At 34.1% G+C, this 72,089-nt stretch overlaps 1 protein-coding gene and 1 pseudogene across 6 annotated transcripts; one reads left to right on the top strand and one right to left on the bottom strand.

Annotated features, from left to right (window-relative positions):
* Positions 1 to 45,952: 45,952 nt before the first annotated feature.
* On the bottom strand, positions 45,953 to 49,733 carry LOC145156517 (putative disease resistance RPP13-like protein 1; annotated as a pseudogene).
* A 1,405-nt stretch (positions 49,734 to 51,138) lies between these two features.
* On the top strand, positions 51,139 to 53,937 carry LOC145159510 (protein PLASTID TRANSCRIPTIONALLY ACTIVE 14-like). 6 transcript variants are annotated; one of them, XR_013737755.1, is made up of 8 exons: positions 51,139 to 51,277; positions 51,375 to 51,921; positions 52,108 to 52,395; positions 52,474 to 52,583; positions 52,692 to 52,763; positions 52,840 to 53,034; positions 53,116 to 53,623; positions 53,714 to 53,937. XR_013737755.1 is itself a non-coding variant. In XM_079078514.1 (7 exons), exons 2-5 carry the CDS (start codon positions 52,254 to 52,256, stop codon positions 52,876 to 52,878), a joined length of 363 nt encoding a protein of 120 aa, XP_078934640.1. In that variant the 5' UTR covers positions 51,144 to 51,921; positions 52,108 to 52,253; the 3' UTR covers positions 52,879 to 53,034; positions 53,116 to 53,623; positions 53,714 to 53,937. The 6 variants fall into 6 exon arrangements, 1 of the variants encoding a protein (XP_078934640.1); XR_013737758.1 differs by having other exon boundaries at positions 51,140 to 51,921; positions 53,116 to 53,320; positions 53,385 to 53,623; XR_013737759.1 differs by having other exon boundaries at positions 51,140 to 51,921; positions 53,116 to 53,469; positions 53,570 to 53,623.
* The last annotated feature ends 18,152 nt before the right edge of the window (positions 53,938 to 72,089 follow it).

The following is a 72,089-nucleotide window of genomic DNA, read 5'->3' as shown; positions in this document are numbered from 1 at the left end:
GAGTGGAAAAAGTAGAAATGGGTAAAATGTGAATATTTATCTATATATAGAATGCAAAATTCAGATTTTTTTTGTTACTCAAACTCTCTCATCCTCACCTCTCTCCAACATCTCGGCCCCCTCCATTTTCCAATCAATGTCCGGCCACCGGTGACCATCGGGAACCACCACCTACTCTGCCAATGTTAGATATCTCGATGTGACAACCACCGACCGTTGTTGCCTCATGCTTCGAAGATGAGGTCCATCTGCGACACTAAACAGCCACAAAACCGGCGATACCGGTTCCTACACGCTGTCGTGAAGAGGCGGAGCTCCGACCATTTTCTGATGAACTCTTCCGGTGAAGTCCGTTCAACCTGAAAAATATATTTTTCGACTCCTAGTGACCCGATCTAGAAACCTGTGAAATCGTTATGTTGAACGTAGGTGTCATTCAAAAGTTCAAAAAACGCGAATGAGTCCTGATCGGCCTAAAAACCTCTTTTTTGCGCTCCTAGTGAGCCGATCTACCACCCTTTGATGTCAAATTGCCTAGCTAATTTGTAGTGTAAAATCTCAAAAAACGCAAACTAGACTCGATCTCGAAAACGAGTAGTTTTGAAGATTCAAGGGTGAGTTTTACAACCCCTTTTAATCTTTTTATGTTATCGAGGGAGTATAAACGCATATCACTTATTTTACATTTTTATATAAACTTTTTACCGTTAAAAGTTTATATTTTTCTTATTTACGTCATCTTTATTTACTTTGTCGTTAAAAACGACTACATTAAGTTATAAACTTGTAATCACGAACAAATCAGATTATGTTATACACTTGCAATCACGAACTAATCGTAAAGATTTACAATTTCATGACTTAAAACGACTAAAAATACATTTTGTTATATTTATAAACAATAATTACCACTTATTTGTTTATAAACGTAATGGTAAATAAAGTTATTAAGTTTTCATTTTTACAAATGATACGTTTACTGCTTTAAGAACTTGTACATAAGTTGAAATTGATGGTTATACACGCGAAGTACACGTCTTGATCTTTATAAAAATGTTTTAATGTATTATCTAAAGGTTTTATAGAATCGGTTATCGATTGTTTGATTAAAAGAAGTTATTGGTTAACTCAATTGTTTTTGTTCAAACTTGATGCACTTATAAAACGTCTCTTATAAAACGTGTGTAAGGTTTTATATTCTTATATATAAATTATGATTGCAACTGACAAAAGTAGTTTAATCGTATAGTTAATACTTGGTAAATAGTTTTCGTATTGTTAAAAATAATAACTTTACATTTATATAGGTTTTTTTCGCATACTTGAATTTATTGGTTTTACAATAGGTAAAAACTTGGTTTTGGTCAAAAACATAGTCATTATGTTGCCTAATTTTTGTTAGGAATATATATGTGAGGTTAAATAGGTGGTCTAGTATTGGATCTATTAGAATGCGTAAAGTCTATCTGAAGTTTAAATTCATCAACTAAGAATAAAATCTTAGTAAATACCTCTACCTACAACCGTTAATCATGTGTGAGCGTGAAAGTTGGATATAGATCTATACGGGTTGACACTCTCACCCGTGGTTGCTAGCTACGACCCACAGTTTCACGAAACCGAGCCGGTGACAAAATGTCCAGGTCATTAGTTTTGTGGTTCACGACGTTGATGAAGCGTTGGTGATGTTTTTTCAGCACGCCTCCGTACAGTGCTTTACAGAGGCAGATTTAAACGTCATATATCTCAGTTATAGACTAATGTAGAGAAGTTTATACTCTAATATAGACTAAGGGAATTTTTGAGTAAGTGGCACGTAGGGACACATCACTTGTAGGAGCATTCACATGTGTTTTTTTAATACATTGTAATTTCTTTTAAAAACTATTCAAAAGTTATTGTAAATTGTAACGCTTTTTAATACAATGGTTGGTGTTGTCTGTTAATTTTTTCTATGAGACCCTTTGTATTGTCGCATACCGTGTTTCCGCTTTAGCGAGGTGTGACAATATGCATTGCGGGTATAATTGTTTACTTATCTTATAAGTTCTATACATATAATAGGTCAAGAAATCCCGGTATAAGTATCGATGATATTTGTATATCACATTGAGACTTGCAATACACATATGTATTACAAGTCTCAATGTGATATATAAATATCATCGATACTTATACTGGGAGTTCTTGACCTATTATAGGTATAGAACTTATGAAAGAAGTAAACAATTATACATGCAATGCATATTGTCACGTCCCGCTAGCTAAAGCGGAAACACGGTATGCGACAGTACAAAGGGTCTCATAGCAAAAGTTAACAGACAACACCAACCATTGTATAAAAAAACATTACAATTTTCAATAACTTTTGAACAATTTTTAAAAGAAATTACAATGTATTAAAAAAACACACGTGAATACTCCTACAAGCGATGTGTCCCTACGTGCCACTTACTCGAAAATTCCCTGAAAAATCATGTAAAACGAGTGTCAACTATAGAAATAGTTGGTGAGTTCACAGGTTTACAAAAAATGTGGTTTCATGTATCATAATCAAAGTTTTGATAAAAGCTTCCATAGCTGAAAGTGTATTTCTAACATTAGAAATAAAGTTCATTGTCATCATGAGAAATAAATTATGTTGCCAAAATGAGATGCAAAGTTCATATTCTCATGGGAAATAAAGTTCAATGCTAAAACAAGATGCAAGGTTCGTATGTGCATAATGATCAAGTCATGAGTTCACAACCTAAGCCTAATGATTGAGGGTGCCCTCTTCTATGTCTATCACTAACATAGGGGAAAATATGGTAAAATGAACTCCACGAAACGGGCGAGTGAGGAGTTGTCTACCCCCTAATAGCGCTATCCATAATGACTATGGGCTCAAATGAGTTAATGACTTGTGTGAACTGATTCCAGGGACTTAACAACGATAAGGCCTCATGAATTAATATTAGCATACACATACGTAGCAAATCACTTCTGATGCAATTGAAAATAAACACAACGAACATAATTGAAATATCGACATGCTTTTCCACCCTAAAACATATAAAAATCAAAAAGTGGGGAGGCGTGAATACTCACAATTCTTTAAGATGATGAAAATGGTGCCTTGAACTACACTTCACTCGTACCACTACCGATTCCTAAAATTATGTTACACACTAATGAGTCTCTACTCGAAATCTAATACTAGTATACTTAAATTCTGCAATAGAATTATGTCAATATTGTGTTAAAATTTTGATATTGATAAGTTACAAACATTTTTATGTGAAATTTAGATTCCCATAAATCAATTTGTTTAAAAACAATTTAAATTGAAAATCTCATTTAGTGTTATTGTTGGAAATATATTTTAGCACTTTTTGAAGGGCTTTACAACCTAAAAATTCAAGAAGTCAATCAAATCATTTCTAAAAATTTCCAAACTTTATTTTTCTGTTCCTACAGCAATTAAGAACTTGCTTGTAATTTTTCATGATATTTAGATGTTATTAACTATTTTTCTACCATTTATGACTTAAAAACATGATAAAATCATGGAAAATAGAAAATTGTCATGAAAATCTCTTAAAAAAAATTGTCACTGTTTTACGGTGTTCATAATTTGGGAAAAATATTTAAAGTCATTTTTGAATAGTAGAGCCCAATTTTTAAAATTTAAGTGTGTTTAATACCAAGAAAATAGAAATAAATAATAAAAAATTAAGATAAATCCTCAATTTTTTTATTTCTAATAATAATAAAATAGAAGATGTCCTGGTAAGTGTTCATGATTTGTGGATAAATTTAACTACTTTTCCCATATTTAATCCTTCTAATATACATTAAATCTTGGAAAAATAGCAAAAGTTGGTGGAAAAATCTCCAAGTTATTCTGTGAAGGTTATATAATATATAAAAGCTTTGAAAAATAATAATTGTGATTTTTAAAACTCAAAATATGATTTTATTATTTATTTGTTTTTAATAACAATAAAATAAAAAATAATGGTAAATTGTAATAACAATTACTCAAACCTTATGAAAGATGTTTACTTAAAGTTTAGGTCATTCATGAATTTTTCAAGAATTTAATAACTGGTGTAAGTATTTTATATGCTTTAACACTCTATTTTCTTATTATTTTTATATAAAAATAAAGAAAATATATTTGGAGCTGAACATTTCCAGAATGCATCTTCATACAATTTACTAACTGTGAAAAATCATGTTCTCATTTTGGATGTCAAAAACATGCCTAAAGGCTCAACAGATTATAGAGAAAAATTTGGTTCTTGTAATTTTGGTAAAAAATTTTGATGTCACTTTGAGAATTTTTATAACATTTTATCACTACTTTTAGGTTAAGTTCTTTTTGTCTCTCTGATTTAATGATGTTATGAGTTCAAAATAATTTTTGAAGGATTTTTAGTGATGATTTACTCTCTGTAACATGCAACATAAAACTAGTACTCCCAAGAAAAGAGCTATTAGAGCAACAATTTTCTATTAATGATTTCCAATGAGGCCTTTTGGGTTCGAACACCAACTAAGAGTATTATAATTCAGAAAAATAATCTCAAATTTTGATAAAGAAATAAGTGACATATCGAAGTTCAAAGTCAAGTGAAGGAATCTGGCAGATTTCATACTTGCTAATAGGTTGTAAAAATGAGTTTTCATCATTACGTTGACTAAATCTTTAGAAATCTTTTAAAGGCATCATGACTCATGGATGTTCTAGTCATGTTTCCAGAGATAAAAAATGCTTAAAATCATAAAATACATACATGTATTCATGTACAAAATCTTGTTTCTCAAAAACTCTTAACTTGAGTTTGATGTTCTTAACTTAAAAAACTGATTTTTGTGCTAAGTTCATGCAATGCAACTATGTTTTTCTACATGCATGGTGTTAGAATACATCCATGATGCTCTAAAAAACATTTTTAACCATAATAAAATAAGTTTGAAGAAGATGAAGGAGTAGAAGATGGTTTTTGAAAGAAAACTCATGGTGCATGTGGTGATTTTCCACCAAAACTTGTAGAAAGGTGCATTATCTTGATTTTGACTTAGGTTTAGGTCATATGACTTCAATATTTGTAACATACATGATGTTTTTTTGAGTGAAGTCCTACCACCATCATCATCAAAATCGACATGCATGAACATGCATATGAATGTTCATATAGAATGGTGTAGAAGAAGAAGAAAATGCAAGAAAACTTGTGATTTTTGATAGAAAATGCAGGAAATACAGTTTTACCTTGAATATTAACTCTTGATGGTGAAGATTTTTGAGCAAAAATGGAGTTCTTTGGGTTCCAAATTCGTGGGTGAAAGGAAGAGGAAGAATGGGGGGGGGGGAGTTTAGAGATAAGAAAATAGAGAAAAGATAGATTCTGTCTCTCTAGATACTCAATCTCTCTCATCATCTCTTTGGGGTTTCTCTCAACCAAAATCGGTCACCAAAATATAGAAATGCATCTAGACTCATAAATAATCGAATGGAAAAATATCTCACACTAATTGTGCTTCTGAGTTTGGATTTGTTTTAGAGAGAAGGAAAAGATAAACTTTAGAGAGAGAAGGATTTAGAGTGAAGAGAAAGTAAGAATGTGTGTGTGTGTGTGTGTGTTGGGAAGTTGAAGGGGTATTTGGGAGAGGAGGCTGAAATTTGTAAGGCATGATGCTCTCGCTCACTCTTTTGTTTTTAAAAATTGTTAAATTTTATAAAGTATGTTTCTAATTTTGTAAAATCACCCCTTTTTTATAAAATACACATTTAATTAATTTTGATTTATAAAAACCCTTTGTTTTTAACCTATAAAACAATTTTAAATGTGTAACGACTTCAATTTTATTTTCTGGATTATATTTTCATAATTTAATTATTATAAGACAATATTATAAGGTTCATAATTATCTTTATAGAATTTTTTAGGTTGAGTTTTTAGGGCTTTTAGGGTTTTGGGATTTAATAACTCTTTGGATATAAAAATAATTTTAATTTTTGAGACTTCAAATTATTTTAGAGTCTTATAACTCTTTTCCAGTTATAAAAATACATGAAATTTGTTTTTTGTCGATTTATTGGAATTTCTATGTAGTGATTATGAGATTAAAGTGAAACTGAAGAATCGAGTATACTAGTCCTAGTTTTTAGCTTTCACTTAAGTTCCTACAAGACTAAGACCTAATTTATACTACTAGGTCCAGTACATGTTGTGTCTACATGAATGTACAAAAGATGCTCGAGTCAAGGAATGACCCGAATATGGATAATCACTACAGTTATAGTATTTGTAGAATTCTCATATCAATGTGAGATCTAAGTACACTATCATTCGATTCTACTTGTTTCCATGTTTCTAGTAGGTCATAAATTAGCTTCTAGCTACCAACTCTAGCATGTGTCATGCCTATAAGTGCAACTAAGTTTAGTCAAATCTAAAATCGACTCGAATTTTGACGGTTGTCACAATCTCCCACAGTTGAAAGAATTTCGTCCTGAAATTCAACTGTTGTCGTATTCAATTAGAACTTAGCCAGATACAAGTATATATTTGGAGAGATGGTGACTTGAAGAACCTTTTGATCATATTGGATTAATCCCTCAAGAGAGAGTCAAATCCTTTAGCTATAATCAGGTTAGTGTTTCCCCAATTTGAGTTCTATAGTCTAGATTGTAGGAAATTAGGATCAAGATCCAACCATGGAGACCTAGTAGAAAAATATTATCTAGTTAGAGCATTTATGAATTAAGAGAGCATTATAAGTTTTGCTGAAGCACCAACTGCATTAAGTGCTAAGTCTGTATTGATCCTTAACTTGCATTCTAAATCATCACTAAGTGTCAATTCACCGCCTAATAAAGAAGAGATTAGGGACAATTTGCTCACTTCCGGGTTGCTACTAAATCTGGAAAAGATATATTCCGAATTGGGAAGAGGTAGCACGAATGAAAGAAAAGCAATCAAGGGTAAGTTCCTAAGGATACATACTAAGGGTAGGCAACAATGTTTTGGTACATCTCAAATGTAAAGACTATTTAAGTGTCGTCTACAAAATAAATTACGAAATGATCGAGGATTGCTGAAACTATATTTACTACTATGGTTACTCTTACTATACTAGAACCATATTCGAAGAATATATATATATATATATATATATATATATATATATATATATATATATATATATATATATACAGAGAGAGAGAGAGAGAGTCATTGTTGCTAATGGAGGAAATGAAATTTTATGATAAATTAAATCACATTTACTAGATAGCATTAGGAGTGTTTAGAAATGATAAGTAATCTCACTGTTTTACGGTGTTCATAATTTGGGAAAAATATTTAAAGTCATTTTTGAATAGTAGAGCCCAATTTTTAAAATTTAAGTGTGTTTAATACCAAGAAAATAGAAATAAATAATAAAAAATTAAGATAAATCCTCAATTTTTTTATTTCTAATAATAATAAAATAGAAGATGTCCTGGTAAGTGTTCATGATTTGTGGATAAATTTAACTACTTTTCCCATATTTAATCCTTCTAATATACATTAAATCTTGGAAAAATAGCAAAAGTTGGTGGAAAAATCTCCAAGTTATTCTGTGAAGGTTATATAATATATAAAAGCTTTGAAAAATAATAATTGTGATTTTTAAAACTCAAAATATGATTTTATTATTTATTTGTTTTTAATAACAATAAAATAAAAAATAATGGTAAATTGTAATAACAATTACTCAAACCTTATGAAAGATGTTTACTTAAAGTTTAGGTCATTCATGAATTTTTCAAGAATTTAATAACTGGTGTAAGTATTTTATATGCTTTAACACTCTATTTTCTTATTATTTTTATATAAAAATAAAGAAAATATATTTGGAGCTGAACATTTCCAGAATGCATCTTCATACAATTTACTAACTGTGAAAAATCATGTTCTCATTTTGGATGTCAAAAACATGCCTAAAGGCTCAACAGATTATAGAGAAAAATTTGGTTCTTGTAATTTTGGTAAAAAATTTTGATGTCACTTTGAGAATTTTTATAACATTTTATCACTACTTTTAGGTTAAGTTCTTTTTGTCTCTCTGATTTAATGATGTTATGAGTTCAAAATAATTTTTGAAGGATTTTTAGTGATGATTTACTCTCTGTAACATGCAACATAAAACTAGTACTCCCAAGAAAAGAGCTATTAGAGCAACAATTTTCTATTAATGATTTCCAATGAGGCCTTTTGGGTTCGAACACCAACTAAGAGTATTATAATTCAGAAAAATAATCTCAAATTTTGATAAAGAAATAAGTGACATATCGAAGTTCAAAGTCAAGTGAAGGAATCTGGCAGATTTCATACTTGCTAATAGGTTGTAAAAATGAGTTTTCATCATTACGTTGACTAAATCTTTAGAAATCTTTTAAAGGCATCATGACTCATGGATGTTCTAGTCATGTTTCCAGAGATAAAAAATGCTTAAAATCATAAAATACATACATGTATTCATGTACAAAATCTTGTTTCTCAAAAACTCTTAACTTGAGTTTGATGTTCTTAACTTAAAAAACCGATTTTTGTGCTAAGTTCATGCAATGCAACTATGTTTTTCTACATGCATGGTGTTAGAATACATCCATGATGCTCTAAAAAACATTTTTAACCATAATAAAATAAGTTTGAAGAAGATGAAGGAGTAGAAGATGGTTTTTGAAAGAAAACTCATGGTGCATGTGGTGATTTTCCACCAAAACTTGTAGAAAGGTGCATTATCTTGATTTTGACTTAGGTTTAGGTCATATGACTTCAATATTTGTAACATACATGATGTTTTTTTGAGTGAAGTCCTACCACCATCATCATCAAAATCGACATGCATGAACATGCATATGAATGTTCATATAGAATGGTGTAGAAGAAGAAGAAAATGCAAGAAAACTTGTGATTTTTGATAGAAAATGCAGGAAATACAGTTTTACCTTGAATATTAACTCTTGATGGTGAAGATTTTTGAGCAAAAATGGAGTTCTTTGGGTTCCAAATTCGTGGGTGAAAGGAAGAGGAAGAATGGGGGGGGGAGTTTAGAGATAAGAAAATAGAGAAAAGATAGATTCTGTCTCTCTCTCTCTCTCTCTCTCTATATATATATATATATATATATATATATATATATATATATATATATATACAGAGAGAGAGAGAGAGTCATTGTTGCTAATGGAGGAAATGAAATTTTATGATAAATTAAATCACATTTACTAGATAGCATTAGGAGTGTTTAGAAATGATAAGTAATCTCACTGTTATCAAAATGTGTAACAATTCCAAGAGAATGAAGATACATGTGTGTCGATCAAATGAATTAGTAAAATAATAAAGGGATTTATAAAGGTTAAATGTTTAAGTCGTCAATGAGGGAATTTATACATAAATATTTAGATTGCTCTTTTAAATAAATTCTCCAACTCTTTAAGTCAAGACAAACACAAGTTTACGAGGAGTCAGAATATCTATGAAAACTAGTTGGAGGGTTTAGGAACTCACTGGAAATTTCAAAGTAGAATGCTATTTTAAGAAAGGTGTAAAAATATCGATAATTGAAAAAAATAAAGACAACATTATTTTGGAGGATAAATAATCGTAACATTCAAAAAAATTTATGCTTTTAAAGAAAAGAAGAAACATAAGAAAATATGCTCTTCAAATATACTTTCTGGATTTAGAAAAATGATAAGAACAAGGGTATTCATCTTGTGTATTAATTGAAAAGAAAATATAGTGGAATATGCATTTTAAATCAAATTTCTAAGTTTAGAACAAAAGAACAATGAAAATAAGGATTACTCATTTACGATAGATTTCATAATAAAAACAAAATGTAAACGATAAGAGGTGTAGTTGAATATATCAAGGTTGACCAAGTCAAAATTATGCCTCATGACTATACACATATTAATCCCTTAGAATGAAAAGCTAGACTTCTAGTCTGTATGCGTATGAATATGGTACTAAAGGAAGCAAAATAGACAAAAACAAATTTAGACCATGTATTGTGTTATTATTATTAGTGTGTGAGATCTCAAATCAGATAGAGAGCAAGAATTGAAGTGCGGGGGAAAGGAAAGGAAGGTAGCAGCAACAGCGATTGCTATTGTTAAAAATTTAAGGACAATATATGTAGGTTGATTTGAAACTAAGTTGAGATATATTTCGAACTTAAAATTCTTGATGTATGTTGATGATTAAATAGACATGTAGAACTTTTAAAGTGTTTGCTAAGGTTTGCTAAAAATTCATGAGTTATTTGTTAAGTTAAACTTCATTTATGAAAAAGAAGAACCACTAAAACTTGTAATTGAAAATCTGACAGTTTTGACCTTTTAGACTAGAGTCCAATAATGGTTAAAACGGATAAGGTAAAGACTCAATATATTTAGAAGAATAATTATACATTGTTGAAAGTGTGTCACTGGAAGTTTAAAAGTGAACACTAAGTTTTGTGATGCTTTAAATTTTTAGAAACTTTAGAGATTATAAAAGTAATTTGAAATAAAATAAACAAATGAGGTGTGTTTTGAAATGTAAGCATTAGAGATTTTATATGAACATGTTTGAAGTAGATAGTTGTAAGGATATCATGTTGGATTTCAAGAAACACATTAAAGTAAAGTACAATGTCTAAATGAGAAAGCGGTCAAAAGAGTCAAAACAAAAGTGGTTTGTAAAGCCAAATGAAGCTTTTACACATAACATGAACATCAATGTCATATGTTTAAATTTTATACAGTAGAGTTTAAATACTTTTATAAAAGAAAATGTTTTTAATTTTTTCGAAAATGTATCAAAATGGTAACAAGGTTTAAAAATGGTTTATATGCCTTAGAAAGAACAAATAGCTATTGAATAGTTTTGAAACGAATTTGAAATGACAAGGTTGAAATCAACCTTGGTTAAATTAAGTTTGAAGAAAAGTGCTAAGGTAAAGTAATTTAGAAAAAGTAAAGTCGGTTGTTTTTAGCAAGAAATATGGCTTACATGGTTAAGAAAGGTCTAGTAAGTTATATGAAGTGGTTATAAAATATTAGACTGATGGTAAATAAAACTAGTGAAGTGAAATAGTTTGTTGAAAAATTAAGAAGCTATGGCTAAGTGGGCTAGTGTAACTAGTCGTACCTAATACTAAGGCGAGTACCAGTGACTTTTTCCCAGAATAGAGGACATAAAAAGTTGTTTGTAAAACATTTTATGATGTAGATGCAGTTTCGCACCTTTTATAAGGGTAAGAGGTTAAGTTATAAGTTTGGCGTTTGGTGCATGACGTAAGAGGATGTAATCCTTGATAACTACAAGAATGTCAGTAAGGCCGATAAGGAGTTAAACAAATGTATGAAATCAATAAGGGTCAAAAGAGGATTCAAAATTATAGGGAAGTTTGTACAACAAGGTAGTGCGAGGTTTGATTGGGCATGAAAATATAAGGTTGAAGGTTGTGCATGAAATATGTTAGTAATTTGGAAAGTGTAAGATGATGGTACACTTGAAAAGATCACTAGTGCATCTGGCGGCCTCGAACTAAGACTTGTAGAAGTTTTTTCATAAGGAGGATGGTTTGTGCTTGAACACAAAGTAAAGATGGTAGGGTAAGAATCACCAAAGATAAGGTTTAGAATCAAAGAGATATCCTAGACTAAGTTTTAAGGTCAAGATGGAAACAACTGATAACTAAAATGGTGGCGTAGAAGAGAAGTCTCACATATCAGTAGCAATTAGCTGAACTTATGTGCCTCCTCGTGAGTCATATCAGGGAAGCTCACCAATGGTATCCAAGTGATTACTTGTGGCGACTCATCTACCTCCTAACGTGATGCTCCAGTTGTCACATGTGTCAGTATCAGAACGCTTTTCCTAGTCGTGACTCTAGTACGTAGACGATATAGGGGTATTGAGGTAAATTTGGTATTGGTTTCTACTTAAGATTATTACTAGTGGCTATCTAGCTGCTAACCTTACGTCTAAAGTCAATATCTACCAAGGAATACTCGTTCTCAGTACTAAATGGATTGTGCCTAGAGTAGCTAGTGATATAACCTAACTGATTAGCCTAGCACTTGATAAGGGATAAGAATATTTCTATATAAATACATTGTGATAAAAGAGCACTTACTTTCTAAGTGTATCTAGATGAATGCCTATAATATGTAATGCCCATACACACACCGAATTTTTTTTTCAAATGTTTAAGTTGAAAATTGTTTTGAACATACTTATATTATTATGTTTCCAGCCTCGCATTAATTTTCCTTAATTAAGCATAGTTAGCCAGGCTATACTTAATTAAAATCCAATAATGCATACTCGACTTAGTTGTACTAGTATTATGTTTAGTATTTATGAAAGTTGTTTTGAAATTTTTTGGCTATAGTTGGGGTTCTCCAAAGGAAAACCAGTATTCTCTATAACGTTCGGGTTTGATACCATCTCTGTCACACCCCACTAAAGCGGAAACACGGGACACGAAAATACGAAGGGTCTCATAGAAAAAGTTAACAAACAACACCAACCATAGTATTAAAAAGTGTTACAATTTACAATAACTTATGAACAATTTCTAAAGGAAATTATAATGTATTAAAAAAACACACGCGAATGTTCCTAAAAGTGATGTGTCCCTATGTGCCACTTACTCGAAAATTCCCTAAAAAAGCATGTAAAACAAGCGTCAACTATAGAAATAGTTGGTGAGTTCACAGGTTACAAAAAATGTGGTTTCATGTATCATAATCAAAGTTTTAATAAAAGCTTCCATAGCTAAAAGTGAATTTCTAACATGAGAAATAAAGTTCGTTGTTATCATAAGAAATAAAGTACGTTGCCAAAATGAGATTCAAAGTTCATATTCTCATGGGAAATAAAGTTCTTTGCTAAAACGATATACAAGGTTGATATGTGCATAATGATCAAATCACGAGGTCACAACCCAAGCCTATTGATCGAGGTGCCCTCTTCTATGTCTATCGCTAACATAGGGGAAAATATTGTAAAATGCACTCCGCGAAACGGGCGAGTGAGGAGTTGTCTACCTCCTAATAGCGTTATCCATAATGACCATGGGCTCAAATGAGTTGTGTGAACAGATTCCAGGGACTTAACCACGATAAGGCCTCATGAATTAATATTGGCATACATTGTAACACCTCGTGATTTTCTCTTTGTAAAGTCAACCCTAGTCAACCAAAGTCAAACTTGGGTCAACTAAAGTTTTCTTTATTGTTTTGGGGTTTTATTAAGGTTAAAATAATAACCTTTGTTTATTAAAAATCCTTAAAATAATTGTGGTTAAATTTGAAAGAGAAATGCTTAAAAACCAAGAAGTCTCGCATGCATTTCCTTATTTTCCTTCGGACCGTACACCAACCTCGGACCGGGAACCCTTCGGCCGTGAACGTGCGAGCCGTGAACTTCGGACCGTGATCAGGCTTCGGCTGTGATCAGACTTCGGGCCGCAAACTCGCAACCGTAAACCTTTCTTGGCCAACCGACTTCGGACCGTATACGAGGTTCACTGCCGTGAACCCCTCGGACCGTGAACCCTCGCATATATATTCATTTCAGCCGATTTTTCTTCACTTTTTACATTATCAAACACCTTTCCAAGCCATTTTCTCTCAAGTATCATCAGCCAAGAAAACAAAGAACAACCTCTCTCCTCAAGAACATTTTATATTCATCCCTTCTCATCATATTCAAGCAATAATCACTAGTTCTTCACAAGATCTAATAGATATCATTTCTTGATCTTGTTAACACTTCAAGAACATCTTTCAATCTTCTTATATTAGATTGAAACTCGTTAATTTAATCTATTTTTCACGAAGAACACGCAAAGAACACGAAGAACAAGCACCTGAAAACCTTTGAATCTTCTTAGAAACGTGCTTAGGATCATCAAGTGTTATTCAATCATTCAAGAACATTGGGCCGTGAACCCTTCAAGCTAGGGCCGTGAACACCCCTCTCTTGGCCGTGAACACCAATCAGATTCCATTTTAGCTTCTAACACTGCAATTTATAAGTTATACTTACAAATTAGTCCAATTTCCAATCATTCCTAATATTATATTAGCTAATTGGATGCATATATGTTATAAAAATAACTATATAGGACTTGTTTTTTTGCGGGATTTCACTCGTGGAACTAAACATCCTATACCAAATAATCATTAGAATCACCATCCAAAAGGTGAGTTCATACCCCCGTATTTTCATAGTTTTTAATGTTTTAAAGGGGGGGGGGGATACAAGTCTAACACAAAGATTTTATGTTATAAACAAAAAGGTTTTAAACATCTTATCAAAATGGATTTCAGTTATCATCAATTCAATTGGTTTTCAAAGATTGTGTTAAAATGACATCAAGTCACCAAAAGTATTTCAAAATATTAAACTTCTTTTAAATGTTTTTATAAACTTATATTTTTTCCCCAGAAATCGTATATATATATATATATATATATATATATATATATATATATATATATATATATATATATATATATATATATATATATAATAAGATTTAAAAGGCTTAGGACTGATAACCCACCTTGGTTCCTTTTCCTTGTTTGGATGTGGGATTATAAGTATCAGTTATTTGTCCGAGTATCATTTAAATTTTACTTATATATATTTGTATATGTATATAAGTATAAAAGTTATTTCATTAAGTTCAGATACCCTTTTTAACATGTTGAGCAAGGGGTTGCATTCATGAATACTCAGTATCAATTCAAAAAGTACATATAAATTATAATACGTATAATTTATGATTCACAGAACATTAATTCATGATTCAAGTATACTAAAGCACATTGTTTTACAAGAACAAAGGTTTGATTCAAAACTAATCAATAGTATACATCTTTCACATATATGTTAAGAATACTAATTCAAGAACATACTGTCAATCATTTATTTCAGAATGATTAGGTTTTCATAATCAATATACATGTAACGTTTATATGCTTTTTATGAGTCATTTGATACAGGTTGTTTAATTCATCTAAACAATATAGTTAAAGTCCTGACATTATAACTAGAATCTATAACCAGAATCTCCAGTTGGGGATCGAAATAATGTGTGTATAGATCTATATTGGGATTGACAACCCCACACTCAGACTGCTAGCTACAGTCAGGCATACACGCCTACGAGTGACAATTGTTATCAACAGCTTTCAACGCCTTTAATGCGTTGGGTCAGGCCATCTAGTTAGTATGGTTAAAATAACTCATTAAAAAGATATTAACAATACGTTAGTGTATAATTAATAAAACATAAGTACATTTTCAAAGTACTAGTTTTACAAGATACAATTTACAGTATTACATTACAGTTTACAATAACAGTTGGTGGAACCAGGCACACTCACAGTTACAAGTTTTACAAAAAGGAATACAAATACATAACATTGGTTTACAAATAGAACAGTTTTATGTGATTAAAACTACTTTTCATATACAGCAAAAAATATAGGATTTTCTGGAACAGTTTACATATTCAAGAAACATGAAACATTCTTTCAAACATAAACACTTATGCACTCACTCAACTTTATGTTGATACTCTCTTTTCAAATTACTTGTATTCTCTGGGAACCAGTAGATAGGTACTCCCTGAGCTTTTGAGAAGATGGAGCTATTTGAGTCTTGTCTTCTTCTTTTGTATAACTATTTGGTTTTAGTATACAATGATGAAACACATGTAAATACTTATACTTTTTAAATACAGTGGTTGTTTGTACTCTGATTACTATAATGCATGTGTTGTGATACTACAAATGAAGTCATCCACCCCCGGACGTTTCCGCCGTCTGGTTTGGGGGTGTGACATACATATACATAACAAATCACTTTTGATACAATTAAAAAGAAACACAACAAACATAATTGAATTATCGACATGATTTTCCATCCAAAAACATTTAAAAACCGAAAACAGGGGAAGCGTAAATACTCAAAATGCTTTGAGAAGATGAAAATGGTGCCTTGAGCTACGCTCCACTCGTACCACTACCAATTCCTACAATGATGTTAATGAGTCTCTACTCGAAATCTAATACTAGTATACTTAATTTCTACACTAGAATTATGCCAATATTGTGTTAAAATTTTGATATTGGTAAGTTACAAACATTTTTCTGTGAAAATTAGATTCCCATGAATCAATTTGTTTAAAAACAATTTAAATGGAAAATCTCAATTAGTGTTATTGTTAGAAATGTATTTTAGCACTTTTAGAAGGGTTTTACAAGCTAAAAATAAAAAAACTCAATCAAATCAGTTCTAAAAATTTCCAAACTTTATTTTTCCGTTCCTACTGCAATTAAGAACTTGCCTGTAATTTTTCATGATCTTTAGTTTCTACATCTATAACTGTTTTGTTAGAATCTTCATCTCGGAGAGAAAATTCCGAGATTGATCTTCATTGGACTGTTTGTAATTGTCTATGTTGTTCTTCCACACGATTTTCTCCCCCTCTTGCATGGGACGACCCTGCCTCCGATGCAAGTAGTGGAACAGACTTTAACTTATTTAAGCGGTCAAAGACTTGTTAAAATCTTATATTGATCTGCTTGGAATGCGAATCATAAGCTTCGGTAGTTGGAGATTGTGCTTTGAGGTGAGCAAAGGTTTCATCAATAATGTGAAGCATTTCATTAAACTTGTAGTTTGGAACATCCAAATGATGTTGAGCTGCACGGATGACCTTGATAAGTACTTCTTACATAACCATGTTCATTGCCTCTTTGTGGCGAATCTATTTCTCCAAAATCTGAATATGTTTCTCCTAACGGATGTGAGTTTGCTTGATCAGGGTGCTTGTAGCAGAAAGCATATCATCATGAACTTTGAGCATAGTGTTGACGGTGGTGATGTGATAATTCATGTTGTCCTTATAACATTCTTCGGCATCTTCAAAAACACGACTTAGAGGAAGCGAGATAAGCTCATCCAGTTGATTTGCACGATCAAGTTTGGACTTAGCGGTAGCTTGGATCTCGGAAAGAGATTTGAGTACTAGGTCAAGTTTAGACTTGAGGGTTGTAACTTGCTGAGTGACCTTGTCGGCCTTGGAGTTTATTGTAGTAATGTTATCTCGGAGTTCCAACAAGGCAAACAGATCTACAATATTTTCATCGGAGGATCCTATGTCTGAAGTGGAACTTTCAGACTTGTGATCAACATTTTGTTTGCTCTTGTCATCATCATGTGGAGCTTCTTGAGTAGGAAAATCTTGATGAACTTCGGTTGTGTTTTTTGGAGGAGGAGTAACAACATCATTTAGCTGAGGTTCAACATTTTATTTGGAAGATTCCGAGGACGAAGTGAGTCTCAAATTAAAATGAGCTTTGGAGGAGGAAGGCTTCTAAAAAATGTTGAGCGAGGTGCGGATAGAAGAAGACAAACAGTAGTGTTGTCATCTTCAAATAGGATTTCTTCTAAGACTTTATCATCGTTAACTGGAGAAGCAACATTTGCAACACTCACAAAGTTTTAAGGGGGATCATCCGAGATATTGGTTCGCTCAGGAACATCTCCTATAGCAGCAACATTTTCTTGTAGAGGATCATTCACAACAACGTCTGGAACGTGAACTTTGAAACTCTATATCACCTTGACTGCATCGATGGAAGGTTGAAGATCTTGATGAATTTCTTCATTTATACACATATGGGATGTGACTGTTGATTTCTCTTTGGCGCATTGAGATGATCGTGTATTCCACTTGTTCTCTTGATAGCTCTGGATGTAATGTATGAGCCCTGTCAAACAATATGACCAATCCATGTCGAAAATACTCGATCATCCTATACCTGAACCATGTATCAGACCGGATGCGACTTTTGAAATAGGAGGGACTACTCCAGTTTCGAAAATCATGGAATCAGTGACAGGGGCCACTGATTGTGCTTATGTACAAGAGAACGGAAAGTTAAAATTGACACGTGAGTGTATCCCAGGGTGCTCCAAGGGACGTTATTTAATACAGACACCACCTTTTTAAGAAGATGGGGGTAAATTATGTGTAGACTCCCTGTGTATGTGTGCAAGTTGTGATTTTGAAACTCCCTAGGGTACTTTGGAAGAGTGGTTGAGTGGGGTAAGCTGAGATCCAGAGTCACGTCAAATGTTGGTTTGTGAATCCTTTTGAGATAATTCACCAGCTTTGGTTGTCCTTCTGGCTTTGACTTTAGAAGGGGATGCCTTTTTCTTGGCAATCTGTTTCACTCTAACTTCCAAGGCAGCTAGTTTATTCTCTTCTGAGGTCGTATCATCTGAGACTGGGGCAGGTTGTGTTGGGTTGAACACAATCGAGGTCTCAAGATGTTTTTTGAGATGAGGTGAGTCGGAAGGAATACTGCATAACAAGTGCTCAGGTAAACATCTGTCTGAAAGCATTTTGACTAGGCAACCTATAAGTTTTGATAGTCTTGAAAGAACAGTGTACCCGTCTAATGTCAGAGTTGAGTATAATAGCTTCATGTCTCTCGTAGTACAGATGTTTCAGCGTTTGAGCCCAGAATCTTGGACTTGGAATCTTGTTCAGTTTCCTCTTGACAACGAACTTTCTGAAATCTTGCCACAACACTTCCAGTAAATCAACGCGTTTGGCTTTTCCGATGCAGATGATGTATACCATATAAAGTCAACCCTTGCTCATGGTGTCTATATCACCATGTTTTCTGGACAAACCCCCTAAGAATAAAGTGCATTAAGATAGTCCAAAGGCCAGGAACGACTGATTTCTTGAACTCCTTAGCCTTAAAATCGCCATTATAGTCGATTTGGGTCAAGAACAACTAAAACTCTTCAGACGATGGTTCTTGCACATGAAAATCTTTGCAGTTTTCTGTAATGCCACTTACTTTGAGAAAAGTAGGCTTGTGAACTGGTTGTTGGATCTATATGCCCAAGAATAATTATTGAGAGACATTGCTAATAACATTTGATCCTATAGGGTCACACCTTAATCAAGTTGGTACTTATTGAATATTTATTATATATTTGATATTAATAAATAAATTCAACTCTTGTATTTAATTAGAGAAAAATTATTGTTCTATGAAAACAATATTGTAAGAAGTAGAAAAATAGTCTTGATATGATAAGGTATCATAAAATAAGTCATGTACAAAGTTTTGGGCACTTTGGTTAATCATGATTAAATCAAAGGCTTACTCTACCATGGTCAAAAGACTAGTAGACAAATTTTGTCCTCTTTTGGAGACACGGGATGAAACTTTTTAAGCATGGAGGTTGCTTATCAACCTCCACCATTTTGTTCCCATACCTCTACTTTATAGCCCATACTTTTGAATATAATATTCAAAAGGCCATGCTTGGATGGGGCTATAAATAGGGAGTCTTATACATGGAGGATTCACAAGTTTTTGGTCTAAAACTTCTCCTCTATTTCTCTCAAAACCGTGAGATACTAAGGGACTTGGAGCTCTTTCCGTTTTGAAGAGATTACTAGCTTTTGGTGTTTGCTTTGTGTCTTTCCTTTAGTGTTTAATTGTTTAAGCACTTAAGGCTTAAAGAACAAAGTTGTACAAGAATAAATCTAGCAATTTTGGTACCTTACTCTTGTTGGTGGATTACTTGTACAGAAGATCAAGCTCCTTGTTCTTGCCATGTACTTCAACACCCCAAATCCAAGACGTTCCAAAGGCTACAAAGGTTGTATTTTCCAAACACCCTATGGTTGTTATAATATCATTCTAACCTCTTTAAAATGATCCTTGATGGTTTGTTTTGTTGTCACACTCGAAATTTATAAGAAATTTTTAAAGCTTCTATTGTCGGTTTTTTGTGAAAAGCTATTTATTTTATGCAACAAAACCCTTCAGTGGTATCAGAGTCATCTTTTAAATGTTAGAATGATTTTTATGTTATAATAATCTTTGGTTTTTGGAAAACAAGCATGGATTTCTTTTTCACTAAAGAAATGTCCATATTTGTTTTCTTTGGCAACTTGTTGTTAAAAGTGTTTATTTTTTATATAACCATTTTTTCATGCATTTTGGTTATATAAAAGTTGCCTTAGAAAAAACAAAGAGTTTTTTGTTGATATGTTGATATGTTTGTTAATGTATAAACAAGCCATTAGGACATTTGTGGTTGGTATTTATTTATTCATATGACTATGTAATAGATAAATAGGCATTATTTCATTTGTTCATTTTATATGTAATAAATTAGTTTTAGACTAGTTGTATTTTATTTTTATAAAATGTAACAAGATGGAGCATGAAGTTCTTATGAAGACATGGAGCCTTTTGAACACCTTGAAGTGTCATGATAAGTCCTTTAGGAAATGACTTATATTTGTTGTGATTGCTCACAATAAATATTAAAAGAAAATGGCTTTGTTTATGTTGGGTTTTAGTTCAAAAATAGTTTCATAAACTAGAAAAATATGGCAACGGAAGACTTTAATTTTTGAAATAACATAAACATTTTATACCCACCAAGGATCTTCTTGCAAGTTATAGAAAGATTTGAACAACAAATCAAAGAAGAAGTGAAGAAATAACAACCTTTGTAGTCCTTTGGGTCCTCTTGGGAGGCTTGGAAGTTGATGAAGAATGTGAAACCTTTGAGACACCAACAATGACTCAACTTGATGTAGATGCTAGTCTAAAACTCTTAAACTCTTAAGTTTGAAGTTCATAACCAAAGTATGAACTTCAAGATAGTATAAATTGAAGTAATCTCCAAGTCTTCAAAGCAAAACTAGAGAGAATGAGAGAAGAACGCATAAGCTCTCTTTCAAGAATTCAAGACTCTTATTTATATGCGTAAAGTGAAGGTATTAACCATTAGTCCTTAGCACTTTAAGCAAACTTGTCCCCATTGTCATAAGCATGTCTCCCATGCCTTGAAAGCATGATTAGACAAGTCATACACTTCTTCTTTTTATGCATATCTCGAAAATTACATAAAGAAGAAGAAAGAAAGTCAAACTTTTATAAACTCTTTCATAAAATATAAACCTTGTCTTTTAGGAAAAAGAAAAAAGGATTCAACTAGTCCAAAAGTTTGTACATTACTTATAAATCATACCATATGTTATATATTAAGTTACTTGCTAATGGAATTTATTATTTCCATGAAATAAATAATTTCCAATTTAATTATCAGAGTTTTATTGAATATTTATTAAAATCAATTTCTAATAAATAATCAATTGTATCAAGTTGTTGTTAGTGTGACCCATTAGTATCATATGTTACTTAGCAATATCACTTTAATATGACTCTTGAGCATACTAGATCTTTCAATCTCCCACTTGCGCAAGACTCATATTAGACTGATATAGACAGTGGTTAACGTCTAGCAAGATTTCACTACCCCTAAGACCATAAGATTGTTTGTGCCATTCTATCAACGCCCAATTCCCAAAAAGCTCAAAGTTATAATTGGTGTATAAGGTAAGTTTATCAGTTATCCCTTTGCTATAGACATCATGTTGAACATGAGATACATATCGCTATCAATCTCATTGGTTGTTCAACTTTTGGTAAGGCACCTCAGATGTCTAACTCTCAACACATAAGAGGAACAAATCCCATCTTGACTACATAAGCCTCTTGTGTAGTTCACACCATACCTAAAAATGGCTTTTATAACTGCCCGGTTAAGGAACAACATTTGACCAATATCAAAGCATAGTACTCCTTACACTTAAGTCCCACTATGTATCTCAGGTGTTAAGGATACAAAGATAGTACCTTTTAATCAAATATCATTCACGATAGTGATCCATGAGATGATCTTGATGCGGGTCTGTTCAATACTACTTCTCTAACAAGTACCTATGAAACTTGGTTACAACCACTTGCCTACTTTCATCTAGTGAGAGTCAACCAATCCAATTCATATTAGTCTTACTTCATAATTGCTCCCACAATTATAACTGACTATGAACTTTTAGAATAATAACATTATTCATGGATTAAACATGTTAACATAGAACACAACAAGTATTAATGTGATGACTATATCCTTATATATCATAACATTATCTAATAGTCGTTGTTATAATGTTCCAATATCCAAATACTAAATCCAAATCAAAAACCTATTTCTAGAATAATAAAGTCTTATAGCTGAAGTGTGACCCTTCATACTTAGCCCAAAGGAATGACTTTATTAATGGATCTGTGAAAATTTAATCTGTGTGAATTCTATGAATACTATCATCTCCATACTTAGCTTTACTCTATGTATAGTTAAATATCTTGGAGAATATGATTGGTGTTCTTTCGTGACATAGAGTCTCTTAGCTTGATTAAGTATACTCTCGTAGTCACAAAGATTTCTATGTGATCCTTGAATGACATAAATCAACATAGTTTTTCAATGATCCATTCATCCAATCATATTTGAATTCAACTTCTAAAGTAGTGTACTCTTATTTTGTAGTAGAATGTATCATGGTGTTTTGCTTGGAACTCATCCCAACAAAACTTACTCTTCATTCCATAATGAAGTCAAAAATCCAATTAAAATTCACAATTATTTATATCTATTTAGAAATTAACATCTTGTGTAGATCTTTCCATAAAGATCCTTTCTAAACTGATTGTCTCATATGCATTCTCTTAGTTCTTCTAAAGTACTCTTAGAATGCTCTCATAGTCATCCAGTGACTTAACCATGTATTCAATTAGTATCCTATGACATGATTATAACATGATCAAATACCATGTCCTATGCATAATATAGCATAAATGATGAATTCATTTGCCAAGAAAATAGAATATAAATCATTTTATCTAGTTCAAGCCTATGAGCTATGTACTTTTGAGGCTAGCTCAAAATGGTGCCATATGACAATGTAAAGAATTCTCCAAAAGAATCTTGTGTCTTGATCCCTTTCAAGATATTGCCAATATATGTATAAGGACATGAAACCTTTTAACATTTCTTTTATCTATCCCTTATAGATTTTACATTCCAAGAATGTATCTTCTCCTTCCTAAGTCTTTCATTTTAGAAACACTTTCCGAGTCAAGGTGAAAACGACCTTGCTTAGTCAGAATGTGATTTCAAATGATTAAGTATGACGCATTCATACAAGATTAGGAATTTCACTATGCTCCCACTAGTTCTTAGTAAACAGATATGTTCAATTCATTTTGATATAAATACATACCTTGTGGTTTTATATTAAAATGATGATTACAACATTGAGATGTTTGCTTTATATCCACAAGTGGATCTCAAGCTCTACACATTTTGTTATGATAACTTGGATTAAGAAAACCTCCAGGCTAGTCTATATAGATATCTTCTAGTAGATGTCTATTAAGAAAATTGGTCTTTCTTGAAATCTATTTACTATGTCTCATATTAAGAATATAAATTTATAGTAAATAATATCCTTGTTGATCTAATCATAGCTACTTGTGAAAAAGGTTTGATCACAGTCAATGTCATGAGTATGATGAGGACCATAGTCAATGACATGAGTATGAGAAAATCCTTTTACTACAAGCCTTGCTTTAAATGTGTATGGTTATCCATGTGATTTATTCTTTCTAGAAGAATCATTTTCTCCTTCTAGACTTGCTATAGGGATAAATTTTAATCAAGCCCATACTTGATTCTCATACATGGATTACATCTCATGTTTATGTCTCTAAGTCATTTATCAAATTTGAGATCTGACATAGCATCTTGGCATTTGATGGATTTCCAGAAACCATCAATAAAATCTCATCAATGAGAGATTCCACATTTCTCAAGTCATAAATGAATTCTACCATTAATTCGAACAATTTGTGTTTGTGAATAACTATTATTTAAGTTTAACAATTCTTGTTAAAACTAGTGCCAACTGTTACTACATAAGGTTATAGTTCTTGAGCTGCTTCAAGTTCCAAGTACATCCCACTTGCTTTGTCATTAGAAGCTTGCTTTCTATTAACTTAGCTTTCATAAGAATAAGAGGACTTATTCTTGGCGGGTTTGCATATAATAATCTAAGCCACATTTAGAGTATTATACAAATATGTGTTTAGTAGCTTTTGGGTTTAGAAGCTTTAGTCCAACATCGACTTTAAATCCATAAAACATTAAGTAAGATGAGGATGGAGCCTTTCCATACTTAATCTTATAAAATGTTTTAATCTACTTATTATTTGATATTTGTACTCAAGATACAATTAATACTGATTGAAGTATTATCCCAAAAATATTAAAGGAGGATATTTATACCGACTAGAAAGTAAATCATAGCAATAAAGATTTAATTCATCCTTTATTATCATTAAGGCCTTAGATGGTTCTTACCGGTTTGCATCTCAACTTTTGAAACCTTCAACAAAGAATTCACAATTATGTTTTACGATGTAAAATATAATTAAAACTACTATAGTTGTTAACAAAATTGATTTGGTACCTTGTTCTTAATCTCAGACATTCATTAGAAAGGAAGTCATTCACCAAAGTGTATAGTTCCTTAATTACTTTCTCTACACTTTTAATGAAAATGTCATTAGGAATCCTTTACATATAAATAAGGTTCACATGTGTCAAATAAACTACATTATTTGCCTTCAAGGATCCCTTTCTTGAAGATGGAATATGTGAATGCCATTTATATGATAAAGATAACAATGTCAAAGATAAGTTTGATTTAAAACAAGTTTAAGTCAAAAGTGCTTGCATATAGAACTTAATTTTATTTATAAAAATGTTGATATTTACTTTACAATTCTATTAAGAGATCTAGTCCCATAAATAGAAGTTAATCATTTCAGAATATGAATATTATCGTTATGAAAAACGATTGAGTAAATTATCAAACATTTGAATAAAATAACTGAGACATAAATTTAGACATGCTAAATTAAAACATACATTGTTCCAAAACAAATATTTTTTTAAATTACAAGTAATTTATGCTCTAAGCATAAATAATAAACTAAACTCTGAGAGTGTAGTTCCTACTTGATTGTGCTCAGCTTGTTGCTCTTTAATAAATATTTGCAAGCCATTTACAAATATCATATTAACATTTAAGTGCCAAGTACCTAAGTGTTATATGAAAAGTATGAGTTCTATCTAGTAGATACTAGAAGTACTAGTCTCTTCCAGACTTTCTTTCCAAATAAGAGTATTAAATCCTCTTCTAGTGTCCAGTTTCTTCACAAAAGAAACAAGATCCATCTATGTGAGCTTTAGTAGATTTCTTGGGCTTAAAGGTGTTCAGTCCATAAAACATGGGTCTTCTGGATCACACAAGGTGATTCTTTTAGCCTTGCATTATTCCAATTTTTAAACTAGCTTTAAATAAAATATCACTGTATTTATTGGAATATTGCTTCACCTATTATATCATCAGATATACATGTTTAAATTATCCAAGACTTCCTAGAAGTCATGAATAACTATTCCTAGGTTGATGTTAGAAACATCTTAAGCATCACAGTGATGCCTTTACTAGGTATCATGTTTAAGTTTAATTGCTCAAAACAAATAGTTTAGGACTTGGACCTTTAAGTGTATACAATTTCATATCTCTCACGAGATTGTCTCTTAAGACATGAACCCATTCATTGAAGTTGTATCTATTAAATGTTATTGTTTCATTAACTCATTAAAGAAAATGGCAATTCATGATAATGACAATCGATTATATAACTACAAATTTTAACAAAATTCATTTAGTATTTTCAATATTTAATTTTTAATAATTAATACCCTTTTAGTTTCCAAAAACATTAATTATCAAAATCTAGGATCCAAGTTGCAAAACAAATAAATGGTTAGGTATCCTTTATACCATCCATTTGAATTCAACTCGGTAGTTATCGATTATCAATTATATCTTTGCTATATAATTCCTAGATTTATGAGATCGCTAATAACAAATTTAATTAGACATGTTTGATCTCATCTATGCCTCGAAACTCTCTTGCTTAGGTATCCTTTATCACAAAAGATTTCTGAGCAAATCGTCCAATTTGAAAAACTTGTATAATCGGCCTATAACTTGGTTATAGAAATCGCGAATACACCCCGGCCATCAAAAGATAACACTAAGCGGTTAGGTAATCTTTATCCCACTAGTGCATACAAGAGATGTGCGAGTGTTCTTCAAAAGGATTCCATAGACATGAGGTTTGTAAAAAGGGTCTTTATATGTTTTATAATTCTAGTTTAAAAAAATATGATATTATGGTTATTACATGCATATAATAAACCATGGTATCAATCTTCAAAAGAACATCACTTTTAAAGGTTCTATATAAAAAGCTAGTTTTTATATAATTTGACGCAATTCAATTTTAAAAACCGGTATTAAGTTTGAATGCATTTGAACCTTTTATATCTTTAACAAAACTTCCTTTTATTACTTATATATTTGGAGTTTGTATGAGTTATAAAAATCACCATTTCAAAACTTATAATGTAGTATTTCAAAATTTGCCTTTATTAACGATTTTATCAACCGGGTTTTATTTTAAAATAATAACTTGTTACATCTTATGTCTAATTTTGAAAACCCAAACTCCATGTGATGTTTATTTTGTCCAAAATTATTTTAGCATGTGAAAAACTAATTTTATCAACCACACAAAATAATTGCATAAAATTAACTACACAAACATGAATAGAAAAATATGTGCATAAACATAACCAACTACTGATATTTTATGAGCCAACACAAAAGATGACAAGTCCATTCGTAAAGGGACATTTAAGGGACCAAAAACTTCTTGTAATTTTGTTGTAGAAGCTCCCACTTGATTAAACACCCATTTCTTGCAAAAGATTTGAAAGGCTTCTTTAAAGGAAAAACTGCAGCTTTCATGACACTTTTCAGAAAGTGCCATATTTCTGTTCAACACCTTTTCAGCACATGTGTAGCATTCATGACACTTTTCAGAAATGGTTCAACACCTTTTCCAGCACATGTTGAACTCGAAAATTTTCCTTTTGTCTTCAAGAAATGATTCAAACTTCATTTCTTGTTACATCTTTGTACAAATAAATTGTTTCTAAAACTAATCTATTAGTTTACAAAAATAAACAAGAAAACTAATATATTTAATTTATTACATACCATATGAATAAATAAATTATTAAAACCATTTTATAACAAAAATAACCAACACAACAACATAACAACACATTGGTCATTGGCTAGTTTATGCACATCATATACATCAATATATACATCAAACAACCTTTGTCTTTCTAAGACAACTTTAAATGACAAAAGATGCAAGAAACTTTTGTCACATAACATAACAAAAAAAAAGTTGTCATAGAAAATATGTATGAACTTATTTTTATAAAAAAAAGTAATCCATATTCTCGAAAAACTAATATTTCCAAAAAATCAAAAATCTAACCAAACTTGTAAGGTGGCTCTGATACCAATTGTTGGGTTTTAGTTCAAAAATAGTTTCATAAACTAGAAAAATATGGCAACGGAAGACTTTAATTTTTGAAATAACATAAACCAAGGATCTTCTTGCAAGTTATAGAAAGATTTAAACACCAATCAAAGAAGAATTGAAGAAATAACAACCTTTGTAGTCCTTTGGGTCCTCTTGGGATGCTTGGAAGTTGATGAAGAATGTGGAACCTTTGAGACACCAACAATGACTCAACTTGATGTAGATGCTAGTCCAAAACTCTTAAACTCTTAAGCTTGAAGTTCATAACCAAAGTATGAACTTAAAGAGAGTATAAATGCATGTAATCTCCAAGTCTTCAAAGCAAAACTAGAGAGAATGAGAGAAGAAGGAATAAGCTCCCTTTCAAGAATGGAAGCCTCTTATTTATATGCATAAAGTGAAGGTATTAACCATTAGTCCTTAGCACTTTAAGAAAACTTGTCCCCATTGTCATAAGCATGTCTCACATCCCTTTAAAGCATGATTAGACAAGTCATACACTTTTTCTTTTTATGCACATATCGAAAATTGCATAAAGAAGAAGAAAGAAAGTCAAACTTTTATAAACTCTTTTATAAAATATAAACCTTCTCTTTTAGGACAAAGACAAAAGGATTCAACTAGTCCAAAAGTTTGTACATGACTTATAAATCAGACCATATGATATATATTAAGTTACTTGCTAATGGAATTTATTATTTCCATGAAATAAATAATTTCCAATTTAATTATAAGAGTTTTATTGAATATTTATTAAAATCAATTTCTAATAAATAATCAATTGTATCAAGTTGTTGTTAGTGTGACCCATTAGTATCATATGTTATTTAGCAATATCACTTTAATATGACTCTTGAGCATACTAGATCTTTCAGTTTATACATTATAAATGCATGCTTGTGATGTTTATTTTTATTGTTGTAAATTGTTGAAAATATGTTTTCCATGCTAAAATATTTTTACAAAAAATTAACATCAAACTTTGATATAAAAGGTTTGAAATATTTTTTAAACTTAATCTAAACTCCATAACTTAATATTAAAAGGTTGATTTATTAACAAAGTTAGAAACTGATTCCAATCCGTATAACGTCGAATTAAAATTGAATATAAATTTTAACCGTTAAAAATTTATATGAAATAAATTCAACTTTATAATTTTTGGAAAACTTTAAATGGTACCATGTAATATTTTATGCATGAAAAATTTATGATACAAAATGTTTTAAAATGCTAGAATAATAAAACGTTGATAAAAGCCCTTATTTACAAAACTTCAAATCTATGCATTCCTTTTAAAATTCACTTGGGATTTTTGTGCAGTTCATTTGGATTTTAGGTTCACCTTATTCATGTGAGCTGTCAAAAATAGTCAAGTTGTTTTAGTATTTGCTTATGGGAAAAAGGTCACCTAATCATTTGTGAAATATAACTGACATGTCTTTTAAATGGATGATTTGATCAATTTCTTATGTGAAAAATGTCACCTAAGCATAAGAGTTTTGAGGCATAGATGGGATGAACATGCCATATAAAAAAAGTAATGTTTTTGGATCCCATAAATCTAAGAATTACATAAGAGTTGTAATTGGTTATCGTAACCTACCGATCAACAAAATCACTTGAGTAGTGGGTCGCCTCCTCAAGTTATTTTGGGTGATATGGATCTTAGCTTTTACAAATTTTATTTGAAGGGTAATTATTTTTGAAAAGAATTTATATCGAATATATTAAAATGAATCTTATTATTTTGTAGATGACTACCCCAACTTTAACCACCTCATCACTTACCATCCGATCCATCCTCGAAAAAGAAAAACAAAGCGGACCCAACTTTCTTGATTGGTTCAGACAACTGAGAATGGTCGTCAAGCTTGAGAAAAAGGACTATCTCCTTGATGAACCTATCCCAGAAGAGCTCCCAGCCATTGCTCCCAAAGCATCGAAAGATGCTCGGGCGAAACATATTAATGATTCGACCGAAGTGGCTTGCATCATGCTTGCAACTATGACTCCTGAACTTCAAAAAACTTTTGAGTTTCATGAAGCATTCGAAATGATTGAACAACTAGGAGTTATGTTTCAAATTCAGGCTAAGGAAGAGAGGTTTAAGACCTTGAATGCTTTCATTGGTTGCAAGATGGCAGAGGGACCTTCTGTGAGTGCACATGTACTCAAAATGAAAGATTATGTTGAGCAACTTGTATGCCTCAGATTCCCATTTGGGGATGAGCTAGCGACCGATGTGATCCTAGCCTCATTGCCTAAGTCATTCAACTAATTTTTGATGAACTTCACAATGAATGACTAGGAGAGGAGTATTAATGAGCTTCATAACATGTTCAAAACTGTTGAGGCAAACATCAAGAAGTCTGGGAACAATCAAGTGTTGATGATCTGTGAGGGTTAAATCTCCAAGAAGAAAACCGGTAATTTTACCGGTAAGGGGAAAGGAAAAGTTGCCAAGAAAGGCAAGGGCAAGGGAAAGGGTAAAGGGAAGCCTCCTTCCACTAACCCAACTCCTAAACCCAAACCTGTTGCTGACGCTGATTGCTTTCACTGCAATGAAAAGGGACACTGGAACCGAAACTGTCCCAAATACCTAGAGGAACTTAAGAAGATCAAAGCCAACCAGGTTGGCACCTCAGGTATATACATGATTGAATTACATGCATTCTGTACTATTTCTTGGGTAATCGATACTAGAAGTGGTACTAACATCTGCAATGATTTGCAAGGACTAGGGAATGTTAGAGAACTAAGAGATGGTGATTTGGAACATCATGTTGGCGGCAAACGTGTAGCTGTGAAAGCCATAGGACAATATCATCTTTTACTTCCAAATGGCCTTAATCTTATTTTGAACAATTGTTGTTATGTACCTATTACAACTAGGAATATTATCTCTACTTCTCGCTTGTATGAACAAGGTTTTTGTTATAAGCTTGACTTTGATTCTGAAAACATTTATGTGTTTAAAGATAATGTGCTCTATTTTGAGACTAGTCCCAAAAATGGAATATTTGAAATCGATTTAAATGGTTCATACACAAAGGATAATTCAATGTTCATCTTAAATAAGAAAACAAAGTTAGACTCAAATAAAACTTATTTATGGCATTGTCGACTTGGGCACATAAGTAAAAATCGCATTGCTAAGCTCCAAAAGGATGGGATCTTAGAGTCAACAGGCTTAGAGTCTTTTGATGTATGTGCATCATGTGTATGTGACAAGATGAACAAAGCTCCTTTTTACCGGTATTGGTGAAAGAGCTTCGGATCTACTAGGACTCATACATACTGATGTATGTGGACCTTTTAGAACAATGACCAGAAGTAGTGAAAGATACTTCATTACATATACTGATGATTACAGTAGATTTGGATATGTGTATCTCATGAAACACAAATATGAAGCATTCGATGTCTTCAAGGTTTTCCAAAATGAAGTACATAATCAACTTGGTAAAAACATTAAAGCCATATAATCAGATCGTGGTGGTGAATATCTGAGCTATGAGTTTGATGAACATCTGAAGAATTATGGCATAGTGTCACAACTCACTCCACCGGCAACACCTTAGCATAATGGTGTATCGGAAAGGAGAAATCGTACTCTACTTGATATGGTGCGATCAATGATGAGCCATACTTCCCTTCCTCATTCATTTTGTGGTTATGCCCTTGAAACCGCAGCTCGAATTGTAAACATGGCACCAACTAAAAAGCTTAGTAAGACTCTCTACAAGTTATGGCATGGAAAGGTTCCATCAATGTCTTTCTTAAGGATATGAGGTTGTGAAGCATATGTTAAAAGAGAAACTTCTGACAAGCTTGACCCTAGATCTCATAAGTGTATCTTTGTAGGATACCTAAAAGAAACCGTCAGTTATAACTTCTTTCGGAAAGAGGAAAACTAAGTGTTCATAGCTCCTAAAGCAATGTTTCTTGAAACTGAATTTATCTCGCATAAAGTAAGTGGGAGCCCCATTGACCTCGAAGAAATTCGAGAGACACAACCTTTATTTGAAAATGATAATCAAAAAAGCATTGTTGAACCTGTAGTTATCGTTCACATTTCGGAAACCACACCAACTGTGCGACGTTCCTGTAGAACTCATCAGGAACCTGATAGATTTGGATTTGTCATTCTTGAAGAGGAAGTCTTCTTGATGGATAAATGTGAGCCCATCAATTACAAGGTTGCTACTGTAGACCCAGAGTCTGACAAATGGCTTGAAGCCATGAGAACTAAAACCCAATCCATGAATGACAATCAAGTATGGAACTTGGTTGACTTACCTCCTAAGAGCAGGGTTGTTAGAAGCAAGTTGATCTTCAAGAAGAAGGTCGACATGGACGGAAATGTACAAACTTGAAAAGCACGACTTGTCGCGAAAGGATATACTAAAATGCAAGGTGTTGAATATGAAGATACTTTCTTGCTAGTTGCTAAGATTAAATCTATTAGGATTATCATGGCTATAGTTGCATATTATGACTATGAGATATGGCAAATGGATGTCAAAACCGCTTTCCTTAACGGATATCTTGAGGAAGATGTTTATATGGAACAACCTAAAGGTTTTGTCGAACCAGATAACCTAAAGAAGGTGTGTAAACTGAAGAAGTCCATTTATTGATTGAAACAAGACTCTAGGGCCTAGTATCATCGTTTTGACCAAAACATCAAAAGGTTTGGTTTTTCAGAAAGTCCCGATGAACCATGTGTATACATCAAAGCAAGTGGGAGCCATATTGTTTTTCTAATTCTATATGTTGATGACATATTACTGATCGGGAAAGATATCCCAATATTGAAGGAGACTAAGGCCTACCTTAGTAAGTCCTTTCAAATGAAAGATCTAGGGGATGCTGCATACATACTCGGTATTAGGATCTATAGAGATAGATCCCAAAGACTCATTGGTTTGAGTCAGAGTACATACATTGACAAAATCTTAAAACGATTTTCAATGGATAACTCGAAACAAGGAATAATTCTCGTACTGCCTGGTAACATTCTTTCTAAGGCTGACAGCCCTACTACTGAAGATGAGATCAAAAAAATGAGACGCATACCGTATGCTTCAGCAGTAGGTTTGATTATGTAAGATATGACATGTACAAGGTTGGATGTAGCTTATGCTATTAGTATAACTAGTAGATATCAAGCTAATCCTGGCGAAAAGCATTGGGTGGTTGTTAAGAACATACTTAAGTACTTGAGAAGAACTAAAGATATGCTTCTGGTCTATGGAGGAGTTGAAGAAGAGCTCACTGTAACATGTTACACTGACTCTGGTTTCAACACTGATCAAGATAACTCATGATCAAAGTTGGGACATCTGTTCACACTTAATAGAGGAGCCATTGCCTGGAAGAGTTCAAAGAAAGAAGTGGTTGCACTTTCTACAACTGAATCAGAGTACATAGTTGCGTGTGAAGCGGCTCAAGAAGTTGATTGGATGAATAAATTCATCGGTGATCTGGGTGTTGTTCCAACCATCAAAAGTGCCATTGAGATGCTTTGTGACAACACGGGTGCCATCTTTATCGCAACAGACCCAATGTTTACCAACAATACTAGACACATTCAACGAAAATTCAATTTCATTCGTCAGGAATTAGAATTGGGAAATGTACGCATTGAAAAGATTCATACAGATGATAGTCTAGCAGATCCGTTCACAAAGGCTCTACCTCAGAGCAAGTTTGAGAGTCATGCAAAAGAAATCGGTCTACGATTAGCTAGTGATTGGATTTAAATCTATACTTGACTAATATCTGGATATTCAGAACTATGTATCAATAATATGTAATCTCCTCTGAATATGAGACATCACTTTTGTGTTGAGTATTATTTTGTTCTATATTAGCATGTTATTCAATCCTTGAATAATCTAATTATTCAAAATATGTCCATAGCCAATCACTGTTGCGGAAGCAACTGTGAATTAAGACAAATATGAATCAGCTTGGTTCATTTCAAGAGGTGAAATAGCAAAGTGTTGCATCCAAATTCATATGTAGTAGTTAGAGAACAACTATTGGATATGACCCGCATCAAGAATCACTTCATGGATCGATATCATAAGTGAATCTTGATCACAGGTAAATATCTTTATGTCTTTCGACCTGAGATGTATATTAGAGAACTCAAGTATGGAAATTGTTATACTTTGGCATGGTTAAACGTTGTTGGTAACCGTGCAGTTATAAAAGCATTCGTTGGGTAGAGCATGAACTATATGAGAGTATGTATGTAGTCAAGATGGGATTTTTTCCTCTTATGTGTTGAGAGTTAGACATATAAGGCGCCTTTCTTAAAAGTTGGATGGCAAATGAGAATGATCATGTTCCATATCTCACATCCAACATGATGTCTGTAACAAAGAGAATATTGATACACGTAACTTACACTTCAATTGTAGCTAGTGAGCTCCTGGAATTGGATGTTCATTGATGGCACCCCTTCGTGTGTTATTAGGGGCAGTAGCCCGTTGCTAGACGTCAGCTACTATCTATGTCAGTCTTTAATGAATCTTGTGCAAGTGGGAGATTGTTGGATCTATATGCCTAAGAATCATTATTGACTGACATTGCTAATAACATATGATCCTATAGGGTCACACCTTAATCAAGTTGGTACTTATTGAATATTTATTATATATTTAATATTAATATATAAATTCAACTTTTGTATTTAATTAGAGAAAAATTATTGTTCTATGAAAACAATATTGTAAGAAGTAGAAAAATAGTCTTGATATGATAAGGTATCATAAAATAAGTCATGTACAAAGTTTTGGGCACTTTGGTTAATCATGATTAAATCAAAGGCTTACTCTACCATGGTCAAAAGACTAGTAGACAAATTTTGTCCTCTTTTGGAGACACGGGATGAAACTTTTTAAGCATGGAGGTTGCTTATCAACCTCCACCATTTTGTTCCCATACCTCTACTTTATAGCCCATACTTTTGAATATAATATTCAAAAGGCCATGCTTGGATGGGGCTATAAATAGGGAGTCTTATACATGGAGGATTCACAAGTTTTTGGTCTAAAACTTCTCCTCTATTTCTCTCAAAACCGTGAGATACTAAGGGACTTGGAGCTCTTTCCTTTTTGAAGAGATTACTAGCTTTTGGTGTTTGCTTTGTGTCTTTCCTTTAGTGTTTAATTGTTTAAGCACTTAAGGCTTAAAGAACAAAGTTGTACAAGAATAAATCTAGCAATTTTGGTACCTTACTCTTGTTGGTGGATTACTTGTACAGAAGATCAAGCTCCTTGTTCTTGCCATGTACTTCAACACCCCAAATCCAAGACGTTCCAAAGGCTACAAAGGTTGTATTTTCTAAACACCCTATGGTTGTTATAATATCATTCTAACCTCTTTAAAAGGATCCTTGATGGTTTTTTTTTTGTCACACTCGAAATTTATAAGAAATTTTTAAAGCTTCTGTTGCCGGTTTTTGTGAAAAACTATTTATTTTATGCGACAAAACCCTTCACCGGTACGATCTTGTCCTTTGTGATCATAACTTCAAGAACACCATCTTCAATCTTCACTCTTTCGAAGGCTTTGTGAAGAAGTATGAGAGGAAAATTATAGTTAGGGATTTTTGTGAGAGGAACGACGATGGGATGGAGGGAGATGAACTCGGTCATGATTCTCACCGACTCATCATAACACATCGGGTCAAGAGAGAACAACTAGGTAGTTTCTATGAGAATGATTTCGGTTAATGAAGATGAAGGAGACCCTTTTGACGATCTCTTCTTGGTTGCAGGTTTTAATGATTTAGGAGCCACAGAAGATCATTTGGAAGCCATTGCAGGAAGTGAGAGAAAGCATGAAAAACAAAGTACGGAAGAAAAAGCTCTAAGAAGACGATAGCCAAAGTGAAAAGTAGGAAAAGTTAGAATTCAAAACCCTTATATATGTTGGAATTTTTAGGTTAGGTTGAAGAGTTAAATGATGACACCCGAAAACCAAAACGGGTTGCATTTAATGCACATTCCAAAAAGGATTTCTATGTGACAGTTATTATCCAAAGGATTAGATGTTTGTTTGTTCAAATTTGGAAAACCGTCGATTCATTTCAGAATACTCCGTACTTTATTGGAATGTGTGCCAGAGACGTGTTTATTAAGAGTTAAGAGGATAATCATAAAATAAATTACCGTTAAGATAATCATGAGAAAACGTTTCGGAGTCAGAACATAATTGATAGCTTTAAAAATCATTTATTGCTAAGAATCTCGGAACAATCAAATTCTGAGATGGAATGTCATAAGATGCTTCAGAAAAAAATGAAACTCATTATTGGTACATGATATAGATTTAGAGATGGCACAATCTCTAAATGAATATCAGAGGTAGCAATTTCATGAATATATTATAGGGCAAGTGTTTTGAAAAAGAGATTTGAAATTCTAAGAACTAAAGGAATAGAGCTCAGAAGGAGATAAGTGAAGAAATCACATTACTAAGTCGAATTTGAATTTTGAGGTGTACTTCATAGAAACATTCTGAGTCAAAATGTTCAAGGTATCCAATGTGATTATATCGGACGAAACTTCAAGTACGGTAGTATTCTGAAAATCTTCAGACTAGAAGAAATGATTAAACAAAAAGACACAATGATCCTTTATTTTCCGAGAAGAAACAATTCTCAGGAAGAAGAGTTTTAAGTCGGAATAATTTGACTTTCTAATGTTTCCATTAGAGAGTACAAACTTCTAGAAAGAATTGAGGATCAGGCATCATGATTCCCATTTTGTTAAGAAACCCATTGAATTTGGTTTCGTGTAATACCTTAGTAAATACATCAGCAATTTCGTCATCAGATGGAACAAATATTAGCTCAATGATTCCTTTTAGGTTATGATCTTTAATAAAGTGGCACCGAATATCAATGTGCTAGGTCATGGGGTGCTGAATTGGATTGTGAGAAATCGTAATTGAACTTGAGAGTCACAATAGATAGGAATTTATAGAAATCGATAACCATAGTCTAGAAGCTGAGATTTCAACCATAGAACTTGCGAGGTGTAGCTTGCTGTAGCAATGTATTCTGCTTCGGCTGTTGATAGAGTAATGCAGTTATGTTTCTTGGATGACCAGCTAACCAATATTCCACCCAAAAATTGACAACCACCATATGTACTTTTTCTATCAAGTTGAAGTCCTCCATAGTTTGATTCGGCATAGGATTGAAGAAGGAAACTTTTATTTGTAGGATACCAAATTCCGAGGTTCATTCTTACTTTGAGATATAGGAAGATTTGCTTGACAGCTAAAAGATGAGACATGTTTGGATTAACCTGGAATCTAGCACACAGACAAGTTGAGAGCATGATGTCGGGACGACTTGAAGTGAGGTAGAGTAGCGATCCAATCATCCCCCTATACTTCTGCTCATCTACAGCAACACCGGATGGGTCCGAGAAGATTTTGTGTCCGAAACCCATTGGAACTTTTGCAGAGTCACAGGTGTCCATAGAATATTTCATTAGAAGTTCAGAAATGTACTTCTCTTGATGAATGAAGATTCCTCTGTTGGTCTATTTGACTTGCAGTCCGAGGAAGAAGCTCAATTTACGATTCATAATCATTTGAAATTGACTAACCATCAGTTTTTCAAAGTCAGGAACCACCACTGGATCAGTTGACCCAAAAATGATATCGTTGACATAAATTTGTACTAGCATGAGATGTTTCCCATTTGTTCTTCAAAATAATGTGGGATCGAGAACTCCTCTTTGAAAACCGGAATGCTTCAGAAAATCAGTAAGAGTCTAATACTGGGCGCGAGGAGCTTGCTTGAGGCCATAGACAACTTTTTGAAGTTTGTAATGGTAGTTCGGATATTAAAGATTCACAAACCCAGGACGCTATTGAAGATATACTTCACTATCAAGTTCACCATTGGTTGACGTCTATTTGGTAAACTTTAAAGCCTGTGTGAGCAGTATAATCAAGAAATATTTGGATAGCTTCAAGACTAGCAATGGGAACAAATGTGTCATTGTAGTCAAGTCCTTCAATCTAAGTAAATCCTTTAGCCACCAATCTTGCTTTATTTCGGATTATAACTCCAACATCATTGAGTTTGTTTCAGAATACCCATTTCGTACCTACAATAGGGTGATCCTGAGGAGGAGGAACAAGAGTCCACACATGATTTATGTCAAATTCTACTAGTTCTTCTTGCATGTCTATAATCCAATCAGAATGCTCTAAGTCTTCTTTAATGGATTTAGGTTCAACCATTGATATGAATGACAAGAAGTGACACTCATTTTGAATGTTAGTAGCAGAGCAAGTTTGAACTCCAACATTGAGATTTCCAATAACTTGATTTCGAGGATGATCCTTTGTCCAGATATGCAGTATTGAAAGTTCTTGAGCGGCAGATGATCCGATGTCAACAATAGGGTTGTGTTGCTCCCCCTGAACAACTTGAATTTGGGGATGATGCTCCCCCTGAACTTCTGAACCGGATATTTCGACATCGTCAGAGTCTGGAAAGTCAAAGAAATTGACATCATCTTCATTGTTGTTCGGACATGGGTTGATGAATTGATCCACAACATCTTATAATCCATCTACATTTGATTCAAGGGTTGGATTACTATTCTCCACCTCAACCTGAGAAGGTTAAAACGAATCGGAATCAAATGGAGGAAATGATGGGGTTGGACTAGAAACATTTTGAGAGCTTGGAATGGTAGATGAGGATGGTCTTGATCGAGATTCCAAATCAACAGAAGTTTCCATTGGTCCGAACAAGCTTTCAAAGTCAACTTCATACATAATTTGAGGATTCAGAGACCCATGAGGTGGAGCATCGAACTCCATGATATGTGTTGAAACCTGAGTAGGCTCTAAGTTTTGAACAAAATTATCAACAAAAGTAATATCAAAGCTTTCTTCAATTACACGAGTCGATGACTCAAAACTCTGTAAGCTTTAAATTTGACTGAGTATCCTAAAAAGATTGCTTCATCGGACTTTGGTTGTAACTTTGTGAGTTGATCACGGTTGTTTTTTATAAAGCATCTACATCTAAAAATGTGTAAGAATGAGATACTCGACTTTCAACCATTCATTGCTTCATATGGTGTCATGTTGAGACGATGATTGATGATGCTTCGATTTTGAGTGGAGCAGGCTGTAGAGACAGCTTCAGCCCAAACATATAGAGGAAGGTTTGCAAAGTTCAACATCTATCAAGCAGCTTCAACTAGAGTTTGATTTCTTCATTCAACCACACCGTTTTGCTGAGGAGTGTAGGGAGTAGAAAAATTGTCTTCGATGCCTTTGTCAGTAAGAAAATTTTCAATTGTGACATTTGTGAATTCGGATCCAATATCACTTCGGATTCTTTGAACAGAAGTTTAATCAGAACTTCAATACCTTTGATAAAATTTATGAGTTTGGAGGCGGTTTCTGACTTTAACCTTAAGAAGAATACCCACGTGAACCTTGTGTCGTCATTAACAATCACAAGAATGTACCTTTTGTTATGTAAGCTTTCGATGATAGATGGTCCATAGAGATTGATATGAAGAAGTTCGAGCAGTTTCGAAATGAATTTTTCAATCAGTACGGGATGTCCTTTCTTTGATTGTTTCCCACATTCACACGCAGCACATAGATGATCATTTTTAAATTTAAGGAGTGGAAGACCTCGGACCAGTTCACTAGAAACCATATCATTCATGTATCGAAAGTTAAGATGATCGATGCCATTGCCAACTTACATCAAGAACATCTTTTGATAGAAGATAGAGTCGAGGCTTTCTAATAATTATGTTGATTTCCAAAGGATACATATTCTTGATACGATCTGATTTAATGAGACATTCTTTCCAGTCTTTTGTCATGGCGTAGCTATGCTTTTTGCAGAATTCAACCCTTTAACTTGCATCAGTTAGTTGAGCCACATTGATTAGATTATGCTTGATATCGGACTCTTAAGCCACATTGGAGACAGAAAAATTTCCATTGGTCAGGATGACAAAACCTCGAATTTGAGAGTTCAAATTGTTGCCACAAGTAAAATAACCACCATTTGGAGTATGTTTGAGATCACACATAAAATATTTCTGCCCAGTCATGTGCATGGAACAAGCACTATCAGTATACAATATTATATCTTGTTCTGAAGCACAAAAAGCCTGCAAAATTAGTGAGTTTTGGAGTTTTTAGGCTCCAAGTTAGATTTAGGGACTTTAGCAAGGGCTTTGGACTTGGTTTGAAATTTCTGAACAGCTGGTATCTCGAAATGCTTTTCCTGAGATTCTTTTATAAAGACGCATAATATTAGATTCCTTTCATTTATCCAAAATTCATATTCAACCACTGGTTGTTTAGGCAATGCTTTCTTCAAAGGAACCATTTTCAGAGATGTTGTTGGAAGAACTGTGTGCAGAGGTGTTTCGATTGAGTTTTCAGACTTTTTCACTTTCCATTCAAAATTTTGTTTTAAACCTTTAGAAGGTTTCTGAACATCAGTGTTTCGAACATCTTTTCCTTTGTTCATTGCATTTGTAGGCACATTTGATTTCGGAAGTTGTTCTGGTTTAAAATTCATTCCATCCGAGGTAACATTAAAAACAGAAGACGGTATTTTCCGAGGAGAGTCAGTTTTCTTAGACAAGGTCTCAACAACAACATTCTGCACTCCATTGACACGTGTATTACGAATATCCGAGCTAACAGGAACATATGGTCTCTTAAGAATCTTAACAGGCATGAAAGTGTTGTGATTCCTAGTAGTTGGACTAACTATTTGAGGCATTTTCTTATCGGATTTCTCAAGGAACTTAGAGCATTGTCTAGACCTAGTTTCTTTTTTCTAGAGCTTTCCTAGATTCGGTTTTTGGATGAACAATGTCCTTCTTTTCATCCAAGGTTTCTTCCGCGATTCAGATGGTGACTTGGAAGTTTTTCCAATCGATGGATTGTTGAAACGAGGCTTAATTGGCACTATAGTCGATTTTGAAGCCACATTAGAGTTGGAGACACGGGAATCGAACGAGGTGTCGTTATCATTCTTAAGTTCTACATCACTATTAAGGGAAGCCTAAAAGAAGTTGAATTGGTCTGAGTTATGTCCATTTGTCTCAGGAATGAATTCCTCAATAACAAAATTGCTCGGAGGACCGGAGTTCGGAACACAAACTCCAGTACTGCCTATGCTATGTAAGGGTTCCGAAGACTGATTCAGGTCCAAGGATATCAGAGGCAAAAATTGCATGGAATCACGACATGTAATAGTGATCAGTTTGAACTCATGGATCAATGATTTATATTTGTATGAGGTCTCATGAAGGGACGACAATGGTGAGACAAGAGTATCCGAATAAGTGTGTTTCAGAATGTTTCCCATAAACGTTAAGTTTTATAGTTCCTTCAGGGGACGAACAACTGGATTCGGAAACTCGCTTCCAAGATGAGTTGCTTTGGACCAGGGATGACGAAAATTATGAGTCATTCTTTCATTAGCTTCAAGAATATCAATTGAATTCTGCAAAACTTCAATTTTTGCATTAAGACGCTTATTATCAGTAAACAAGATATTTATTTCACTAATTGTAATTTCACATTTGTCGTTCATAATAATACATTCATCCTTAGCCATTACAAGTTATCTCTCTAATGATTCAATATTAAGCTTGTGGTATTCAAAACTTAATCTAGGTCTAGTCAATTCACTATCCAACTTCCCACTAACTTCTATGGCAGATTCATAGGCTTTATGGATAACTGTCATATCTTATTAAATTTGAGTTAGATAAGGTTCACAAATAGATAAATTAAAATTATTATCATTAATCATAGATTTTACCTTCTGGATTACGCTTCGGCTAGGTGGATAATTTGTTGTCATGTAGAAATAGTTTGGCTCAGCATCGTCATCATCAGCTTCCAAACCAAAAGACCAGTAACCCTCCTCACACTCAATTGATTTTCTAGCCATAAGACACAAGTTCCCTATAGACTTTCCTTCGCCTTCATCACCAGATGACCAATACCCATCAACATTTCTTGAAAGCGTAGTGACAAATGCGTTTTCACTTTCAGCAAGTTCTTGTGCTCGACGAGCATAATAGGCAGAGTCTGTAACCATTGGTTTTTGAGGAACTTCAGCCAAACAGTCCTTACCATAGTGGTTTCCGAGACCACATTTGTGACATATAACCTTTGGTTTTACTGAGTTCAGAACTTCTTGAGGTTCCGATGAGCGATTCAGAATGTTGGGTCGATATGAAGGTGGATTTTCAATAGGTTTAGGGTAGGATTGAGGATTTCTTTGGTGAGGAGCTTGAAATCCGTTTTGAGAAGGTTTTTGATTAGGATTCCATGGACGTTTGTAATTCATAGCTAGAAGTGTAAACTCTTTTTGGAAACAAAGTTCGGAAACAGCTGATTCTGGATCAAGGTTTTCTTAAAACGGGTAGTTCGGAAATGGAGAGGCTGGTGCAACGGGTGATGTAGGTTGAACAAGAGGAATATGTGGGATGAATCCAAAAGGATCCAAAGTAGATGGGTTTGGAATTAGTAGATTGACCGAACTGACTAAAGCAAGAGGACCTCCTGAAAGTTCTATCAAAGTTTGAGCAATGTTGGATTCATGACCTTGCAGTTCGTCAAACAACTGAGAGAGCTTAAGGTTTTTTAAAGATCCATTACTCTGAATACATGACTTGACATTTCACCATCATTTTCCAAGGTTGTTGATGAACTTGAGGTTGTACTCGAGTGGAGTTTGGACTACTCCATGTGTCGTCATGTTGTTTACCATGATCCTGTACCGATTTGATGTAGAGGCTATAGATTCCCCAGGAGTTGTAGTGAAGGTGTCAAAGTCATTTACAACAGATGTCAAACGCTTATCCTTCATGTTCTCTGAACCTTCAAACAAATCTTGTAGTGTATCCCAAATCTCCTTAGTAGAGTTGCACAAATTAATATGCTCAAAGAGAGATGGAGGTACACCAAAGACCATTTCAGAGAAGGTGATTTGATCTGCATGAGGCTTCTCGATGTCTATTGCAGTTAGTGGTGTTGTTCGAGCCTCCTCTTGGCCCATGAGAGTGGAAACCATATCTCTAACTAGTTGTCTTATTGGAACATGAGGACCTGCTTTCACTGACCTCCAAATTTCTTTACCTGTTTCTTTACCAAGTAAAAATCTCTCCATTCTAACTTTCCAGTGATCATACTCTTCAACAAATAGCAATGGCGCACATATTGGGAAACCCATGCTATTTGCTATTTGTATTGAATACATTTGTTGAGATCGATTAGAAGCAGCCATTGGAGTCAAGATATTAGACTTGAAGTGGTATATAGCAGAACTTTTATCTTTAACACAGAAATGATTAAGTTACCAAGGTAATCTTCAACCAATTATAATATGTTATTATGGATTCAAAGGACAACCACTTAGACTCTAATACCAATTGTAAATGGTAAATGAGGTGTGCGGAAAAGGTTTGAGAACTCAAACCTTGAACTAACTTAAAATCAATGTATAGTAATAATAAGGATCCAGTCAAGTTTGGTAAACCAATCTTGTCTTGGAATTGAGATAACCAACAAAGTGTTTAAAGTATAAAAGATTAAGTATGAACAATGTAAAGTAACTTAAGAACAAGAAGAATGTTTGTGAGAATGATTGATTGAATAGTTCTTGATTGATGTGAAAAAGGTGCACACTCCACTTGATACAAGGCTGACTACTCCTTAGATAGCAAAGGAGTAACTAAAAGACAAAATGGAAAAAGTAAGTGTGGAGTAACATACATCTAAAGATCAACAGACTGACACAACCGCTTCTGTTGATCTTGTCCCAAGTACTATACTATCAAACAATAGGAACCGAACAAAATAGTACTTGGAACAATAAATGCATATTACATACTTGGAAGCACTCTATCACTAAGATGCATCTCGGATTGATCCTCTACTTCAGAATAGTTTGCACTTTGGAATTCATCATCTCGGACATGCTCCACTTCGGATTTCTTAAGGATCAGTTTTCATGTTCTAACAACCTTTTAAAGTCAAAATATTATTAACCATGATAAGTATGTCATCCATATTAATGACTAGTAAGGTCACCGAGCTCCCACTAGTTTTCTTATAAACCGTTCTTTGTGATTTCATCATCGAGACGATGATTCTAATTTCGAGATGCTTGCTTTAACCGATAAATGAATCTCTTGAGCTTACCCACTTTATTAGGATGCTTTTGATTAACAAAACCTTCGGGTTAAAACATATAGACATCTTTTTCCAATATGCGACTATGGGAAATAGTATCATATTAGATTTAATCATAGCAACTAGTGAGAAGGTTTCATCATAATGATCTCCTTTGGTTTGAGTGTATCCTTTCGCAACAAGGCTTGCTTTAAATATGTGTAAATTGTCATCCATGGCCGTCTTCTTCTTGAAGACCCACTTACTTCCAACAGTCTTACAATGGGGAGGAAACTCAACCAAATCTCATACTTGGTTTTCTCTCATGGATTACACCTCTGCGTTCATGGCTTCAACCCATTAGTGCTTTGTCATTGCATATCGATAGCTGATTGTACCATCGAAATACTTCAATTTGAATGTGTATCACAACTTTCAGTGGATTCCAAGCAATCGATTTACCCTACATTTCTAATTAGAGCATTATCCTATATATATATATATATATATATATATATATATATATATATATATATAGAGAGAGAGAGAGAGAGAGGATAATGCTCTAATCAGGGTGTATATAGTCTTTGCATTGTCAATATTGTAAGCCACATTCTTTGACCTTTAGATTTTTTATCTTAACATTCTCGCCTTCCGTCATAACTCTAATACTAGTTGTTTAAGAACTTAATCAATCTTGATAAACACCTTCGTTGTTTAAGAACTTAATCAATCTTGCTAAACACCTTCACAAACAGATGAATAATGTCGAATGAAAATAAGAACACAATATTTAACGTCGTTCACATGATCAAGATGATCGACTATGTCCACAAAATAACACGAGAATGAGGGAGAGAAAGTGGAAGAGAGAATTCATTGCTTACTTTCGAATGAATTTCTGATACCTTAGGTTACACGAAGTCAGAGAATATAAATACTAATGTATAATTGCACACACAACTTAACACAAAACCCCGAATTGTACTTGACACATATATCATCGGCTAAACAGTACAATGAGTTCAAAATTGCAAGTTTGGTCCTTTTGGGCTATAGCTTTTATTGTGGATTTGGTCCCGTTAAACTTGAACCGACCATATTCCCCATTAAATTTTTCTGGGTATTTTTTTTATTTATTTGTTTTATTAAATATGATTTGGCCCCATACAATCCCCATCACCATCGTGCCCTTCCAACGTCCCCGCCTTTGCATCCCTCTTGCCGCCAACCACCTCCTTACTCCTACTAACCCGTCAACAACTCCCACCTCGATTGCCATATACTCGTACACCTCGTGGTACATTTACTTTAACCTAAACAAACAACACAAAAACATCATCGGAGCAATGGTCGTAATTGAGGTTTATCAAAGGCCGGCCGTGAAGATTAATGCTAAATTGGAGACAAAGAGAAAATTATGAGTTTGATTTCGGTACCTGAATCCAACGCTTTATCCAGCGACCCACAATTGTTTTCCAAAAATATCCTAGAAACCTGCTATTATTTTCCCCAAAACAATGAGCAAATTTTTAAGAAACTCATGTTTTCATGAAACACGAAACAACCATTTAATTTTTAATGAAGTTGAATTGAAATTTTAAAAGATGATCAAAAGATTTGTATATTTATTATTTTTGAGGACAGGAAACAATAAGACTAGTTAAGGGCATAAACAAACATGTGATGGTGGTCATAAGGCCTTCAACCATACCAAATTTGTCATGAATCCATATAAAAAGAAAAAAGTTCGAATAGATATTAAAATAATCCTTGGATCAAACGGAAGATTATAACGGCCGTAACTGCAAAATTCAGTTTTTTATTTTTTTATTTTTCTTGGTTAAAGGCATAGAAATCCACCATGTGGTAAAAATGTCATGAGAAAGGGAAAAATTAACTCTCCATTTCATTCACACAAGAGTGAAGAGATATATCAATGTTATTTTTTTTAACCGGCAAATCTAATCTACTCCTAAGCTAACAACACTTATTACACCTATGTCCACGACGGGACTTGAACACTCGACTTCAAAGAGGGAGGACACCACCTGATACCGCTGGTCTACAAGCCCTTTGGTATATATCAATGTTATATAAAGTGTTTATTTGTCCAGGATATATTAATTACCAACTTTCTACGATTTAATTTTAAAATTAAAAAAAAAAGTCAAAGTATTTGAAACAATTTTTATAACAAACATTTTTTATAATAATATAACTATAATCAATAACGAGACTTTAGACGAGATTACCTTTTTCTACTACCACACCCTTATCGTTAAAGGAGATGGTTTGGAAGTTGTCTCATGTAGACCTCTAAGCTTCGGGCATTCCCAAATATCAAGACGTTTAAGGCACGTGAGGTGTTGCAAGACCTCTGAAAGTGATTTCACTTCCATAAAACCAATGAGCGCTAGAGAAACTAGAGATCGTGGAAGAAGAAAAGATGCTGAAGTGGTATTCTTCATATCTTCTGCTTCTCCCACTTGAAATGAAACCACCCCCGAATTTTTGCCATAAAAGTGGAGCGTAACAAGTGAGGGTGGAAAATTATGTGGGCCCCACTTTGACATGGGCTTGTTTAAGCATTCGATATGTAGTGTACGTAAATTTGGAGGCCACAACCCGGAAGGAAATGAATAGTCCATACTTGGACAATCATGTATCAACATTTGTTCCAAGGACGTGAGACTTTGAAAATGTTCGTGTGGAAAGGACTTGAGATTCTTGCAATTAACAATGTGAAGAGATGTTAGGCAAAAGTTGGGAAGGAAATCAAAATCTTTCTGTGGAATTGGTTCTATATTATCACAATCACTAATTACTGATTCCGTGAGAGAGGATGAGAGTTTGTGTACTGTTGAGAAGGTCAAGGAAGTCATTGAACGACAACTATCAATCACTAATCTCTCCACACTATTTGGACAACTGTAGCTCTCCATTGTGTCACAACTACGAAGTATCACTTCTTTAACAGATTGCATGTTAATCCCCAAGTTAACTTCTTTCTCTCCTAATGATACCAATTTTTCACAATAACTTACCTCCAACTTTTGTAAACTCCCAAGAATCTTGGATGCCTCCAATGTTGGTTCCCACAAGTGTTTCAGTTCATCACAATTATCAATATATAAATCTTTAACAGCCCCAAGATGCATGAAATCTTCTCCATGTAATTGAGTAAATCCTTTAATACACAACATTTTCAATGCAACCAGTGATGAAGATACACTAACCATGCTTTTCAACACCACTTCAGAACATTCTTCAATATGTAAAACCGAAAGCGATGGTATCAATCCAACCGAAACTTGAGCAAGTTTTGGACAACGTTTAATAGAAATCTCATGAAGACAAGGAAACGATGTAGTAGTTATAGTATTGTTGCCACCACTAGTTGACCATCTCTCCCAACCTTGCATATTATCAAATTTCAAAACTTCAAGTGAAGGAAATGCAATGCCAATGAAAGAATTACTAGGTGCAAGTAACTCAAGACCAAGTGTCTTCACCTCATTCATCCTTTCAACAAACAACTTCCTAAGTGAGTGTAGATGTCCAAGTGTTGGTAAATGTGTACTTCTACAACCACGTAATGTAAGCTCTGTTAACTGATCAAATGAGGGATCGCCTACCCAATTTGGAAATCTTGTTCCCATGTAGAACCAAATATTCAAGTTTCTCAACTTATGATGAGGCCTTAACCCTTCAAGTACCTTATATTCAATCATTTCATTTCGAGAAGCATCAAACACATCACTCCATTTCATTTCCAAAACATCAAGACCCTTCTTTTGATGTAAGTTGGCATCCTTGGCTTCCATTGGATTTATCACTTTTTCCAGCCCCATGATGGACAATCGACCTTCAAGATCCGAAAGGCCCTTAAGCTCGGATATTTCAAACCCATTAGGTCCTTCAATAATAACCTTGATTAGAGTACGTAGACTTGTCAACCCACCAATCCCTAATGGCATCTTATTCAACTTTGGAGTACTAGTTATGTCAAGATGTTGAAGGTTTATTAACTTTACAAAACTTTTTGGTAAGCTACGTAACTCATAACAACTACGAAGCAACAAGCTTTGTAGATGATAAAGGTCACCTACTTGTTCAGGTAAACTTGTGATTCCAGTGTTGGAAAAATTGAGATACCGCAAATGCTTTAGACTACCAATAGATTGGGGTAACTCTGTGATTATCCGATTAGTTAGGCTTAGCACCCTTAGGAACTTTAGCACAGGAAGTAAATCAGCAAGATCCTTATCCAATAATCCATGACTTCCCCAACCAACCTGTATATGTAAGAAAGTTTGCAAACGTCTAGCTCTTTTTGTAATTTGTTTAACTTTTTATATGCTGCCCATCGTGGACCTATAAATGAAAAGTGACGAAACTTCTCAAAAGTTTGGTTCCTTTCGGATGCATCCATCTCTTCATCCAGTCTAAAGAAAAACTCTCCCGCAACACTTGTGGCTAAGTCATTTATCAGGTCATGCATCGTATATCCTAATTCGCCATTCGTTGAATGTTGAAAAAATGACCTCGACTTTAGCTCTTCAAAATATCGATAACCGAAACTCTCCATTGACTTGTTACCATTTTCTTGAGACAAAAAGCCTTCTGCCATCCACAATATGACAAGTTTTTTCTTGTCAAATACGATGTCTTTGGGAAACAAAGAGCAGTATGAAAACAACAACTTCAATGTGGAGGGAGATGATAGTAGCTTAGTCTTAGAGCCGGAAGAATCTCACTTCCATCATGTATGTCCCATATCTCACTATTCAACAACCTCTCCCATTCATCATCATTTCTATTCGACTTCAACACCTTTCCAAGCGTTTTCAAAGCCAAAGGCAATCTACCACATTTCTTCACGATACCTTCTCCATGCGATTTGAGTGTTGGATGTTTCTCAAAGCTTTTTTCACCAAGCACATGTTGAGCAAATAAAGACAAAGCATCTTTATCTGACAAAACCTCAAGATGGTAAGCTTCATTAGAGTCCATCACTAATGCAACCTTCGTATTCCTGGTTGTCACCAAAATTTTACTTCCAGGTGCCCCTACAAGAGGACTCCGGAGGAGTTCCCACTTACTTTGATCTTCATTCCACACATCATCTAGAACAAGTAAGAACCTTTTATTTACAAGTTTTTCTTTCAAGGCCACATGAAGCAGATCAAGATTAGAAAATCGTCTGTCCTCCCCACATACAGCTTGATAAATAGCATAACTAATATTAAAGACATCCAACTCTTCTGAAACACAAACCCATGCCCTGAGTTCAAAGTGATCCTTCACCTTCTCCTCATTGTACAAAACTTTGGCAAGAGTAGTTTTGCCTATCCCACCCATGCCAACAATGGAAACCACGCTCACATTTTGATCGGATGATTCGTTCCACAACAACTTCTCGAGCAATGCGACTTTATCATCTTCCCTACCCATGATTTTGGACTCGTCAACCAGTGAAGTTTGCTTTAATCGTCTCTCTGTTTTATTTGACCTTTCAACATTCACATTCAGACCCAGATCATTTTTCTGGTCAACAAGATCATGCAATTTCGTGGTAATCTCATCTAGCTTATTACTCATCTGACGACCATACATAATGTTACGCGGAGTGAGATTAGTACAACAACTTGGGATGAACTTCGATACCTTACTTATGCTAGTGCTGGCATGTGATTCTTGATTCAACTTCCAGCGGATAACTTCGGTGGCCATGTCATCGAGTACATCGTCTATGTCGTATGCCAAATCTTGGAGATCGTTTAGCCATAATTGAACAGACCTCTCTGTTATCTGCTTCCGGCCTGCATCAGCGAGCACGGCTTGGATCAGCTGCAAGGTTTTCTTCCATTTATTCAGCTGAGAATCGATTCCTTCGGATCGAGCCAGCTTCATCAAGTCACCAGAGATTAGCTTCTCACATAAAACAGTAATTACAGCGCTAACAACGATTTCAGCCATTGGAAATTGGGGAAGGAAAGATTGTTTCTTCGCTGATGACTTTAATTCCCAAATACGAAAATTAGCGGATAAAGAAACAAAAAGGTGGACTGGGTTTTGTGCGAATTTCAACTTTGCTGTTATTCGGTGGTCTAGCTTTACTTTAGGATTATTCTATTAGCATCCACCATATCTTGTTTTTTACTTTTTTTTATTATTATATAGATATTAAAGTTGTGGAAGAAAGGAATAGTAAAGTTGGGATATTTTGTCCAGGTTTGGTCCCTTGATTTACATATCCGGTCCCTGTACTTCTTTAATTAATTTATTCATGTCCTTTTGTTTGTGTTCCATTCAACTTCCCATTTTTTTGGCAGAATTGGTCCATGTATTATTGTTGGAAGTTAGGAATACTAAATTTGGATGTTTTTTGGCAACTTTGGTCATTATTCTTTACCCATTTTGACACTTTTGGTCCTTGCAATCAATATTTTTACACTTTTTGGAACCTTTTAATATTTAAAGTTTGGCCACAAAACTTTAACGGTTTGACAACTTTGATCCCTTTTCTAAAAAGTTGCTAATTCCTACCCCTTTAATTCTTTAGCCATTTTCACACTTCTGGTCCTTGTAGTCAAAACTTTTACATTTTTTGTCCGGGGCAAAGCCCGGACTTTTCATCCTTGCACTTTCTATGTCTGTCATATTTATCAATTCGGAAACAACATTGAAAGCTTCTGGCCCCCGCGTAGCGGGGGTAACCTTTCTATTTATTATTATTATTATTATATATATATATATATATATATATATATATATATATATATATATGTTTTTGTTTACAAACAACTCTTTCACTTTGGTTTGAATTTTTCATAACCCTGACATTTTATTACATATTATTAGTATTTAGTCTTTTGGCAGAAATGGTCCCTCATCATTATTATTATTATTGTTAGACAAAATTACACAATTGGTCCCTGTGGTTTACTAGATTTAACATTCTCTTTTTGGTTTTAAATTAATGTTTTATTTATTAGAAAATGCTCACCCAATACCATAAATCCACCCACCATCTGCCATCACCACCGCCAAAATTACATAAATGGTCCATATGGTTACCCATGGTGACAAATTCAGTCACTACTACCTGAAAAGACTAAATTACCCTCACATTAACGGACAAAAAGCAACCAACATGCTATTTTACTTTACAAAGCAATACCTACCGACCCCGGCAACGCCGGAGAATCTTTTCTAGTATATATTAAAATTCTACTATCTTAGCTACAAGCAGGTGTTTTTTTGGCAGAAATAGTCCTTCCTTTATAATGGTATGTGCTCTTTTCACTTTTCTGCTGTGTATTTATCTTCTGGGCTGTTTATGCCACTTTATACAAACTTTGTCCCACGTGTTTGTCACTTATCTTCTTTACCGTTTTCCTATCCAATCACATTTCGATTGGTGTAACTGTTTTGCAGTCTTTGTTTCAATCAATGTACTAACCCATAAACCCACCGCTTCATCTTTTCTCGCTCTGTTTCTTTCTTTTTAATCGACACCGGTTGAGATCGACTATTTTCCTCCGCCGCCTCTCTCTTGAAGTTGCACTTTCGTCCCTTTTTATGTTATTTCACTTGGGTCGGTGTTTGATCCCTCCACGGTTTGAGCCCTAATTTTTTTTTTCTTTTTCTTTTTTAGATTTTGAATGAAGATGGTGGAGATGGTGGGTATTAGTAGCTGGAACCGGAGAAGATGGAGATGGAGTCGGACACCGTAGACGTTGGCGAGTCCGCCTCTACCGCAACAGACGTTGACAGGTCTTTCTCCACCACTACAAACTCCACCTTCTCTCTTCTATTCTCTCTCTACCCCGGTGGTCCGTCTGCGGTCGTCGCATATCGACGGACTGGCGTTCGACGTATCGTTCAAAGTACCCATCGACGACCTTCCTTAATTTCCTACAGAGAGCAACCTTTGGCGCTCACCATCGGCACCATCATCCATCTGTAAGCCCTAAAAATCATGTCTCTTGGATCATTTATATTTAATCAGTTTCTCGCCGCCAGCGTGGGACTACCAAGGTTCCACCGGACCACAAGTACATTGGTTTAGTTATCCGATGTGTATCTGAAGACGAAGGCTATTGTACGTCGATTCAGAGTATGATTGCTGCCACATACATGAATCATCGTTTACCACTACTTTTGCTCAATTTCTGCATCCGGTTCTTCACGTTTCTTCCACCGTATAATTTCTGTCTCTTACCATTTAAATATAAATACGTTTGCCATCAAAAACGCTGAATTGAATCGAGATTGGTCTTGAAATAGATTTCAATTTTTATAGCAGGGTTTACTTCTGATATGAAATACTGATTAACCTCTATTGTGTGTTATAATAACCTTACAATTTATCATTTTTTTCCTTTCAGTAAAGAAGAAGAAGAATCAGTCTTCTTCTTTTTGTTTATCACGTTTCATCTTGGTAGAAATCGGTATGGGTTTGATGTTCTCATCGTGAACTGGTGGTATGCAAATTACTATATGTTTAATATGTATATGTTGTTAGCACTCTAATATGCCCTTGAAAGTAAAACGACTTGCCCGAGATCCAGAAAGATTTGTTTGGGCAGTTAGTATGGTACAAACAAGACATATTAATTTCAGAATAAGAATTGGTTCATTAATTCAAGATGCAAATATGTTTGCTCCCTATGCAGGTATACCCTTTTTATTCTTATTCCTTTTTTACCCTTTACTTCAATATAGAATCTCATAACTATGGTCTTTTTTCACAGATATGTTGAACCATTCTTGCAAGCCAAATTGCTTTTCCCATTGGAGATTCAGAGACCGAATGTTTGAGGTGATGACAAATGTTGGACAAAGGATTAAAAAAGGGGAAGAGGTAAAAATCATGATCAATGTTACTTATTAAATGCTAATTATCCTATAATCTTAAGAAATGAAACTACAATACTATAAAAATTTTAACCTTTATTTCAATTTTTTTTAGATGACAGTGAATTACATGAGTGGCCAGAGGAACACATCACTTATGCAAAGATATGGCCTTTCTTCACCCGATGTAAGTTCCCTCAAAAAAATTAATTGATTCTTAATTTTATAAAATTTTCAATCTTATTGTTTTTTTATACTTACAGAATCCTTGGGATGTGCTTCCATTCTCTGTATTGGACTGATTGTGACAGAGTCAAGAACATTGCCTACATGGTCTGAAAAAGACATTCCTCCAATCGCAAGTCAAGAGATAAAAGCTGTCAAATCACTTCAACAAGAATGTCAGCAAATTCTTTCACAATATTCCACTGCTTCCAAACAAGATCAACATATCCTAGGTAACTTAATTTATAATTTTATAGCAATTTACTTTTCTTGATTATTTGTTAATTATATCATTTTCCTAAAATTGTGACTAGATTCTACACCGGAAATGAGATGCACACGTGAAGCTGCAATCAAGTATGTTGTACTGTGTTCGGTCTGTATTGGACTGACTGTGACAGAGTCTGTCCGATGTCAATAGGACAATTTTTATTTTTTGTTCCGCCCCAAAAGGTGGACTGGGGAATGGTTCTTGATTAGTGTGCAGCCAAGATTTTCACAGAACATAATTTAATGAGGGTAGGCAATTGCACATTGTTGGCCCATTCCCATTACATATTTATTGAGTATGATTCTTCTGTAGCATATTTAAACCAGAAAGAAAAAACAGGGCAAGGACAAAGAATGAATAGGAGCCCTTGGTGACATTGGAAAATGAAATAATAAAGGTCCAAGTTAAGCTTTCTTCACTTCTCCATTCTCGATTTGGTTTAGATCCCATTAAAAGCTTTGTCTCCATTTCTTCATTCTTGATCTGGTTTTGATCAGAAAGGTATAAATGAGGTTGAAAATCTTTAAGGGGTATCCTATTATGCATCACAGGTAAGCGTTTGTTTATATAAATTCAAAAATGTTCTTCTTTTGAATAAAGTTTCGATTTTTAATATAATTTTTTTTTACTATTATTGCCAGGGTCGGAAGCTAAGTTTGCTGATCTTGGACACTTTTCTCATTTGACTATCCACGTTTGCTGATCTTTATTTATTTTTAAGGGTAAATGTAAGAAAAATAGAACTATATTAAGTCTGTTGCTATTATGGTGAGAAATACAGGTATATTGACAATTTGAGTTAGTCTTTTGACAGTTGTTGACGAGCCAGTTATTATTATGATAATTATTATTATTATTATTATTATGTGGTTTGTATTGGGTTTTTAAGAGGTTTTTTAGTGCATGAGTAAGATAGAATATATATATATATATATATATATATATATATATATATATATATATATATATATATATATATATATATATAGGGCTAGATTCAAATGTTTCTAACAACTATTGTGTGTTCGTATGCACAAATCTGGACCACTGGATGGAATAGAATCAATGGTCATGAAGTGAGAGTCTATGATATTACAATATTGTAACATGTACCATATAATTACACAAATTTTAACATAACGGTACTTTGGACAACTAACTACATTTTAAAAAGGAAATTTCGAATTTTTAGGGATAGTTAATTCTCCTAATTTTAAAAATTTAAAAATTCGGTACTTTGGACAACTAACTACATTTTAAAAAGGAAATTTCGAATTTTTAGGGATAGTTAATTCTCCTAATTTTAAAAATTTAAAAATTTAAATTAATTCGATTTTAATTCTAACGTAATTTGTAAAAATAATCGATTTTATTCTGCCAGAATATTTTTTGTTATAATGATGTTTTTTCATAATTATATTCTATTAGAATATTATTGTAAAATCACAAATTCTTGAATCTCCGGTTGAAGAATAACAACATTCTAATATATTCTTATATATCCGAACTTAAATAGAAATACATACATATTCTTACAGATTAATTGTCTTATACATTTTAAATCTAATTATACATATTCTAAAAGAATATCAACAAAAATGAATAAAATTCTTAAAAAAATAACAACATTCTTTAACTGTGAGTGTGATCAATCTATTATGCATTCTTCAAGTTATTCATATCAAATCTTCAACACATTCTTTCAGCCATTCCTATCACAAATACAACAAAAGCTAAGAATAGTTAAAAACATGTTATCACTTTATATATTCTGAAAGAATACATAGAATATGACAAAATACGTAGAATACATTCTAGCAGAATACATAGAATACATTCTAACATAATACATAGAATACATTTTTGCTAGTTGTAACTTTAATTTCCACTATAAAGAATTAAAAACTTGTTACTTGCAACTTGCAATCGTATTTCTAGATGATAAAACTTAACAAACCAACAATTTGCAATTTAACAATCTTGAAATTTTTGTACAATAGAAAAAATAGTAAAATTTAGCAAACCATTCTTATAACAATGATATTCTATGAGAATGTTTTTGAAAGAATGCTCATAGAATGTATTCCTTGCCTCATGATCCTTTGCTGAAAGGTTTTCAATCAATTCTTACACTATCATTTACCATGTTTTCTTTCTTTTCCATATTAAAATGCAAAAAACTTGTTCATTCTATGAGAATATAAATACTATATAAAACATGTGCTGCTAGTAATTCTGACAGAATGCATACCACATGGTTAGATTCTTTAGATTTTTTTCTTTCAGGCATTTCAACAAACACTTGTTATGCATTATCATCAAACAAGCCAAAATTCATGTAAAAAACAAGTGTAAGAATGGATTGAAAACCTCATTTGAAACACACATAAAAAACAATTAGATTTACATAAAAAAAAAACTAGAAATAAAACACTCATTGCTAGTAATTCTAACAGAATGCATACCACATGGTTATATTCTTTATATTCTCTTTCAGACATTTCAACAAACACATGTTAGAAATTATCATCAAACAAGCCAAAATTCATGTAAAAAAACAAGTGTAAGAATTGATTAAAAACCTCGGTTGAAACACATGTAAAAAAACAATTAGATTTACAGGAAAAAAATAGAAAGTATAATAATGAGAGAACAAGGCTCACCTTTTCCATAAATCTCGATAATACATCCCCAATTTCTGAAATGGCAGCCAAATAATCGATTTGGGCATTTCATTGGATAAACTAATGCTTCTTCACAGTTGTACCGTGACAGGAACGAGAATGAAGGAGGGATGGAGGTAAACTTCTCATGTTGATTTCAGGTTGAAGCAAATCATCCGAATCAGAGACATGAACATCATATGGAGTATGTTGGGTTTCAAAAGCACCAAACTTCGACCACGAATCTCTGTAATTTCAGACCATCAATGAAGTAATTACCAGACAATAAGCATTGACGAAGTAATGTTGAATCGACAGAGGGAAGGAGTTGACCGACGGGGACTGGAGGTCGGCGAAATCGGTGGATGAAGGTATCAGACGTAGGCGTCGTTGGTATCCGACAAAGTAATTAGCAGCGAGATAGAGAGGAGGAAGGTCGTCTAGGTTTACTGAGATAAAAAAGACGAGTGAAAGGATTTTTAAAATTGATTTCCCTATTTTTAGAGATATTAAATGTTTTAAAATACCTACTATAATTAAATAGTGTTAGATTACTATCATACCCTTTTACTATTTATTAACTATTAAATTATTCTTAAATTTTGATTGATCTTTAGATGCACACAATACTTATTGGAAACATTTGAACCTAACTCTCTCTCTCTCTCTCTCTCCCTCTATATATATATATATATATATATATATATATATATATATATATATATATATATATATATATATATATATATATATATATATATATATATATATATATATATATATATATATATATAGGGAAATGATCAAATGAGAACACCTAAAAGGTTGAGAACGCGAGAACAGGTATATTCATTTGTGATTCCATGTATTCATTTGTGGAGAAATGATAAATTTTTACGCACAATCAACATGAATATGATTTTTCTCTTCAATTGAAATTAAAGGCGTAAAAATTTATCATTTCTCCACAAATGAATACATAGAATCACAAATGAATATACTTTGTTCTCGCGTTCTCAACCTTTTTGGTGTTCTCATTTGATCCTACTCCTATATATATATATATATATATATATATATATATATATATATATATATATATATATATATATATATATATATATATGTTCAAATGTTTCCAACAATTATTGTGTGCATTTAAGAACCAATCAGAATTAAGAAAAAATAAAATCATTAATAAATCATAAAGGGTGTAATAGTAATCTATGCACTTGCTTATATGGAAATTTCTAATATATTTGACCAATTCTCCTTAAATCACGTCATTCTATATCTCAAAAACCCTACTCTATGAACCGATCACGTCTGCTAGGATTTCCCCCTTTTCACATCGTCGAACCCTGTTTCGAAAATCAAGAAGCAAGGAGATGCTTAATTTATCTTCTTGATGTTTCTCTACGACCGTCACCATCATCTGCATCATCGACTCTCTCTGCTATGAGAACACGTATTATTAAAAGTTGCAATAAAAGTCGCATTGTAAAAGCTTCAGAATCGAATGAAGGTAAGCATCGCACATTTGAAAAAAATTGTTTTTTCTTTTGATTCGACAAGAAACATAAAAAATGTATAAATGTTTTTTGTTTATTGCTTTAATTGTACTGTATGAGGCAACATTTTACGAAATTGGTGGTTCATTCATTGGTTATGTTCTCACTTTTACTTTCGCATGCCAAGTGTTTAATGAATTGCCTGACCCAACCAACATTGCAAATAAAATGTTTTATGATTTTGGCTTTGCTTCGTTAGACACATAAAACCCCATTCATGGATGTTCTTTTCTTTTATTTATTTCTTTATTATTATTTTTTTGCATATCACTGCAATATATCAGTGTTCTTAAATGGGCATACAACATAGATGATGAAAAATCTACAGGAGATGTTTGGATGTGCATCTTACATGTAATTTGTAAAACCAACTTAGATGATCAATAATCTACAAGGGGTGTTCGTTGTTAACTGGTCATATTAAGATGTGAATAATGAACTAGGAAATTAAGAATGTGAAGAGTTCATATTTTTTTTTATTATGTTGTTGTTCCTATAGTTTTGATTATCAGGGCCTAATTAGGAAAGCATACCATGTGGCTGGAATTCTATTTGAATTTATCTGATCAAGTCATATATGGTTGAAGAAGTTCCTACTATGTCAATTTCATAACTGATCAAGTCGGATACAATTGAAGAAGTTCGTGCTGTTTCAATTTCATAGTCCTTTTTCTCTTTAGATTGTTAGGTTTCTTTAATGCCTCTTAATGTCGATCATTCTTTATATTTAGATCATTGAAACAACGATACATATCCAAGCAAAACAGGGTACATATGTACCTAACAACATTCTGCTAGAATGGAATATCGAATTCTAATTTTATCAGAACAGAATCTTGAATTCCAAGTCAACTTAAGCAGTGAATTACCAAACACACCACATAATGGAATCCCGTAAACAATTTTGTCAGAAAAGAATTGATATCCATTCTTGTTATTGATCTCGATTCTTATAGAATGACATCCTAAATAATGAAATCTTACATTCTTTCAGAATAAAACACATTGCAAGTTTAAGCATGATTGTTGATGTTGGTTTGTAGAAATTATAGTTATTTTCTATTTGAATGTATATCACATTCTATCGTAATTTATTGTTTTATTCTATTTAATACATTAAAATTTTTAATATCTGAAAGTTGATTATGTTTTCTTTGTGAATTTAGGTTTTGAAGAGGTTGTCATTAACATGGAAAATGAAGGAAACATGGAGAACAATAATGCATTATAGCAGAATGTATTCTGTCAGAATTTATAAATTGTTTCTTAACAATAATATTCTTTCGGAATGGATTAGTGTTTTTGTTAGATTTTGATGTTTTTTTCTTTTTTAAATCATTTTTAGTTTTAATCTTTAAGAATAAATATAATCATTAAACCATTATTTGTCATAATTTTTTTAGAATGAATGTAATAATTGTTTATAGTCTTATTCTTTACGGATGAATGTAAATAGTGATTATTAAAGAATAAAATCTTTATTCCTTAGAAAATGTTATTCTTGATAATTCGTTGTATAATTCTTTAAGCATGTTTAATATAAAAAGTATCTTGAATGAAACCATATTCTGCAAGAATAAAACAAAAAATATATTTACTAGTTTATTGTTGACTTTTTGTCATTCTGACAGAATAAAATCAGTTATTATTAAAAATAATATTAAAATTTAATTAGAATTAATTTAAAAAATTCAAATTTTAAAAAATAAAGGAATTAATGATCCCTTAAAATCAAAAAATTTCCTTTTTTAAAATAGGTTAATTGACCAAAATACCCTTTTGCTAAAATTTGTGTGATGAAATGATACATGCTACCCTATTGTAATATCATAGACCCTCAGATCATAACTTTTGATTCTATTCATCCGGTGGTCCAGATCTATGTATTCTTGCACACAATAGTTAGTAAAAACAAAATAACCTAAGCTTATATATATATATATATATATATATATATATATATATATATTAGCATCCACCATATCTTGACCCCATTCCACTGCTAAGCTACCGTCGATCGATTTCTGCCACAATTATATATATGTGTGTGCGTATATATATATATATATATATATATATATATATATATATATATATATATATATATATACACACACACACACACACACATATATATATATATATATATATATATATATATATATATATATATATATATATATATTTCGACGGTAGCTTAGCGGTAGAGTGGAGCCAAGGGATTAATCGGCTAGGCGGGGATTAATCAGGGATCATTAATCATTAAAAAATTAATAAATATAACATTATAACGTGAAACTATGATTACAAAAAGCCCTTTTGATCCTTAATACATCATATCTAAATAACCAACCAATGCATTTGGATCAAAGTCTGCATAAAATGGAGAGAAAAAAGTGTTAGTATAGGGTCTTCGTTTTCCTCTTAAGAATGGTTCCTGTAATGAAAAGATTAGCAGCAAACGATGTGGCTGAGGCTCGAGTTGGACTCGATTCCCTTAAACAGATTCGCCGTCTGTTCCCAGGGTACAACAACCTTAGCAGTATTGTGTACTGCCGGATATGACGACTTGCCTGAAAGAATCGCCGGAAGCAGGAGTACAGAGAAGGAGGAAGAAGAAGAGTATTTTCATCCGTGTGTTTGAATGAGATGGCCAAGGTCTTCTTTTATAGTTGAATCTTGAAACGGAAACAAATCACTAATTGATTGAGCGTTTAATGGCAATAAATGTCATTAATTACGCAATTAATGCATCCGTTACAGAATTCAAAAATAGGGACCAAAACTGTCAAGTTTAGCAAAAACGAGGGTAGCGCGCGCCCGAGTTTTCGGAGCTGCATTCGTGTCCGCAGGTCGCGCCCATGCACGAGTTCGGTGTTTTTGGTCTACGGAACCAAGATTTGCACCCCCCCTGCGCGCGGGTAGGAATTGTAGCATAACCATAGACACAAGCTTGTAAGCCTTCCATGCAATGAAGCTTATAAACCTTGTTGAGTTTGGTCTCTCTACCAATGTGGGACTCATTCCCACATTCCTCTCTTTTGCTAAACTTATTCTCAAATACCCATCTTTGAGTATCGATATCTCATTCACTTATACTCTATTTTGGACATATAATATATCGTTTCGAAGTCCTCATGGAGGAGAACACAAACCCACTTAGAGTTCGTTATATATACAACATATGTATATATTTATATATGTCCAAATTTATACTAAATTTCCAACAATCCCCCACATGAATGGAGATCGATCTCTGCACATCCAATTTCCAAACGAAATTTTCAACAGTTGAATCCTGCATAGGATAGGTAGGTATTACCCTTTGAACCCTCCCTTAAGAAGTTACACTTAATCTCCTAGCAGTTAGTAGATCTCGATGTCTTTGAACTAAGCTGCGATTTATGTAGACGACAATGTAAATCTCACAGGATTCTCCCTGACAAGGTCATATCCTCATAGACGTGTTCGTTTTGGTCATAAACACTAGCCTGGTTCTGCAAGAGCTTTAGGAATTGTGCCCCTATAATTCCCCTCGAAGCGACCCCACTTCTCTCTCACATAGGTGATTCCAAGAATCATTAAAAACCATATGTTTAGCCTAATTTTATCACTACATATAGGAATGGACTAGGAAGTCATGTTAACTCCCCGCAGTGACATGCCTCACTCATACAGTTAGGTTATCCTTTTGAACCCAGATCTTGGGATCTCCAGTCTTCTGGGTAAGGTTTCCTTCGTATGAATTTATTCATTCATGGGCTTTAGTCCCATTCCTCTTGACGACTTATAAACTACATCTCTACTTAAGCCTTTTGTAAGCGGATCTGCAATGTTATCCTTTGACTTCACCCAGTCAACCGTGATAACCCCCGTAGAGATTAGTTGTCGTATCGTTTTATGTCTACGTCTAATGTGCCTTGATTTCCCATTATACATTGTACTTTGAGCTCTACCAATTGCCGATTGGTTATCACAATGTATACATATGGCCGTTACCGGCTTAGGCCATTCGGGAATGTCCTCTACGAATTGACGTAGCCACTCCGCCTCTTCAGCACAAATATCTAAGGCGATAAATTCAGATTCCATCGTGGATCTAGATATAACTGTTTGCTTGGATGATTTCCATGCTACAGCAGCACCTCCAAGTGTAAACACATATCCACTTGTAGATCTGTAATCTTTTATGTCAGATATCCAATTTGCATCTGTGTATCCTTCGATAACTGCTGGATGTCTGCCATAATGCAGTCCATATTCTCGCGTGTATCTCACATACCTCAGCAACCTAGTAATACTCTTCCAGTGTTCAGAACTGGGTTTACTAGTGTATCTACTTAGTCTGCTCACAGCATATGCTAAGTCAGGTCTGGTACAACTCATTAGATACATCAGACTGCCAATAATTCTTGAATATTCCACTTGATTAACACTATCACCTCTATTTTTACGTAGATGTTGACTAGTGTCAATTGGAGTTCTAGTTATGCTAGTGTCTCCCTTAGCAAAATTTTCAAGAATTTTATCCACATAGTGTGTTTGACTTAAAATCAAACCACTTTGGGTTCTTGTGATCTTCACTCCAAGAATCACATCTGCTAAACCCATATCTTTCATGTCGAACCTGGATTTCAACATATCCTTCGTGGATCTTATTATCTTGTCATCACTACTAATGATAAGCATATCATCGACATACAAACACAAGATGACATAACCATGAGTGGTGTTTTTCACATAGATACACTTATCACACTCATTGATTCTAAAGCCACTTTCCATCATGACTTGATCAAACTTTTGATGCCATTGTTTAGGAGCTTGTTTTAATCTATATAGAGACTTAACAAGTTTACAAACCTTGTTCTCTTGTCCCGAGGCAATGAAGCCCTCAGGTTGCTCCATATAAATTTCTTCTTCCAACTCCCCATTTAGGAAAGCCGTTTTTACATCCATTTGATGAACTTGCAAGTTTCTGATAACTGCAATGGCAAGAACTAATCTAATGGATGTTATCCGCGTTACCGGCGAATAGGTATCAAAGTAGTCTAGACCTTCCTTTTGTCTATAACCTTTGATTACTAGTCTTGCCTTGTATTTATCAATACTGCCATCAGGTTTCATCTTTCTCTTAAAAATCCAACGGTAACCTAGTGGCTTGCTACCTGGAGGTAGATCCACTAGTTCCCATGTGTGATTTTGTAAGATAGATTCTACCTCATTTTTGATGGCTTCTTTCCATTGAGGTCCCTCAGAAGAAGTTACCGCCTCTTGGTAGGTTTTAGGTTCACTTTCCACCACATAGGTGAAGAAATCATCACCAAATGATTTTTCAACTCTAGCCCTCTTACTTCTTCTGGGTTCTATCTCTTCCTCCTCGGATTGAGCTTGTTCTTCCTCTCGAACAGCTTCGTTGTTTGGTAAAGATGGGCTTTCAACTTCCTTGTTCAAACAGGGAAACACATCTTCAAAGAATGAAGCATTCCTTGATTCCATTATGGTATTCTTGTGTATTTCAGGATTCTTAGAATCATGCACAAGAAACTGATAAGCACTACTACTTTGTGCATACCCAATGAATACACAATCCACTGTTTTAGGCCCTAACTTTTGTACCTTAGGTGGTGGCACTACAAATTTAGCTAGGTACCCCCACACTCGTAAGTATTTATACGATGGCTTTCTTCCCATCCAAATTTCATACGGTGTTTCATTCTTTTCTTTGCGAGGTATCTTATTTAAAAGATAGTTAGCCGACAAAATAGCTTCCCCCCACATTGATTGGTTTACACCCGAACTAATTATCATGGCATTGACCATTTCTTCAAGGTACGGTTCTTTCTTTCAGCAATCCCATTGGATTGAGGTGAATAGGGTGATGTGAATTCATGACGAATTCCATTTTTAGCACAAAAATCAGCATATGGAGAAACATATTCCCCACCACTATCACTTCTAACCACTTTAATTCTCTTGTTGAGTTGATTCTCAACTTCATTTTTGTACAAGACAAACTTGTCTATTGCTTCATCTTTACTCTTAAGTAAATATATGTAGCAATATTTCGTGCTATCATCGATGAATGTAATGAAGTATTTGTTCCCACCTTGAGTAGGAATTGACTTTAGATCACACACATCAGTGTGAATTAAATCAAGAGGTTCGGTGTTTCTTTTGATTGTTTGGAAAGACAATCTAGTTTGTTTGGCTTCAACACATGTGGGGCATTTGTGATTTGAGTCAATATTAAGTTTTGGTATGTATTCTAGTTTAATTAATCGCTTAATTGAATTGTAATTTACATGTCCTAAGCGACCATGCCAAACATTTGAACACTCAAGCAAATAAGCAGAACTAGAACTTTCATTATTCATTTTGTTTGTCACTATTACATTCAATTTGAACATGCCATTCAAGGCATATCCTTTTCCCACAAACATACCATTCTTGGAAAAAACAAACTTGTCCGACTCAAACACTAGCTTAAAACCAAATTGGTTCAACAAACCACCCGACACTAGATTCTTACGAAGTTCAGGAACATACAATACATCCCTAAGCTTCACTTCTTTCCCCGAAGTCATTTTTAGAATGACATCACCAAAACCTTTGATATCCGCGGTAGCTGCATTTCCCATGTAGAGCTTTTCACCATCTTCAACTTCTTTGTAGGTGTTGAAAACACTCTTGTCATGACACACATGACGAGTAGCTCCTGTGTCAATCCACCACTCCTTTGAATTTGTATTCATGAGATTCACTTCAGAAACCATAGCCGTGAGATCAGTTATCATGGCCACCAACTCCATGTTATCATTCACCATGTTTGCTTGATGGTTTTCCCTCTTAGGTTGAGGGCACTCCGAAGCCTTATGACCCGGTTGGCCACAGTTGTAGCACTTGAACTTCTTCTTGAAAATTCCTGCCTTGGGGCCTAGGTTTTTGCCCTTTGCTTTCCCTTTGTGAGGTCCCTTGCCTTTGCTTTTGGAAGTTTGACCAGCTTCCACCATATGAACCTTAGAAGATTCACCTTCACTGCCTTTTTTCAAGGCCATTCTATTGTCTTCTTCAATGCGAAGACGCACCACCAGTTCCTCCACAGACATCTCCTTTCGCTTATGCTTAAGGTAATTTTTGAAGTCTATCCAACCAGGAGGGAGCTTTTCAACCATTGATGCAACTTGGAATGATTCATTAAGATCCATCCCTTCTGCATTGTTATCATGTATGAGGACCTGAAGGTCTTGGACTTGACTCATAACAGATTTCGAGTCAACCATTTTGTATTCCAAGAACTTAGCAACAACATGCTTCTTAGTTCCAGCATCTTCTGTCTTATACTTCCTTTCCAAAGATTCCCATAGTTCTTTAGCAGTTGCAACTTTACAATAAACATTGTAAAGTGCATCAGCCAGGCCATTCAACACATAGTTGCAACACAGAAATTCTGAATGCTTCCATGCATCCACTACATTCATAGATTGAGCATCAGCCTGCCCCTCAGCAATTACAGGAGCAGTTTCTGTTAGGAATCGAGCCAGGTTCAAGGTGGTCAAGTAGAACAACATCTTCTGTTGCCACCTCTTGAAGTTCAGACCAGAAAATTTTTCAGGTCTCTCAGCATGATTAGCCATGATGTTTGGAACTGGTGTATTTGGGTTCACAGGAGGGTTAGCACCAGCAGCAGGAGTTCCAGTAGCAGCGGGAGTTCCAGACATTCTGAAAGAATCGTAACCACAGTTAAATAGATTACAGGAAAAAGTCGATACAAAATCGATTCAGAATAAAAGAAAAGGAAAAAACGAAATGGTTAGAACAAAGAATAATCTGTTTAAGACTGTTAGTATAGGGTCTTCGTTTTCCTCTTAAGAATGGTTCCTGTAATGAAAAGATTAGCAGCAAACGATGTGGCTGAGGCTCGAGTTGGACTCGATTCCCTTAAACAGATTCGCCGTCTGTTCCCAGGGTACAACAACCTTAGCAGTATTGTGTACTGCCGGATATGACGACTTGCCTGAAAGAATCGCCGGAAGCAGGAGTACAGAGAAGGAGGAAGAAGAAGAGTATTTTCATCCGTGTGTTTGAATGAGACGGCCAAGGTCTTCTTTTATAGTTGAATCTTGAAACGGAAACAAATCACTAATTGATTGAGCGTTTAATGGCAATAAATGTCATTAATTACGCAATTAATGCATCCGTTACAGAATTCAAAAATAGGGACCAAAACTGTCAAGTTTAGCAAAAACGAGGGTAGCGCGCGCCCGAGTTTTCGGAGCTGCATTCGTGTCCGCAGGTCGCGCCCATGCACGAGTTCGGTGTTTTTGGTCTACGGAACCAAGATTTGCACCCCCCCTGCGCGCGGGTAGGAATTGTAGCATAACCATAGACACAAGCTTGTAAGCCTTCCATGCAATGAAGCTTATAAACCTTGTTGAGTTTGGTCTTTCTACCAATGTGGGACTCATTCCCACATTCCTCTCTTTTGCTAAACTTATTCTCAAATACCCATCTTTGAGTATCGATATCTCATTCACTTATACTCTATTTTGGACATATAATATATCGTTTCGAAGTCCTCATGGAGGAGAACACAAACCCACTTAGAGTTCGTTATATATACAACATATGTATATATTTATATATGTCCAAATTTATACTAAATTTCCAACAAAAAGTGTTATGAACAATGGGTTCAATTAGCGTCGGGAAGAGGATGTGGACCTGCAACCTGTTGTCTACTGCATTTGGATCTAAGTCTACTGCATTTGGAACTTTGTGAATGTTGATGGAATTCAATAGCAGGAGGCTGTGGAAATGAAGGAATTCCATGATCGATGATTCCATCCTAATTATTGTTATATAACACACATGAGTTACAGTTAGCTTCCAAAGCAAAATAAAAAACAAATGCCATGAAAAACGAACATATGTTATTGCAAATTGATTACTCCAAGACACACACACACACACACACACACACACATATATATATATATATATATATATATATATATATATATATATATATATATATATATATATATATATATATATATATATATATATATATATATATATATATATATATATATATATATATATATATATATGGGCCAAGGTCCAAATAACCCTTGTTCTAAAGCCAAGAACAACAATGAAGTCTTTGAGGATTTTCCTCAAACAGTTTGTGTGCGTCAATCTAAACTCAATCTTAACAGTAAAACAAATTTAAGTTGATTTCTGGAAGTGGGAATGTGTCCAAACAGCCCTTGTTCTTAAGCCAAGAACAACAATGAACTCTTTGAGGATTTTCATCAAAGAGTGTGTGTGCGTCAACCTAAACTCAACCTTAACAGTAAAACAAATTTAAGATAATTTATTGAAGTGGGAATGTGTCCAGGGAAAAATCATCCAAGAGTAGAAACAAAATCTACTTAATTTAATTGACAATTCTCAACAATTAATAATCGATTTTAATCAAATTCTAAAAGCCTAAAACAAACACAACTTAACCCTCATATTAATCAGTAAATAAAACAAGTAGAAGTGGAGAGTAGAGACTTACCTTTGATGGGATTACAGAGGTAAGACGACGATGTCGGAGGAGGAGAAGATGGTGTCGAAGGAAGCGACTTTTGTGGAAGATTCAGATGGCGACGACTGTTGTAGAAGCTTCAGAAGGCGATGACTACGACGGGTTTAGCTTCGAGGATGACGACTGACGGACTGCGATGACGTGAATGGAAGAAAAATGTCACACCCCCAAACCAAGGATGGCGGAAACGTCCGAGGGTGGAGGACTTCATGTATAGTATCACAACGACGAGTATAATAGTGCTCAAAGTAAATACAACCATCATAAATATAATTGAAAAGGTTACATCATAGTATATGTTTACATGTTCAAAATCAATTACATTATGATGACAAAATGAACTGTTTGACGATTTAACGTCCCATCCTCAAAATGCTGTTGGTTTCCTGTTTCACTGATTTCCTGAGAATACAAGTAGTTTTGAAAGAGTGTCAACAATTAAGTTGGTGAGTTCATAAGATTTTTATTTGAGAAAGAAATCGTTTTTCCTTTGTAAAAGAGAATGAGTGTGATTCCAGAAAATCCAATATTTTCTTTATGAGATGTGAAATGAAAGTTTCTATGTTAGGAAATAATGTACTCTAGATGATCCATAGATTCCTTCTATAATCACCCAGCGTATATAAGTTATATAAAATTAAAGTTTAATAAACTGTCGAATATAATGGGTCTTCCCTAGGCCCACAACCAAACAAGGAACAGGAAATAGGGCGGACCCACCAATGCTAAGTCGATTTGTGACTGAACTCTTATATAACTCCAACTTATACACTCTGCAATTATACCCGGAACCTACAACTCTAGTTGAGATGTATTCTTAGCTATCCTAAGACTAGAACTGTATCCATGTTTTCTGCACTTATGAAAATATGCACAAGTTTAGGTTGTCATAAATACGATTTAGTGATAGAACACTGCGTAAATCTTATGTTTTGCGAATACCCTAAGTGAGTTATTATAACCATGCTATGACCTAGTTGGCCTGAAACGACGTTCTTCAGGCATCGGAACTGTTATGACATTTGTCACCCGTAGACCTCGAGGTCCCACTGTAGCTAACAGCAAGGTGTGGGGTGTCAATCCTAATATAGATCTATATACAATTATCACGCTCTCCCTCCAGGAGACTCTGGTTACAATTACAGGACTTTTGATTTCGTTACCTTGGAAGTAACGTGGAGCGAATGTCTCACAAAGTTATTCATTAACAGTTTTACGTGTGGTGATCCGAAAACTCTTTTATGTAGAAATACAACCTTTCGTAGGAAGTTTGCTCGTATAACATAAACTATCTTTGTTATAGTTCATCAAAACGTTTGTAATGTATAGTTTTCTTGTAAAAGTAGTGTTTGTTATGTAAATGAATCATAAACGATACCTATTATAGTTTATAACATAGTGGTAGTAGTAGTGAACATAAACTATATTTACAGTAGTTTATCAAAATGTTTGTATGTTATGGATATAAACTTTGTTTAAAACACTAATTTAATTACCATACTCGTGGAGGTAAAAATCCATTTGTTTTCTGATGTATGTCAATACACTAAGACGAAATGACATATAATGTAAAACATATATTCACATAATGATACACACCTTGCTGAACAAGTTACAAGGTGCAAATGAAATTGATAGCATTTTTCTAGTATTAACCTTTCTATTACTGTTCTTAGAAAATTTATAGAAAAATCATCCAAGGTCCAAATCAGAATCTGTAAATTCTGAGAGTTTGGAAAATGAGTCTAGTTTGTTCATAAATTTTATTATGACTTTTAGTGACCTCCAACTTGTGTGAAAAAGTCCTTATTCACAAACTGGTCCGGATTTGTTCTTGAAATGATATGCAGTTTTGTAAAAATCACCATAAATTGTAGAAAAATCGTATGGAGAGGTGCAAGTAGTCATTTTAAAGGTATGAACCTGAACTATTTGCACCTAATACAGTTTTGAAAACTAAAATGTTTAAGTTGACCAAAACAGTCCGTGAATGGAGTTAAACTTTTCTGATGAAGGCTGTTAAATGAGTTTAGTTGTGTTCTTAGTGTTTTAACTTGTATTCCCCCCCCTTAAAACTTAAGAAAAACATGAAAAGATATGGGTATGAACTCACCTTGAGTGATTTCAGTAGATGGATGATGGAGAAAAGAAGTGTTCAACTCAAGAACACTTGAGAGATGCTTGAAGATTTGAAGATCTACAACAAATATGACGATATTTGTGTAAGCAATCTATGGTTTGGATGAAGGATAGTAGAATATCTGAGTGTAGGAGTAAGATACTTACCAAATGTAGAAGGAAAGCTTGGAGACAAGCCTTGAATCTCGAAATATAGAGAGAGGAAGTGAGAAAGAATGAAGTTGTCACTTGGTGGAAAATGGAGTAATGTGAGGAGAGAGGAGAGATTTCCAGCTCTTGACCAAGTGTGTGGCTGAAAAATGGTGGGAAAACTACTATGGAATGACTGGGTATGGTGGAAGGACAAGGGGTTGTACTATGGAGGTATGGGGAGGTTGCTTGTGTCATACACTAAGGCAAAATCAACACTCCACCCATAAATCTTACCTACTAGATTTTATTCTTAGGCAATGATTTTCCCCAAAATATAATTAAAATATGAATATTTGGGGTTTATTATGTTAAATACGAGTTTGGGTGAAAATCCCGCGTTAAAATCTCGAAAACGGGCTCAAAACGCTAAAAATATTGAAAACCGGGCAAAAACTGCCAAATTCCGAAATTTGGGGCCGGAGGTTCGGTCCTAGCCCTTAGAACCGAAAGTAGAAGAAGAAACCGAGAGAGGGGTTCGGCTGCGCGGGTCGCCTGTCGGACCGAAGGTGAGGCTCGGTTGTGTAGGGGAACCGAGAGGTCTCGCAGGCTGCTCATCAGGAGGGACCAAGGGTCAAGATCTCGGACCGAAGGTGTAGCCTTCTCGGACCGAATGTCCTAGTCCTCTCGGACCGAAAGTGAGAAGGGAAGAGCAGAAGGTCAGGCTCGGTTCGAAATGATTCAGGGGACCGAAATAGACAGAGCGCTCGGTCCATTTCGGTTGAGAGGGTTTCGGTTCTCAGGAGGTTCGGCTCTAAGAGGTTCGGCTCCTAAGAGGAGTTTCGGTTCCTAAGAGGGGTTTCGGCTCCTTAAGGCTGTTTTTCGCGTAGACTTCCGTTTTCGAGCGGTTTTCGACTAAATTAAGGGCCGAGATGCCCGAGTGATTATAAGGAGTTGAGAAAGATTTTGAGAGAGATTTGGGAGAGATTTGACATACTTGGAGAGATTTGACATACAGAGAGAGATTTGGGAGAGATTTCACATTCTTGGAGAGATTTCTCATACAGAGAGAGATTTGGGAGAGATTTGACATACAGAGAGAGATTTGGGAGAGATTTCACATTCTTGGAGAGATTTCTCATACACAGAGAGATTTGGGAGAGATTTCACATACTTGGAGAGATTTGGGAGAGATTTCACATTCTTGGAGAGATTTCTCATACAGAGAGAGATTTAGGAGAGATTTCACATACTTGGAGAGATTTGGGAGAGATTTCACATTGTTGGAGAGATTTCTCATACAGAGAGAGATTTGGGAGAGATTTCACATACTTGGAGAGATTTGGGAGAGATTTCACATTCTTGGAGAGATTTGGGAGAGATTTCACATTCTTGGAGAGATTTCTCATACAGAGAGAGATTTGGGAGAGATTTCACATACTTGGAGAGATTTGGGAGAGATTTCACCTTCTTGGAGCGATTTCTCCTACTTAGAGAGTTTTGGGAGAGTTAGAGTGAAAGAGATTGGGAGAGACTTCTTTTGTGACCTCTTTGAGTGTTTGGCTTCGCAACGCAAGGTTTGTACATCCCGTTAAGTCTCGTTATGATTGTTATATGCCCATGAGGGTTAAGGAATAATGTTTTATCGAGTAGTTTCATCACTTGCCCTGATTAGGGTTTAGAATTTCCGAACACGTGAAAACTCTAAGTGATACTTTGTATTAAGATTGTGAGTTGTTTAATAAGAAACATAATGGAAACCCTAATGTACAAGGGTTAGATGAGTTGACCGGTTTGACTCGTTGACTTTATTTGACTTTGACTTGGCAAAAAATTGACGGTTGTCACACAAGGCCTGGTAATGACAGATCTGTAACCCGAGCAAGGCTCAATGTCGGGCGAGGCCCTATGAAGGTAAGGGGCCCAATATGTGTTTATTATGGTATGTAGTATTTTGGGGAAATCACTAAGCTTTGCGCTTACGGTTTTCAATTTATGTTTTAGTTACTTCGATTTCAAATGGAAGAGCTCAGGATGATTGCAGAGCATACACCATCTCGTTTTGGATTTTCTTGATTTACTCTGATATAATGTGATGATTGATATAATTGCTTAATCTGGATTTTTATGATGATGTCTTTGGACTAGTACTGGTTTTATCAAATAAAAATGAAATTTTTGAGTCGTATTTTTTGGATGTTTCAAGTTGGTATCAGAGCCTTGGTTTGAGGGATTCAGACATACTCTCGGGTGTGTATGAACTCAAACGGAGGGTTTGGTAAAGTTTTAGAGAACAAACATATTTTTAAGAAAAGAGTTTTTTAAGAAAAAAAGGTATGGTGCATGCAATCGACCGAGCTCAAGTAAGTTCCTCCGAAAATATCTATACCTGATATCTGATATGAATTCAGTTATGAATCTGTGAATCGCATGCTAGTTAGGGCTAAGGATCTGCTCAGTAATTGCATGTTAGAATGTTAGGAGAGATGCCTTATATGCCTACTGCGTGAGCTTGTACACTTGCATGCTAGTTTTTATTAGTCAGTGATGGATTGGTCTGATATGTGTTGCCTTGTAGACTAGGAAGCATGATATGCTAGTTTGGATATTGTTTGTATGCGTAAGGCAATCGGCAGCGAGAGTGGAAGTTCCTAGCATGAGTTGTGGTTTATGGGATTGAATGTTCTTTGGTTATTCTATGGATTGGAGTGCTACTGCACGAATGCTGCTTCCTTTATGCTTTGTGAAGTCCTTGGTGATGGGAGTTAGCTACTAAATGAATATGTTATGTCTCATGTGATAAAGGTTGAATAATCTCGGAGTGATGGATTTGACCCTGTTGTGCAGCTCTCGTTTGAGTCCAACCGTTGTAGGGATGAGTCTGTTTCTCGAAGGATTATCTAAGCTTTGTTACATG

This window comes from Lactuca virosa, chromosome 2, assembly GCF_052849685.1.
Source record: "Lactuca virosa cultivar CGN04683 chromosome 2, Lactuca_virosa_CGN04683_v6, whole genome shotgun sequence".
Taxonomy (NCBI): domain Eukaryota; kingdom Viridiplantae; phylum Streptophyta; class Magnoliopsida; order Asterales; family Asteraceae; genus Lactuca; species Lactuca virosa.
The sequence above is the reverse complement of the archived record's forward strand: the minus strand, read 5'-3'. Positions and strand labels throughout refer to the sequence as shown.

Coding starts and splice junctions, on each gene's coding strand:
- LOC145159510 (XM_079078514.1), top strand. CDS start 52,254: ATGCCCTTGAAAGTAAAACGACTTGCCCGAGATCCAGAAAGATTTGTT. Junction 52,396..52,473: donor TATGTTTGCTCCCTATGCAG/GTATACCCTTTT, acceptor CTTTTTTCACAG/ATATGTTGAACCATTCTTGC. Junction 52,584..52,691: donor GGATTAAAAAAGGGGAAGAG/GTAAAAATCATG, acceptor AATTTTTTTTAG/ATGACAGTGAATTACATGAG.